Below are 72,089 nucleotides of genomic sequence, written 5' to 3' on the forward strand. Positions count from 1 at the left end.
TCTAATAACTATACAAATGCGATCTACTGAGTGCGTTTAGTGTTGCTTATATACACCTTTTTTAGGGCTGACCACTTGGTATTGGGTAACCATTTCAGGTATTCATTTCTGGGAAACACTAATTCTCTTAGCAGTTTTTAGTTGCCTAGGACTCTTCAATATTTGAAATTAAAATATTGTATTTACGGTCATACATACTAATATTTGAAATTAAGATATTACAGTATTTTACCTTTTCCCTTTCCTTGCTTTCTTTTCTCATGTATCTCCAATTTTCCATTCTCTCTCTCTCTCTCTCTCTCTCTCTCTCTCTCTCTCTCTCTCTCTCTCTCTAATTCTTACATTGCTCACTCCTGGTCTCTTCTCTCTAATTAATTGTTGAATGGTCTATATTCAGTCCTACATATGTAATTGCAGTCTACTAATTCCATGTAATATTATTTTTGTGTGTATGACTTCGGGGCTGGCAACTTGGCAAATTGCATAGCAATCGAGGAACTGTTCTCTGCAAAAGGCTACTTTCTCCTGTTCTCGGCATTTCTTAGTTGCCTGTAGGGTTGAAGCCCCGTGAGATTTCCCCTTTTATGTGAGCATGTTTGTTGGTGCCAGGAATCTACTCAAGGAAACTCTTAGTACCTGATCAGTGCAAAACTTTTATGCTTTTGGATATCAACTGCTGACTCAGCAATAAGTTGCTTTTGTAGGAAATTTAAAACCAATACTTACAGATTATCGTCTGAATACTTATTTGTAGATTCCACTTTTATTTTGATACAATTTAATTAGAAACACATATCCAGTTTAGATGATCAAAACAGCAAACCTATAGAGTATGAACCAGTTCTTTTCCTTATGGCATGAATAGAAGTTTTGACACAGAGCTACACAGTTCCGAATTTAAAAATCTCAGCACAACACTCTTTTACACTTGGCATGTTCACTTAGTTCCTAAATGATCTAAATTATCTTTTCCTAGTAGTAATATTTTCTCGAGTGAAAAATGACTTCTGTGTTATACACTAGATACCCAATGTGAGTGAAAAATGTGGGTTTCCCATTTATATTATTTGGAAGAGAACGGTAGCTCTACTCTATGGATGGAAGAGACCTCTGACTCCAATTTCGTGTTTGCCATTTGCCATATATATTCTTTAACTTGGTAGAAAGTTGGGGAGCCTCATTGTTTTGAGGCTTCTCCACCTCTGAGGCCATAAGTCTCCATTCTTATACATAAACAGAACCTGTCTTGCATGTTGCAGCCTCAACAGAGCCTGCAGCAGTGTGGAAATCTCTTTCTGGCCTTAGTCATTGGTCTACTTTACTATTGTCAGTTTTGAAAATGATTCTGTAAAAACAGACCTGCAAACTGGGAGGAAGTGACAGCTGAGACAGCCTTTATTTATTCTTCTCTGTCAATGAAGAAGAAGACTTGATACCTGTAGGAAATGAGACGAACACAGGATCCTTCTCATTTGTGGCTTAGGTTTTTTAGGGAGCATATAAAACTCTCATTTACATGGATACTAAAGCTCTAATTACATATTCTTATAAACTATAGTAACATTAGATGTCACAGGCATCTAATAGAGGCCAATAAAATTTATCGTCTGACTCCTTGTTTTAAATTTTTCGAAGATGCTTAGCTGTAATGGTGATGACACGCCCAGTGATGTCTTGTGACAATGCCAAAGAAATCAATATACTTTTTTCTGTCTTCTGGTTAAATTCCGGGGTATAAATATTGCTTTGTCTCAATTATTATAATTTTTCATTTGATAACTTGATATTTTCTTTCATCTCAAGTATTACTTGTGATGCTTTGACACTCAATAAGGCAGTCTATCATATGCCGTGCGTGAATAATCTCTCTAAACAGTGAGTCCCTTATTTTATCACCGTGTGCTGGATCTTTGTTATGTTTGTTCTTGGGCATCATCTGTTTGGAGTCTGTATTTGGAGAGTTGAAATTCCTCTGAATACTTTACAGAAGAAGTTAGCCAAAGAAGAGCAGGTTTGTCTGTGGCAGGAAGAGCATGAGGCAGTAGCTGTTCATATCCTGGCAGAATAGGAGGCAGAGCGTGCAGAACAGAATCAGAGGTGGGCAGGACCGGCAAAGGATCACCATGTGTGCTCTTGTTTTAGATAAGACTTACTTCTCAAAGACTCTGTGATCTTCAAAATAGTGCTCTAGATGGGAAGCAAGTCCCAGAAACACAACTGTGGGAAGCATTTCAGATCCAACCACAACAGTAGCAGAAACACCAATTCATTGTGGGCCTTCCATAGGATTGATGTCTGGTGACTTAAACCAATTTGTATTCTTTGTAAAATAGATGAAGGGCATTTTGCTGAGCACTTAGTTCTCACCAGAATCTCTGTACATCTCTCAATTGTGTTAGATTTATATATAATTTGATTTATTTAGGAGCATCGTGTTTACAAGGAAAAGACTCCAGGTTAGCATGACCATCTTTAGAACCCTGGACTATGTTCCCTATATGATTTTATTAATGTCAAGTGAAACTTCCTTGTAACCTTTATCATTTCCGAGGGCAATAATGATCTTAACGCCCCTTCAATCGTAAATCAATCTATTCTTTGATGAGTTTAGTCAGAAAAATTCTGCATTCTGCTGGCTGCTTTATAGAAGCAAATACCAGAAATCTCCTCATTTGAAATGCTAGAATAATTGGTGTTTTTCTTTATTCCAGTTGTGTTAGGTAGTATAATTCCACATGGAAAGAAATTGTAAAGATAAAAATTGGAAGGAAGTTAAAGCTTTATTCTGCCTCTAGCATTCAGCTGGAATCTATGTAGTGTGGCTCAATACCACTGTCTATGACTAATTGAGGGCATCTAGAAAGACAGATTCTCAATGGTTCAGTGGCTTCATGGTTCAGATAATCATTTGAATAGGATTCCATTCAAATGCTCTTCTATAAAAATTTCCTAGAAGACCATTGGAAGATTTACTCTAGCATTATTATGTAAGTGTTGGTCCTTTCACAGAGAAGTCAGCACTTGACCCTCTCGTGACAACTCTTGAATTATCAAATAACTTAGGAAAAATAGACTTGAGTTTTCAAAGAGAATGACAGGGCATTTCTTCTTACTGATGGCTTTGTCCACATAAATGCAAACAATAATGGCGCCCAGTGCCGGCTTTCTTCTTCAGACACAGCACATACTGTACATGCAGAATTACTCGTTAACTAACCATAAAGGAAAGTGAATACATTTAGGAGGGTTGTTAAAGAAAATTATTTTTTTCTAGTAAAATAATATCTTTATAGTCATGATTTTTATATTGTAGGGAATTAGTTTACTAACCATTCAAAAGCTTTGAATGTCCTAAAGTCAAACACCTACAGAGCAGGGCAAGCTTCTTTGTTTACACCCACTTCCTGCATTAACAGTGGGAAGGCCATGTAATGCACGGGTGGTTGCTTTTCTGATTGTGACTTAGCTTACGTCAGTGAGTAACTACTGACTTTTCACCATATGTCAGGCCCAGTGGTCACACAAGAAGAAGTGGTATGTGGTACCTGTGGTCAAGATTTTCATGCCCACACAGATCCAGAACCAGGTAACACTGCCACATTGCTAGAATTTACAAGTATCAATAAAACCATGATGAAAATTACTTTGATTTGAATCTTCTTTTGTACAATATCAGGATTTAGTCTGTCTATCTGTCTGTCTGTGTATGTATGTATGTATGTATGTATGTATCTATTTATCTATATATTTATCTTATCAAATCATCTATTTAGCTATATCTGTCCATGTGTCTGTCTATCTATCTAACTATCTATCTATCTATCTTTCTATCGTTCACTCTTTTAGGTGGATATGTTATATAGCAATGTAAAGAGTGACCATTTGATAAAAGTAAAATAAATTAAGCAGTCAGATGTTTCTCATAAGTATGATCTCAGCCTTTCCCACAAGTGCAATATTAAATGCTTGCCATTTCACAGCCTATATGAGTTGATAACTGACAGTGTTTCTTTGGAGCCTCACAACAATTCTGGGAGGGAGAGTCTATTAGGGAGAAATTTTAGTTTTGAACAGCAGAACTCTGCACTGAATAACTCAAACTATAGATTCTCAGACAGCTGAGAATTAGAGCCAAGACTGTATGTAAGTGATACAATGAAGATTCTGCCTCAGTACATTACCTGAATGAAATGAAGTATCGGGTCTGTCACCATATGACCATCAACACCAATTAAACTTTTGTTTCATGAATTCAAGCATGCCACAAAATTGTTGGTCTGTTTCATAATAAGTGGGAGCATATGACTGTAGCAGCAGTTAGGATGCTTTCGTCTAGACAGTCGTCTGCCATTCCTCTCATCTATTTGATGCATCTACCTAACTGCTGTGAGTTCTGCAGTCCCTAAAGCTTTCCCTGGGAAAATGGGGCTTATGAATGGATATTGAGGAATGGACTTGACATTTTGGAAGCTGCTAAGCTTTATACAGATGGTTCTTGTGGGGAATGGCTATGGACATGTAATGAGAGTAAGGAGCAGGTCCTGACAGCTGACAGGCAAGAGGAGTAGCAAAGAAGGTTAAAGTACATGGGAAGAAAATTTTACTTAGCTCCCTTTAGAGTGGATATCTGTACTACCCTAAGACAGGTCTGATGATGCACTAAATAATCAAATAAAAATGATTTTTCTTGACCGCTGCCATATCCTTAGACCAGAAGTTGTGTTTGGAGGTTGATTAATTTAACAGAAAGGGCAAAATAATTCAGGACCATCAGGATCATATTCTTGCTGTTTACAGTGTCAATGATTTCATTTTTCCAAAGAATTTTCTTATGACTCATCTGCATTTGTTCATTATCTTATGGTTTCTACCTAGTTTTATATACTACACAGCAACTAAAATAGTTCTTAAAATGAATAGAATGGTGTGTTCTGCAAGTGGAAACCTCACAGGTCCTCTTTTGTTTGTTTCCCTCCCTTTCTATTCAGCCAGAGGAGATGAACATGACCTTGTTCCTTCCTTCCTTCCTTTTGAATCCCTTTTCCAGAGAACTCCTATCCCCTTTCCTTTGAAAGCTTTTACCAAACCTGTTTTGGGGACAAAGATGAAGAAAAACAAGAATAAACACATTAGTAGAAGACTTGTCTAAACTCTAAGTGTGGTTTTGATGAATGTATTTTGAGGAACATGAAACATGAAGAAGCATTTCACCATTTGTATGCATTGGGATCATATAATTATGAAATTTTCATTAATGTACCCTAATTTATGAAGTGGAGAGTTATTGAATAACCAATATAAAGGCTATTTTCTATAATTTTCTGTCTTTGGCAGTCCTATTTTATCATTATTTTAATTCATTTGATAGATTCTTGGTCACAGGTTTTGATTCCTTAATGGAAATATTGTTCACTTGAAGAAATGAGGCCACCTAATGGCTTATGTTTTGACAATTTCTAGATATTTGTGCTGTAAGACTAGAATAGGATGATTGTATACTTCTCTGTGGTTTTCTGTAAGGACCTGGCTACATAAATGATGCTCAATAAATAATCTAAGGTACATTCAGTGGCAGTATGTAAGCGACAGGTGTAGCATATTTTCACTTGAGCAAAACAGAGGGAAGCAAATATATCTGTAATCATGTTTTTTTTAATGAGCAAAAATTCTTTGAAAAGCTGTATAGACACAACAAAAGTTCATAGTTTGAAGTGTAAAGAGGTGTGAGAATATATAGAATAGCGTAGGAGGGAAAATTCATATTCTTCGACATTTGAATTTTAGAATTCTACATTTTACTTAAAATTATACCCTGCATTTGTTGAAATGTGTGATTGCTCTTGTAATATCATGTTTTATGCAACATACCTGTAACTCCTTTTCACTCTGTGTTCATGCTCTTTGTAGTCAAACCTTTCTAAATAACCAAATTGCAATGTCTGGGAAACAATAAATAAATGTTTTACTGTAATTATCTTTTGGTTAGCATTACCCTTCAAAGCTATAAATTTTCTGTGGATATCCATTGTCCAATTATGTAGTTGACAAATAAGATCATGTTTTCAGAAGCTTAGTCATTAAGTGTCCACAGAGGAAAAGAAAAATATTGAACAGATTCAGAATCTAAGAAAGGGGAACAACAAAATACAGAAACCACAATTGTAGACCTCAGTTTATTTTCTACAAATGTTTGGGTAAACTTCCTCAGTTGCTGATGAGAGACAGAGAAGGCATGTGTATAAAACCACAGACTTCCAGAGCCCAGACTGACATGTATGATCCACTGGTCTCTTCTATCTCATTGTTAGAAAGACATTAGGAAGCAAGGAAAGAGAATTGCAGATAGCCTTTAACAACTCACAAGGAGAACTTGATGCTGATTAATAAGACCATGCCATATCGAGGCACGTTTAAATAAGGAAATATATTATGGGGTAAATTGAAGGAAGAAAAGACACTTCTGATGCTAGAATTGTTAATCAACAGGACACATTGTTACCTGTGGAAATCTTTTTTGTCTTTTTTTTTCTTGGTTATTTTATTTATTTACATTCCAATTGTTATCCCCCTTCCCAGTTTCCCCTCCACAAGCCACCTATCCTGTCCCCCATCCCCCTTCCTCTCTGAGGGTGCTCCCCCCCCACCCACCCACCCACTCTGTCCTCACCTCCCTAGCATTCCCCTATGCTGGGTCATCTAGCTTCCATAGGACTAAGGGACTCCCCTCCCATTGATGCCAGATACGGAAATCCTCTGTTACAGATACAGCTGGAGCCATGGGTTCCTCCATGTATACTATGTGGTTGGTGGTTTAGCTCCTGGGAGCTCTGGCAGGGGTCTAATTGATTGATATTGTTGTTTTTCCTATTGGGAAGCAAAGCACTTCAGCTCCTTCAGACCTTTTCCTAACACCTCCATTGGGTTCCCCATGCTCAGTTCAATGGCTGTCTGCAAGCACCCATATCTGTATCCATAAGGCTCTGGCAGAACCTCTCAGGAGACAGCTATATCAGGCTCCTGTCAGCAAGCACTTCTTGGCATCAAAAATAGTGACTGGATTTGATGTCTGAATACCTTGGTCTGGCAGTCTCTGCTCCACTCTTTGTCCCTGCATTTCCTTTTAACAGGAGCAATTCTGGATTAATATTTTTGAGATGGATGGGTTGCCCCATCCCTCAACTATATATGGTCTCTACAGTTTCGATCTCCCCTTTGTTGGGTATTTCAGCTAATGTCAACCCTTTTGGGTCCTGGAAACCTCTTGCTTTTCTGGCATCTGGGATTTTCTAACAGCTACCTAGTTCACTACCCCCGCCCCACTGCTGCAAACCTCCATTCAAATTCCTGAGCCTCTGTACTTTCCCCATCTCATTCCACGGCTGACCCTGCACTCTTTCCCTCCCCCAACTATTTCCCTCCCAGATCCTTCCCTCCCTCTACCTCCCATCATTATTTTCTTCCCACTTCTGAGTAGGACTAAAGCATCCACACATTGGTATGGTCTTTCTTCTTGGGTTCCATATGGTCTGTGAGTTGTATCCTGTGTATTTCGATCTTATTTTGCTAATATCCACTTATTAGTTAGTGTATACTATGTGTGTTCTTTTGTGACTGGGTTACTGGATGATATTTTCAAGTTCCCTCCATTTGCCTGTGAATTTCATGGTCATTGTTTTTGATAGCTGAGTAGTATTCCATTGTGTAGATGTACCACATTTTCTGTATCCATTCCTCTGTTCAAGGACATCTGGGTCCTTAATTGGATATTATAAATAAGGCTGCTATGAGCAAAGTGGAGTGTGTGTCCTTGTTAACTGTTAGAGGATCATATGGGTATATACACAGGGAGATATAACTGGGTCCTCAGGTAGTTCAATGTCCAATTTTCTGAAGAACCACCAGACTAATTTCCAGAGTGGTTGTACTAGCTTGCATTGCCACCAACAATGGAAGAGTTTTTGATCTGAACTATTCTGATTGTTGTGAGGTGGAATCTCAGGGTTGTTTGATTTGCATTTCCCTGATGAGTAAGGATGTTGAACATTTCTTTTCCCCCCATCTTTATTAAATTGGGTATTTCTTATTTACATTTCAAATGTTATTCTCTTTCCCTGTTTCCAGGCCAACATCCCCGTAACCCCTCCCCCTCCACTTCTAGATGGATGTTCCCCTCCCCATCCTCCCCCCATTACCGCCCGCCCCCCAAGAATCCTGTTCATTGGGGATCCAGCCTTGTCGGGACCAAGGGCTTCCCCTTCTACTGGTGCCCTTACTAGGCTATCCATTGCTACCTAGGCAGTTGGAGCACAGGGTCAGTCCATGTATAGTCTTTGGGTAGTGCCTTAGTCCCTGGAAGCTCTGGTTGGTTGGCATTGTTGTTCATATGGAGTTCAAGCCCCTTCAGCTCTTTCAGTCCTTTCTCTGATTCCTTCAAAGGGGGTCCCGTTCTCAGTTCAGTGGTTTGCTACTGGTATTCGCCTAGGTATTTGCCATATTCTGGCAGTGTCATTAAGGAGAGATCTATATCCAGTTCCTGTCAGCCTGCACTTCGTTGCTTCATCCATCTTATCTAGTTTGGTGGCTGTATATGTATGGGCCACATGTGGGGCAGGCTCTCAATGGGCATTCTTTCAGTCTCTATACTAAACTTTGCCTCCCTATCCCCTCCTGAGGGTATCCTTGTTCCCCTTTTAAAGAAAAGAGTGAAACATCCAACATTTTGGTCATCCTTCTTGAGTTACATGTGGTCTGTGCCTCTTGGGTAATTTGAGTATTTGGGTTTATATCCACTTGTCAATGAGTGCATACCATGTGTTTTTCTGTGATTGGGTTACCTCACCAGGATGATATTTTCCAGTTCCATCCATTTGCCTATGAATTTCATAAAGTCATTGTTCTTGATAGCTGAGTAGTATCCCATTGTGTAGATGTACTGCATTTTCTATATCCATTCCTCTGTTGAAGGGCATCTGGGTTCTTTCCAGCTTCTGGCTATTATAAATAAGGCTGCTATGAACATAGTAGAGCATGTGTCTTTATTCTTTGTTGGAGCATCTTTTGGGTATGTTCCCAAGAGAGGTACAAGCTGTCCTCAGGTAGTGCAATATCCAATTTCCTGAGAACCTCCAGACTGATTTCCAGAATGGTTGTACCAGTCTGCAATCCCACCAACAATGGAGGAGTGTTCCTCTTTCTCCACATCCTCACCAGCATCTACCATCGCTGGAGTTTTTGATCTTAGCCATTCTGATTGGTGTGAGGTGAAATCTCAGGGTTGTTTTGATTTGCATTTCCTTTATGACTAAAGATGTTGAAAATTTCTTTGGTGCTTCTCAGCCATTTGATATTCCTCAGCTGTGAATTGTTTGTTTAGCTCTGAACCCCATTTTTAATAGGATTATTTGCCTCCCTGCTGTCTAACTACTTGAGTTCTTTGTATATTTTGGATATAAGGCCTCTATCTGTTGTAGGATTGGTAAAGATCTTTTCCCAATCTGTTGGGTGCGATTTTGTCATAATGACAGTGTCCTTTGCCTTACAGAAGCTTTGCAGTTTTATGAGATCCCATTTGTCAATTCTTGATCTTACAGCATAAGCCATTGGTGTTTTGTTCAGGAAATTTTCTCCAGTGCTCATGTGTTCAAGATTCTTTCCCATTTTTTTCTTCTATTAGTTTAAGTGTATCTGGTTTGATGTGGAGGTCTTTAATGCACGTGCACTTATGTTTTGTACAGGGTGATAAGCATGGATTGATCTGCATTCTTCTACATGCTGACCTCCAGTTGAATCAACACAATTTGCTGAAAATGTTCTTTTTTCCATTGGATGGTTTTGGCTCCTTTGTCAAAAATCAAGTGACCATAGGTGTGTGGGTTCATTTCTGGGTCTTCAATTCTATTCTACTGGTCTATCTGCCTGTCTCTGTACCAATGCCATACAGTTTTTTTATCACTATTTTTCTGTAATACTGCTTGAGTTCAGGGATAGTGATTTCCCTGGAAGTTCTTTTATTGTTGAGGATAGATTTAGCTATCCTGGGTTTTTTTGTTATTCCAGATGAATTTGCAAATTGTTCTGTCTAACTCTCTGAAGGAATGGAGTGGAATTTGGTTGAGGATTGCATTAAATCTATAGATCGCTTTTGGTAAAATGGCCATTTTTACTATATTAATCCTGTCAATCCATGAGCATGGGAGATCTTTCCATCTTCTGAGGTCTTCTTCAATTTCTTTCTTCAGAGTCTTGAAGTTCTTATTGTACAGATCTTTTACTTGCTTGGTTAAAGTCACACCGAGGTACTTTATATTATTTGGGTCTATTATGAAGGGTGTCATTTCCCTAATTTCTTTCTTGGCTTGTTTCTCTTTTGTGTAGAGGAAGGCTACTGATTTATTTGAGTTAATTTTATACCCAGCCACTTTGCTGAAGTTGTTTATCAGCTTTAATAGTTCTCTGGTGGAACTTTTGGGATCACTTAAATATACTATCATATCATCTGCAAATAGCGATATTTTGACTTCTTTTCCGATCTGTATCCCTTGACCTCCTTTTGTTGTCTGATTGCTCTGGCTAGAACTTCAAGAACTATATTGAATAAGTAGGGAGAGAGTGGGCAGCCTTGTCTAGTCCCTGATTTTAGTGGGATTGCTTCAAGTTTCTCTCCATTTAGTTTAATGTTAGCAACTGATTTGCTGTATATGGCTTTTACTATGTTTAGGTATGGGCCTTGAATTCCTATTCTTTCCAGGACTTTTATCATGAAGGGGTGTTGAATTTTGTCAAATGCTTTCTCAGTATCTAATGAAATGATCATGTGGTTTTGTTCTTTCAGTTTGTTTATATAATGGATCACATTGATGGTTTTCTCTATATAAACCATCCCTGCATGCCTGGGATGAAGCCTACTTGATCATGGTGGATGATTGTTTTGATGTGCTCTTGGATTCGGTTTGCCAGAATTTTATTGACTATTTTTGCGTTGATATTCATAAGGGAAATTGGTCTGAAGTTCTCTTTCTTTGTTGAGTCTTTGTGTGGTTTAGGTATAAGAGTAATTGTGGCTTCATAGAAGGAATTCGGTAGTGCTCCATCTGTTTCAATTTTGTGAAATAGTTTGGATAGTATTGGTATGAGGTCTTCTATGAAGGTCTGATAGAATTCTCCACTAAACCCATCTAGACCTGGGCTCTTTTTGGTTGGGAGACCTTTAATGACTGCTTCTATTTCGTTTGGAGTTATGGGGTTGTTTAACTGGTTTATCTGTTCCTGATTTAAAAACCAAATTTATACAATATCTTTCTATAAATCCAGTGCTACAAAGGATAATAAATGGTAAAGTCCAACATAAGGTGGCAAGCTGCACCCTAGAAAAAGCAAGAAACTAATCGTCTTGGCAACAAAACAAAGACAAGAAAAGCACACAAACATAACCTCACATCCAAATATGAATATAACAGGAAGGAATAATCACTATTCCTTAATATCTCTCAACATCAATGGTCTCAGCTCCCTAATAAAAAGACATAGATTAACAAACTGGATACACAATGAGGACCCTGCATTCTGCTGCCTACAGGAAACACACCTCAGAGACAAAGACAGACACTACCTCAGAGTGAAAGGCTGGAAAACAACTTTCCAAGCAAATGGTCAGAAGAAGCAAGCTGGAGTAGCCATTCTAATATCGAATAAAATCAATTTTCAACTAAAAGTCATCAAAAAAAAGATAAGGAAGGACACTTCATATTCATCAAAGGAAAAATCCACCAAGATGAACTCTCAATCCTAAATATCTATGCCCCAAATACAAGGGCACCTACATACATAAAAGAAACCTTACTAAAGCTCAAAACACACATTGCACCTCACACAATAATAGTAGGAGATTTCAACACCCAACTCTCATCAATGGACAGGTCATGGAAACCGAAATTAAACAGAGACATAGACAGACTAAGAGAAGTCATGAACCAAATGGACTTAACAGATATTTAGAACATTCTATCCTAAAGCAAAAGGTTATACATTCTTCTCAGCACCTCATGGTACTTTCTCCAAAATTGACTATATAATTGGTCATAAAACAGGCCTCAACAGATACAGAAAGATAGAAATAATCCCATGCGTGCTATCAGACCACCATGGGCTAAAGCTGGTCTTTAATAACAATAAGGGAAGAACGCCCACATATACATGGAAGTTGAACAATGCTCTATTCAATGATAGCCTGGTCAAGAAAGAAATAAAGAAAGAAATTAAAGACCTCTTAGAATTTAATGAAAATGAAGGTACAACATACCCAAACTTATGGGACACAATGAAAGCTGTGCTAAGAGGAAAACTCATAGCGCTGAGTGCCTGCAGAAAGAAACAGGAAAGAGCATATGTCAACAGCTTGACAGCACACCTAAAAGCTCTAGAACAAAAAGAAGCAAATACACCTAGGCAGAGTAGAAGGCAGGAAATAATCAAACTCAGAGCTGAAATCAACCAAGTAGAAAGAAAAAGGACCATAGAAAGAATCAATTGAACCAAAAGTTGGTTCTTCGAGAAAATCAACAACATAGATAAACCCTTAGCCAGACTAACGAGAGGACACAGAGAGCGTGTCCAAATTAACAAAATCAGAAATGAAACGGAGACATAACTATAGAATCAGAGGAAATTCAAAAAATCATCAGATCCTACTACAAAAGCCTATATTCAACAAAACTTGAAAATCTGGAGGAAATGGACAATTTCCTAGACAGATACCAGGTACCAAAGTTAAATCGGGAACTCTCTCTCTTAAGGGGTCCAATATCCTTTGTAAGACTCTGCTGATGAAAGATATTGTTTATTTTTTGTCATGCATTATCTTGCTTCTCCATCTGTATTAATTGAGAGCTTTGCTGGGTAAAATAGCCTGGGCTAACGTTTTTTTTCTCTTAGGTTCTCTATGATATCTGCTCAAAATCTTCTGATTTTAGAATCTCTGTTGAGAAGTCTGTTGTAACTCTGATAGGTCTGCCTTTATATGGTATTTGAACCCTTCCCCCTTACTTTTTTTTTTTTCTATTCTTTTTTTCAGAGCTGGGAACCGAACCCAGGGCCTTGTGCTTGCTAGGCAAGCGCTCTACCACTGAGCCAAATCCCCAACCCTTTCCCCCTTACTTTTATTATTCTTTCTTTTTCTGCATTGTGTTTTGATTATTATGTAATGGGAGGAATTTCTTTTCTGGTCCAATTTATTTGGTGTTCTGTAAGCTTCTCGTATGTTTATGGACATGTCTTCTTTATGTTAGGGAAGTTTTCATGTATAATTTTTTGAAGATGTTTACTGGCCCTTTGAGTTGGCAGTCTGTGCTTTCTTCTATTCTTATTATTCTTAGGTTTGGTCTTTTCATGTGTCCTGGATTTCTTGAATGTTTTGAGTTAGAAGCTTGTTGCTTTTTGTGTTTTCTTTGACTGTTGCACCAGTGTCTTCTATGGTATCTCCTACACCTGAGCTTCTCTCTTCCATCTCTTGTATTTTGTTGGTGATGCTTGCATCTATGACTTCTGATTTTTTTCTAAGTTTTCCGTCTCCAGGGTTTTCTCCCTTTGTGATTTCTGTATTGTTTCTATTTCCATTTTTAGATCGTAGATGGATTTGTTTAATTCCTTTACTTGTTTGATTGTATTCCCCTGTATTTCTTTAAGAGACTTATGTGTTTCCTCTTTATGGGCTTCTACTTGTTTACCTGTGTTGTCCTCTATTTCTATTTATGTCCTTCTTAATGTCCTCTATTATATTCATGAGATGAGATTTTAGATTTGAATCTTGATCTTCAAGTGTGTTGGGATATTCAGGACTTGGTGTGGAGGAAGAACTGGGTTCTGATGTTGTCAGTTAGCATTGGTTTCTCTTGCTTATGTGACTTGTGATTGCCTCTTGCCATCTGGTTATCAATAGTGCTAACTAGCCTTGCTGTCTCTATGGGGCCTGTCCCTCCTTTTAGCCTGGCTGTGTAAGAACAGCTGTCTCTGTGATCTTGTGATTCTGGAATCCTGTGATCCTGAGATCCTGGGTGTGGCAAAGCTCCTGGAGAGTCAAGCTTCCTCTGGGTATCATAAGAGTGGTTGGGGGGGGGTCAGAGCCCTGGGCTTGCTCTGGGAGCAGGTGCAAGCTAGAAGGAGCATGTGCCTCTGGCTGCACTGGGGTTCCCATGTCCTTGGTTCCTGGGGGGTCTCAGTTATTCTGGGTGTTGGGGCAGATTTTGTGGCCTCACCTGTGATCCTGGTTGTGTCGTAGCTCATGGGAGTCAAGCTTCCTCTGGGTGTTGTCACCTCTGGATTTATAATCCTTAAGAATATAAATTCTTAAGGATTTAGTCATTCTGGTGTCCTTTTTGTGCCATTATTAAACATCTACATTTATTATTTAAGAAGGGAAACAGGTAAATCCCCATTCATTCAAATAATTGTGATGTTTTTGTTATCTGAATTTTTCCATTCTCAATCATTGGCCTTTGTTTAACTTCTCATATTTTTAAGTCATGGACCTCAATGTTTTTTTTTTTTTTTTTTTTTTTTTGTAGTAATCACAGAAGTGACTTTGAATATTTTTAAGACAACCTCATATTTTTGTTTGCACTTAATGCAATGAGAAACAATTCACAAAATTAATAACCAACATTATTTAAGTTTGCATTATGATTCATAATTTCCTTTTTTATTGGACTTTTTAAATTTACATTTCAAATGTTATCCCTTTTCTTGGTTTCCCATTAATAACACCCCCATCTTCTCCACTTCCCCCTTCTTCTATGAGGGTATTTTCCCACCAATCCACCCACCCTTTCCTGCCTTTCTGCCCGGACAGTCCCCGGGGTGGGGGTAAGGTCCAGCCTTGGTAGGATCAAGGCCTTCTCCTCCCACTGTTGCCCATCAAGGCCATCCTCTGCTACATATGCAGCTGGAGCCATGTGTCTGTCCATGTCTACTCTTTGGGTAGTGGTTTAGTCATTGGGAGCTCTGGCTGGTTGGTATTGTTCTTATGGTGTTGCAAACCCCTTTAGCTCCTTCAATCCTTTCTCTAACTCCTCCAATGGGGACCCCATTCTGAGTTCATTGGTTGACTGCAAACATCCACCTCTATATTTGTCATGCTCTGGCAGAGCCTCTCAGGAGACAGCTATATCAGGCTCCTTTCAGCATGTATTTTTTTGGCATTAGCAATATTGTCTGGGTTTGGAGGTTGTATGTATATGGGCTGGATACCCAGGTGGGGCAGCCTCTGGATGGCTTTTCCTTCAGTCTGTGCTCCAAACTTTGTCTCCATATTTTCTTCTATAACTATTTTTGTTCTCCCTTCTAAAAAGGACTTTGTAACCTCAATTTTTCCATGTCATATGCCTAAGATATGTAATTACCTTGATAAATCTTGTGACCCCTAACATCTTTTTAAGAATCAGTGTAAACTCCATAGGAAGAACACTAATATCAACCAACCAGTTCCCCTTCCCTCCCCAGAACTTCCAGGGACTAAACCACCAACTAAAGAGTATACATGGAGGTACCCATGGCTCCAGATGCACTTGTATTAGGTTTATACAGGAGCAATTCTGGGTTACAATTTTTGAGATGGGTGGATGGCCCCATCCCCTAACCAGGGGGCCATACATAACCTCTGGGTATGGTCTCTACAGGTTCTCTCTCCCCTTTGTTGGGTATTTCAGCTAATGTCATCCCCATTGGTTCCTGGGAGCCTCTTACTTTCCTTGCATCTGGAACTATCTGGTGACTACTCCCAGTTCCCCATCCCACATGCTACACACCTCTGTTCAATTTCCTGACCCTCTGTACATTTTCCTGATCTCCTCCCTCACCTTATCCTGCCCTCTTTATCCTCATCTCCCTTCTCTCTCCCTCCCAAGTATATCCCACCCTCTACTTCCCATGATTATTTTGTTCCTCCTTCTAAGTAGAACTGAAGCATCCACACTTCACTCTTCCTTCTTGAGCTTCAGATGATTATGAGTTAAAAGCCAAAACTATCCTGTGGAAAAAAGACAGCATATTCAACAAATGGTACTGGCTCAAGTGGCCATCTAGAAGAATGCTCAAGGCCAAGTAGATCATGGTCCTCCACATACAACCAGATACACTCAATCTAATAAAAGAGAAGATAGGAAAGAGCCTTGAACAACTTGGCACAGAGGAAAATTTCCTGAACAGAACACCAATGGCCCAGGTTCTAAATTCAACTATAGACAAACAAGATCTCATAAAATTGAAAAGCTTCTGTTGAACATTTCTTTAAGTGTTTTTTTGCCATTTTAGACTCCCCTACTGAAAATTCACTGTTTAGATCTATGTCCCTGCTTTCTTGAACTCCTTATATATTTTGGATATTAGACCTCTATCAGATGTGGAGTTACTAAAAATCAATGGATAAAGAAAATGTGGTACATTTACATAACTCAGCAGTTTAAAAAAAACGATGTCGTGAAAATTACAGGCAAAATACATCAACTAGAAAAAATAAACCTAAGTGAGGCAACCAAGACCCCGAAAGAGAAATATGATATGTATTCACTTATATGTAGAGGGGATATTAGCTGTTAAATAAATGATAATCAAGGTACAATCCATAGACCAAGAGAGGAGAGTGATATTTGGGGGCTGGTGGCATGGATCTTCCTGGGAAGAGAAAATAGAATAAGTTTTGTGGCTGGACTCGTAGCATGTGGGGACAGGAATGGGACTGATCAGGTAGGGATGATGGAAGGAGAGAATGAGGGAAGAGACCACTGGAACTGGGGCCATTGGGGTGAGGTGTGTAAACCTAGTGCAGTGGAAACATCCTGGAATCTATGAGAGGTAACTCAAGTGAGGGTCCCTAGCAATGGAACATATGGAATCTAATGTGGCTATCTTTTATAACCAGACAAAGCTTCCAGGGGTGGGACTGGGTAACACTCCAATGTATTGCTGGCCAAGGAAATCCCTATGCTGATGCTAGTGCACAAGGTTGCCCTCTGCAAACTGACAGTGGGGTCCGATGGCTGAGGATAAGTGTAGGAGTGAGTTAGCACATTCCGATTAGTGGCTTGTAGTGGGCCATGCACTTGTAGCAGGTGCTTCTGCATTCACTAACCTGGAAACCTGCTTGACACCCGGAGAATAAAGACAGAGTGTGTGACTGGGTCAGCCAATCGGCTGGTGCTAAGTGTGCAAAATGAGCAGTTATGGACCATGGGGACATGTGAGGAAGGTATAAGTCACTGTCCATTATAATAATAAACGAGTCTTTTGCTTCTCATCTGGCTCCCAGAATCTGTGTCATTGATTCTGTGGTTTCTTGTCCATTGTCCCCAAGGACCAACTCAGAGGAGGTGAGGGCTAAGGTAACAGACAACTTCCACACAGCTCATTGAATGCAGAGAGGTTGAGTTGGTGCAGGTGTGGAACCTCACCCCTATGTACTAGTCTCTTTGGTGCAGGAAGATCCTCTGTAGACTACCGAAAGAGAAACCTGGATACCAACAGTCACAAAACCCCTGATCTACAATCTGTTTTGCCTACAAGATGTTGTTGGGCAATGCAGGATCAGAACTTGAGGGAGTGGACAACCAATGTCAGATTTAAATTGAAGCCCACTCCAATGGGGAGAGAGAGGGGGGAGGGAGGGAGGGAGGGAGGTAGGGAGGGAGGAAAGGAGAGAGGGGGTGAGGGGAGGGAGGGAGGGAGGGAGGGAGAGAGAGAGAGAGAGAGAGAGAGAGAGAGAGAGAGAGACCATTCTCCCTAAACATGGTCAGGAAACAAGAATGGATAGTCTAGAGATATAGGATAGAACCAAACAAGACTAGAAAAAAATCATTAAAATAATCCCTAATGATGTACTGTTATACTCTTAGATTGGTGCCTTGCCCAGTCATCAGCAGAGAGACTTCATCTGGCTGTATATGGGAGTGAGTGCAGAGACCTATAGCCAGACATTATGTATGTAGAGAGAGCCTAATTGGAGGTCTCCATCAGGTCTCTCTCCCTGGAACGTAGGAACCCTGCAGAAGAGCAGGAGGAAACACCATAGGAGTCAGAGTGGATGGAAGACACCAGGAGAACATGGTCCACTACATCAACTAAGCAGGGCTTGCATTGGCTCACAAAGACTGAAATGGCAAGCATAGGGCCTGCACAGATCTATGCTAGGTCTCTGCACATATGTTATTGCTGTTAGCTTTGTGTTTTTGTGAGACTCTTAACAGTGGGTGCAGGTATATTTCTGACTCTTTCCTGCTTCTGAAACTCCTTTCTTTCTATTGTGTTGGCTTGTCCGGAATCAATATGAGAATTTCACGTTGTCTTATTGCACCTTGTTTGTTCTTGTTCATCTGTTGTCTCTTAGGCATCCTCTCTTTCCTGAAGAGGAAGTGGAGGGAGATTGGATCTGGGGGTGAAAGGGGGGGGGTAGAGTCAGCAGGTGTGGAGCAGGGGCATGGGAACTGGTTAGGGTAGATTGTATGAGAGAAAAACTATTTCCAGTACAAAAGAAAATAAATGCCAAAAGGAAAAAAAAAACCTTTAGCTTCTGTTTCAAATCACTTTGAGAATCACTAAATGTTAGCATATCAACTACTGTATCCTATGCTGACCCAAAATTTGAAGCCTGAGTAGTTTCAATGACTATCAATAATATATAATTTTGCTACATTATTCTTTTGATGCCTCAACTAATTATAAGATAATGAATATCCTTGAAGTAAATTAATGATCAGAGATTCCTGAATGGGAGGGAATACTGAGATGTTAGCTTTGATTAGACTATTATTTTGCATGTTTGTGATATCAAATTATTGCAGGTAGTCACATACCAAGTCTTTCATAAATTCTCCCCATAAGAATTTGCCATAGCTTCCTTACAAATCTTATTTAAGGTTTATCAGTCTTTGATGTTACTGTCTATGAAATGTAGTCACTCTACATCTCTTAGGCTACCCTGAGTTAGATTTTTATTGAATAGAGGGAAGAAAATGATTTATCTTCTACCTTTCAACTTCTATTTCAAATCATCAGCAAGTCTAGAGAAAAAAAGGTTATTTACACACTAGTTCCCTCTCTCACTCCATTTGTTGACATCATTTCCGTTGTCCACGGGTAACTACAGTTCTAAGTATTAACTGGAGAGTTAGACGCTTGTCATAAACAGTGTGCTGAAGTTGGACCCATTTGCACCATCTCATCCAGTGTGAGTTGTTGTTCAGTTCCTGGTATAGTCCTCATGTTCAGCCACATACACTAGTTCCAGTTATCCAGACTACTGAGTACTACGTTGACTACGTGGTATCCCAATGTTTGTACTCAAATAACTTCTATTTTGTTTTATAAGGGCTTTAAATCAGAATGGAAATGATCCCAGACATTTTATCAGACAGTGGCTGTGATTGTTCTAATTTATAAGCATTTAACATCTTATATTTAATGAGATGAATTTTATTGTAAGTATGCTGTGTAGGGAAAAACACAGTATATGTAAGGTTCAGTAATATCCGTGGTTTCAGACATTCACTGGAGGTCTTGGAACATATAGCTGGATGAGAAATGAAAGCATAATCTGTATCCTTCATCCAATCAACAATTGGCCAATCTTCCTTTCTTTATTCTGTCTGTCCTATCTTCTTTGCTCCCTTTCTCTTTCCCTCTTTTCTGTGTCCCTCCTTTCCTCCCTGCCCAACTCTGTTGCAACCTTAAGGATAAAGACATTCTCATACTTTACCACAATGGTACCCTTAAGCTATAGTGTTAATTTAATAACATTGTCTATACATAACTTGCACATAAGTATTAAAAATTTTGAAACTAAAGTTTTTGCCTTACATTTAGTTATGGCACTCTAGGCTTTTTTTCTTTATGAACTTGAGTATTTCTTATTTACATTCCGATTATTATTCCCTTTCCAGGTTTCCAGGCCAACATCCCCCTAACCCTTCCCCCTTCCCTTCCATATGGGTGTTCCCCTCCCCATCCTCCCCCCATTACCGCCCTCTCCCCAACAATTAGTTTTTTTTAATGTAGAACATTTTCTTGACTTTTTATTTGATTTTAATGACCGATTTTTTTGAAGAACACACACATACACTGTTATATAAAACTTTGTAATCCATTTTGTAAATCCATTCTGAAAACTTTAAATTATTTGTTTATGATTAGGATCAAGCTGTGTCCTTAAAATAACCCAGAGTTGATGGTGGCATTACCTTCTGCATGACAAGGAGATGAATGACGGTCACATTGTTGCTCAGTAGTGATGTCAATGTGAACATTTGATCAAGATTTTGAATATGAAATTATTCTACTACAAAGTGTAGCTTTCTGTTTGCACTTAAAATGGACCTTGTAGGATGACATGAGAGACTGTGAATATCGCGTTACCTCTGAACCTTCCACTAGGTAGTCTCAGCTCCCAATGAGGACTTCTGCCTGGGTCATTTGTCCTTCTGGTGTGGAGATGGCGTTTATCTGACTTAATACTTTCACCTGCATTTGTTAACAAGCATTTTGCTGAATTTACATCTTTAGCATAGTTGATGTTAAGGATAAGAACCAGTCCCTTTCCCTCAGTAGAAATTAATGGCCAGTAGTGGCCTTGTTGATATTGCTCACTTGATCAGCTCATGCTAACATGGAAGCCAAGGCTGTGATGCTGAGTCCATACTGGGTCGGTTTCCCTGGGTCTTTTTCAAGTTCATGATCATAATTTTCTTCTTTCTCTTAGGACTATGTGGTTATCTCGGAATCAGGGCTTATAATTGGGCTAGACTTGTACAAATGTTTCTAATTCAAGACAAATTCTATGAATGTCAAAGGTGATAATAATTTTTCAACTTATTGTTTAGGACATCAAAAAATAAAATTTAAAGATTTTTGTTGACTTTTTTGTTTCCGATTAACGTTGAGGACCAATTTTTTAAAATAAACCTCCCAGTAAATTCAATTAAGTGAGGGACATATTTTTATTACTAAAATAAGATGCATCCTGAAAAAAAGTTGTTAAATTGGATATACAGCAGGTTAAAAACAACAGTGGATGGGCTCTGGTGCAATGCTACAAAGCCTTAAAAGCTCAAAAGATGCTTTTACTTTTAGTTGAAGCAGCAATCGCCATATTTTTGAGATGCTGAGACACTTCAATGCATGCACATAGTGTATAATGAGCAAATCATGGCTATTGGCATAATTATCACCTTAATTATTTGTCACTTTTGTGTCACTACCATTCAAACCATCTTGCCAAGATTTTATGAAATACACAATACAGATTTATCATTCAGTACTACAAGACATTAACTCTGCCTGTTAATATATGGCAAAGCCTTTGCCAAGGCCCACTACTTTCCCCTCTACAATATAAACTTTATCGTTTAATCATATAAACAAAAATGGTTTATTTATCATTTGGTGTGGGCTGATATAAACTAAAACAGAATGCTTTCAAGCAAAGAAAAATAATGACAAGAATAAGAAATCATAGTCTCTAATGGTCCCAACACTTGGGAGGCAGAAGAAGATCTCTGTGAGTTTGAAGTTAGCCTGGTCTACATAGTGAGTTCTAGGATAACCAGATCAACATAGTGAAACTCTGGAATGGGGGCGGGGGAGGAAAGGAGAAGAAAAAGAGGGAGGAGGAGGAAGAGGAAGAGGAGGAGGACAAGGAAGAGGAGGAAGAGGAAGAGGAGGAGAAGGAGGAAGAGGAGGAGCAGGAAGAGGAGGAGGAAGAGGGAGAGGAGGAGGAGGAGGAAGGGGAGGAAGAGGAGGAGGAAGAGGAGGAAAAAGAAACCAGATAATTCAAACATTATGCGGATAAAATAATGACAACACTATCTTATGCACTGACTTAATAGAGCTGTTCTGAATCATTAGGCTTCAGCAGTAGAAAAATGAAGGCTTAAGGAGGCAGATGATCTATGCTCACATACTTTCAGGGCCTTTCATTATGGAAGAATAGTTTAAAATTCAACTTTATTAACCCCAGCAAGAAGGCAACATGCTGAGAATAGTCACTAGAAGAATAACAAGACAATATATAAATTCCATAGGAATGTTTGTGGAAAGTATGTTCAAAGAAGAAGAGAAAATGTGAATCTTAAATATGTATTTGACAAAACAGCCTTGAAACACTTATGACCCAAAAATATAATACCTTCTTAAGGAAAGACTCTAACTTGTTTTTTCTCATTTAATAGGAAAAATAGGCAAATGACAAAAAAGACTTTTACAAAATTAGGGAATATATAAATATAAAAACTTGATTTAATGGGTATATATACAATTTTATATTTAATATTAAATGATATACTCTTATTAAGCTTTAATCAGATAGCTATAAAACATGTCTCATGCAAGGTGCAAATAAGCATCAAATTTAAGTTTTTTTTTGTAACCCAAACCTCTGACCATAGTGTAATTATAGAAGCGGAATGACTAAAGGATATGCCTTAGTTGTAGAACATTTGCCAAGCATGTGCAAAAGTCTGGATTGAATAAAAATCTAATAAGCCAGACAACCACCCAGACAGACACTAAGGGATACGTCAAAGTTCTCTTAGTATTATCATAATGCTACCATGTCAAGTAGAAATCATTATGAGTGTTAAAGGCACTGCAGTGTTACTGGGGATGTATGGTAAGTCTAGCCGCAATAAAAACCAGACCAGACATTTGCTACGAGATAGCGTCTTCCATATAAGAAGGGGAACTTCACTCATAAAATACTGTTTAAAATTTTGTTCAAAAACGTTTTGAAATTAAAATATAATCTTTTCTTTTCTCCCTTCCCTTTTCTCTTTCTAACCCTTCTTGTATACCTCTATCTTGATCTCAAGCTCATGACATGTATTCTTTAATTATTGTTATATGTATGTATATTCCTAAAACTATAAATATAACCAAGTCAGTCTGTTTAATGTTACTCGTATGTATATTACTTCAGGACTAATTGATTATTCACAAGATCCTAACATTATGGCAGTCTGAACAGAACGTGAATGATTAAGATACCAGTTGATGTGCCAAGATGGAGAGGAACCCTCACAAGTCCCACCCCTGGATGGAATGGTAGACAGTTATCAACTCCTGAGATGAGAGAATCAGTGCTCCCCAAGAATGAGCCTCTAATCAGTTACCTCATACCAAGTGATCAAGGTCCAAAAGCATAAGCATCCAAGCAACATAAACAGACTCAACAAATTATATATATATATATATATATATATATATATATATGTATATATATATATGTACACATGTCACAATAAGAAGAGAAAAATATAAAGAATACAACAAACCTCAAAATAGGTCCTTATATATCATTCTTGAGTATTTACATAAAGAAATCTAATTCAACTTGATATAGAAACACTTGTTCATTAATATTTATTGTAGCACTATTTCCAATAGCCAAGGTTTAGAATAAATAAAATATCCAATAAAAGAAAAGAGAAAAGCAAGAAAAGAAAATATGTTATGTGTACACAGTTGAATTATTTGAATCCCCCCAATAGAGTCATGTTATTTGCAAAAAGTGAATGCAACTGGAGACAATATTAAGTGAATTAAGAGTTTTAGAAGTATAAAAACCATGTATTTCTATATTTTAGTTACTTACCTTTATGTAGAAATGTAAAATCATATATATGTATATATGACATAGAAGGTAGAGAGCAGGAAGGCAGGAGAGGATATGAGAATATATATATATATAAATGAAAATTTTCTTGTTTAACACAGTATTGTGTACAATGGATATACATAATGAATATTTTAGAAATAAAAGTAAATGAATAAAATCCTGAAAGATGATAAATGCTCCAGGTAAAACTTATGGAGATAAATCAACACAAACAAAAAGTATATGGATAAATTGCTAAGTCCATTATTGGAGTGGAATACTTTAAAACACATCTTCTAGTTACTGACAGACAGGAGGAGCTGCTCCCATGAATTCTCAACAGTATGGCTGCCTAACTCAGAAGACCTGCACAATGACAGCACCAGGTGACATGTCAAGCCAAACAGGAGAAATTTCACATGGCTCTACCCCTAGAGGAAGAGCTACAGGCTAACTCTGAAACAATCAGTTTTCTCTCAATGTGTGTGTGTGTGTGTGTGTGTGTGTGTGTGTGTGTGTGTGTGTGTGTTGGGGAATGCACTGGACCAGTTGGAGTTGTGAAAAGAAAAGGCAGAAAAGATGTAAATACAAGATTAATGTTTAAAATTCTGAAAAATATACTAAAACTCAGAAATAATAACGAGAGGAAAACTGATCTCAACAAGTTTGCGGACAAAGGGCCAATGTGCAAAGGCTTTATGAAGCATGGTACTGTGGTGGGAGTGGAGAGTGGCTATGTTGCAGGGATCATAAGGAACACTCCATCTACTCAGTGATTTATAAACACATAATATTTACCCATTGTTCATAATAGGAAATGGAGCTTCACTAGTCAAAGTGTGATTACTGTAGAGGGTGGTCAGCTGTATAAAACAGATAAGATTGACAGATAGCAAATAAATTTCTATCCATTTCTTTGCAAATAGGGGATAGTGAATTTTTCTCTCAAAGGAACATTTTAATCACACAGTAATGAGTACAAGTTACATTAAAATTAAAACAACATTAGCTTTTATTAATTTGGTATTTGCATCAATGTTTTCAATTACAATCCTCCACCTATTGTTTTCAAATCATGTTCTTATTGATTGCTAACCCCAAGTCAGGGGGAAGTATTAAAACAGCTCACCTTGTAGTAGAGGCAAATAAACAGTGTACAAACCCAGGCAACTGGAGAGTATGAAATGTCACTTTGCCTGCACTGACTTTTCTGAAACAAACAAACCAACAAACCAACAAACAACATTACACAGATTACTTTCTAGTGTGTACGAATATAGATCGCATAATGTAAAAAGTAGTTTAAAGACCCTTGAAAGAAATCTAACTCTAGTAACTACCTACTGCCCTTTGGTTTACTGGGCAAATAAGTTATATCTATTTTAAGATTGATGTCCTTCGGAGAGTTAATAAACCTAACAGAAGTATTTGTATTATATCAGAATGCAGCACCAGAGATGTGAAGATAAATATTGTGGACATCTGAAAATATCGTTGGCTTCAAACTTCTTCTTCTTGCCTCCCCTGTTATCACAGGAGATATTTTATTATTTGTTGGTTTAAATGGTTATCCGTATTGAGGCATAACGTCCTTGTGGAGTACCACACAGCAGGTTCATACATTGTACCATGTGTAGTAATCAAATTAGGCTGGGAAACATTTCCTTCTGCTCTAACACCAACCACTTCTACTCATGGAAACTTCCATACTCTTTTAATGATTTTGAAACACACCTTAGATTGGTGTAACTAGTTGTCACTTGAACCATGCTTCAGAGACCCAAACTCAATCAGCCTCTCTGTGCATTGATTCTTGTTGAAGTTTGGTCTGTTGTTTGTATTGTAATGCTATATAATGACCATTCTCCAAGATCTGGTTGCACCCAGGGATGAGGAAATTCTCACTGACTCTCAGTGATGCTATGTAATCTTGCTCCTTAGTTTAAAACTATGTGTTGAATAAAAATGCTTACAGTCTATAGCTGGGAAGAATAGAGGTAGGCAGGGCTTTTGTTTTCTAGCTTGGTTTTTCTGAGGCAGGACCATGAGGGAGAGAAAAGAGAGAGGGAAGATGGGAGGAAGACACTATGGGGTAAGGGATCATGAGAACTACCATGAGGGCTGGTCAGTTGGAGTAAGAATGGCCCAGGCAGAATTTAACAAGTTATATGTTGGGGCTACATGCAGGGAAGTAGACAAAATAGCATAGTGGCTTGATATCTGCTCGGCTTTAATGCTGTTAAGGCTTATTATAAAGTTTTCTGTTACTTACTTGGGAGCTGAATGGTCTAGGCTTGGGTAGAAACCCACAATTAATTTTTACGACAGATTCCTCCTCATTTTTACCGCTCTCCACCTTTCTCTTGTTTCCTGCTTCCAGTGACGACTCTTCCAATCCGTTCTCTTATGAGACTGAATTTTTAGTTTCTAGGAATGAATGAGAACATGCGGTATTTATTTTCCACTATTTGGCTTATTTTATATAACAATGATTTCCAATTCTTCCAATTTCCCTATAAATGATATGTATCATAGATAAATGTTATTTTATCACACACACACACACACACACACAAACACACACACACACCTTCCTTATGCTGTCATTTGCTGATGAAAGCTTGATTGATTCAATATCTTGCTATTATGAATAGTCTGCTCAATACATATGGAAGTACAGGTAACTCTTTATAATGAATTATTTTTCTTGAATATATAATTAGTAATGGCATTACTTACTGTTAAGAGGAATTTGAATGTTTACATAATGCGTTTGTTAATTTACATTTCTACAATGTATATTTTTACATTGTTTGCACCCTTGTATGAACATCACTTTGTCTTTTTGACAATAACCATTCTGAAGGGGATAAAATAAAATCAGTTTCTTGTGACTTTATCTGCATTTTTCTGATGACCAGTGATGTTGAGTATTTCCGTACATACCTGTTGGACACATGTCTTCTTTTGAAAAAAGTCTATTCATGTCTTTTTAAAACATTTTATTTAATTTTTGTTTTTTACAGTCCAGATTTTATCCCCCTCTTGGTCCACCCTCTGACTGTTCCACATCCCATACCTCCTTCCCCCATCTTCACGAGGATGTGCCCCCCTGCCACTTAACCTATTTTGAAATAGTATCTTTTCTGGTATTTTGGGATTCCTTCTGTTTTGGATAACAATCCCTTGTTGGATGACCAATTTGTAAGAAATTTCTCCCCCTTTTCTATTTGTGGGAGCATTTCAGTACTACAAAAAGGAATGACAATAGTTGAGACAGTTATCAGTATCAAGAGGCAGCCTTCCTTTGAAGAGATCATAAAGGTAGGCTAGTTCTCATTAGGTATATTTACTAAGTTAAAATTTCTCCTCTTAAGAACGTAAAACAAAACTTTACATATACATCATATACATTTTGCTTAATGAAGTCCAATTTAAATTAATAATAAATTCAACAACATTTGAAACTGATGAGTTAAAACAAAATGTGTATTGTTTATCCTGGGTTTCGTATGGATAATTTTTAAAAAATAGATTCTAGTATGGATTGTGGGAAAATTAAAATTCTAAAGAACAAGAATCTAATAAATGATCATGTGGCTATGACAAGGTGGCATTTGCTCTGCGTGTCAGCACACACATATGAGATAGATTTCCATGTAATATAGCCTCTTAATAAAGAATGCCTACTCAGGCATAGAAGAAAAGGACTTATTCTACATGTTATCCTTGCAACCATTTTGTATAAGCCTCACACAAATTCATCAACAGATTCAAAATGAAAATTTATCCAAATTCACAGACTGTTCTGTGGTAGAGCTGGGTTGGTGTGAACTGTTTGAGACCAGAAAATGTGTTCTAAGTCCCTTCAGATACTGTACCATGGTAATCCTGTTAGGCCCTAAGGTAAATGTTCAAGGTCAGACTGAGTGATGTGTCTGAGCATCTGAGCCGTGTTTGCATCTGAGCCCGTGGGGACACTCTGTCAGTCTCCAAGTCTACATGGCATCTTGATGAGGTGCATTTTAGTTAGCCTCTTGTTCATACAGAGTGGCACAAAACATTATATAATCACTTTCCCCATCAAATAGTCTCCAGTTTTCTTTAAGTGTATGGTAATGCATGTAGCATTTGGGTAAACAATGGCAACTTAAATCCACAGATTATTGAAATGTACTTTTTGTTCTTGAGACATAGTAAAAATAAAAGATGGAACAAGTCAATTTAAAATCATGAACAAAGCCCAATTATGGTAGAATAGGGACCTCTGATTAACTTTTCCCAACACCGAGAAAGCTTGCAGATGTTTCCACAGATGGAGTGACTTTGAAGACTTTTGAAAGAAAGTTCTCCAAGCTGTCAGGAATGCTAAGGTGTTACTAAAACTAGAGGAAACAACTGTCAGTTTGCCTGAAGCATACGATAAGCTGGGCACTCTGTAGATTGGCTAGACTGTGCAGTGACGGGGAGCTAAGATGCTGTGTAGAGAAAGAAGGGAGATGAATGAGAAGAATGTAGAAATAAGGCCTTGGAGTGACAGAGGGGCTCTCTGCCCTGGCCAAGGTAGAAACTATATTTTTGAGGCTATCTCAGACTGTGGTGAGACATTAAGCAGAAAAGTGACCTGCTCATTTCTGAATTTGGGAAAGTGACCTTGTAGAGGATTAAGTGATTTTCTTTGTCTAATGTGGTACATTAAAATAGATTTCATCATCATATTATTATCTTCCAGTGTTACCCTTGGCAGCCTTCTGGGGTGTGATCTAATGCTATCTGCAGGCATGGGGTTTTATGTAGAAAACATAAAAAAGAAATTTCAGATTTCAGGGAGGAAAAAGAGGTAAAGTTTACACCAACTCCCTGAATAGTTAGGCAGGGAAATAAAGTATTATTGTTGAAACAAGAAATATTGCTTCACTTTCCACTGAAATGCAAGATTTTAATGCTTAATATTTGTTAATGTATTAACAAAATTAAACTTTGACATCTCTTAGGTTGTGAAAAAGTCCTAAATTGTGGTTCCAGTCTTTGTCAAAGTTATTTTATATAGTTTAGGTCCAAATGAAGATCCTACATCTTTTGACAACCTAGTTGTTTAAAAGTAGATTTTAATAAGAGATTATAATGGTTTATTCCAGTACTGGCTTTGCAGTAGTGTAGTTCTGAAAGGAGTGCAGGTTAGAATGATTTAGAATACCATAAAGTTAATTTCAGGAAGAAATAACAACAATCAGTCCCCAAAACTCTACGTAATGGTTCAGCAGCTCTGAGACCATGGGCATCAGAAAAGCATGATGGCTGTGACATCTCCTTCAACCAGGAAATTGGGTCATGTAGAGCGGATACTCAGTATAAATTAATTAGGGGAGAGAGACCAATTCTGGGGATGTTGGGGGGTTTGGGTGGATTTTAGAAGAGGTGTGTTGCCCCCAGATATTTCTTTTTAAACATTTATATTATTTGCTTCCTCTTAAGTCTTTATTCTTGTAGATAAACTGAGTGGAGAAGGGGCTGGGGTATTGGGGGAGGCTCTGTGTGATGGGGCACTGGGAGAAATGGGGGTGATATTGGAATGTAAAGTGAATAAATTAATTAATTAAAAAGTTGAATGATATGACTAGAAATTTGGTCATATGGAACACACATGTTCATATCGCCTGCATTTTGACTCACAAATAACATCTTTGGCATTAAAGTAAATAATGCGAAGGAACCTTTTTATCAGCTTGGCTGGAGTCCATGTCCCGTCATTGCCCCCATCATGGCAGGTCTTCTCCTATGCAGGGTAAGCACCTCACCAGCAGTGTGCGGTCAGAATGAAGGACGGAGCATCCCCAATCTGTTTTACATTCTGAAAACCTCTCATCCTTGAAAACGAAGGTCTTTCCTAACTAGGGGTTCTAAGGAGGAAAATGGGAAGATCCTCATCTTTGCAGTGTGCTTTCATTCTGATCCTTTGGGATGCCAGGTTCTGACGGACAAGATGAGTTCTCCGAGAGTTCAAGTCATGGCGAGGTGGAAGAGCAAAGGCTATGAGAGCGGAAGAGAAGGGATGGCGAACAGCTACCTCAAGGTGTATTTAGTGGTGGATTATGATGAAACTCTGATCTCCTTCAGCTAAATGATAGCGCACTGACTGAATAGCCACAGGTCTTGAGTCTTAGAGCTTGATCGTATGTAAGCCAGCAAGTTTCTAAGACAGAGTGGTCACCACACAGCCCAGAATCAAGCCGTGGAAGGCTGACTCATGTGAAACTCATACGATACCAGCAGCTAAAGCCTAACATCTGCTCAGAGAGTTCTATGAAGCTTCCCCCTGTACTTGTTCGCCCAGGCTAACCAAGATATGGCTGATGGTAGGGTGTCTCTACTTTTCATTTTCATCAACACACCCTTTAGCTTCAAGCAACCAGCAATGTAGTTGTGTGTCCTCATCACATGCTCAGTGTGCACCAGAAGATAATGAACTCATCAGTCTTCTTAGCTACTAAGACACCAGGTAGCAACATCAGGGACAGCATGCATTTCCCACACTGTCCTACAGTCAGGACACTGAAATGGGTTTCCCCTTCATCCAGAAGCGTGGTTTCAATATTGTTGCTTAGAAATCCAGATTGTTGCAACAAACATAAAAAAAAAGAGTTCTCTGTAAATAGTTTATTGTTTCCATTACAAATCTAAACTGTCAAACCCTTTTGAGTTTGTCAGTCCTGTTGGGAACAGCACCACATTCATCACTTTTCCCTTCATGCTCTCTCTGGGTTGCCAGCACAGCAGATTTGGAACCATCTTTATGTTTTGATGGATCTAAAAGTAAATACTACTGTTGTTTCCTCAGGTGATTCCAGGAGCCATATAAGAATGTATGAGTTGCTAGCCAAAACTCTGAGGATAAATAGCTGTAAATCCACACCAAAAGGGCAAAGCTGAGGTTTTGTTTAGTCATGTCATGTTATCTACTGAATCAAAGCATGCTGGGCTTGAATGGTATTAAGTGGTGTAGATAGAACTGTCTAGAAGTTGTTATTCAGTTTTAGTTTGGTTATGAGTCACAAATTTGTATGCAAATGGTCTATTAAAAACTGTCATGTGCTAGCATTTCCCACCGTATATCATTTAGAGACTACTTCCTACTCTGAGAGATAGATTTTATCACCATATGCTAGAGATAAAGTCACCGAAGCTTTACAAAGCAATAAAGCTGTATTTTCAGTCACACATAGGAACTCGATCCCAGAGTGCCACTCCTGGAAGTCCACATCCATTCAGGGCATCAGAACAATCTGTCTTTGGTCAGGTACACTTGATTTCACAGTAAGTGCACTGCACAATCTTTTCTAAAGGGCATATTGTAGCTTCATGAAGACTCCTTTGAGATGACCATTACACTGAGCATTGAAGAGGTACCCACATATTATTAGCAATTGTTAGCTTCTGGGAGAAGAGTCATTTTTCTCTAACACACAGTATGTATGTACGTGAGAGGTGGGGGAGAGGGAGAGAAGGAGAGAAGAAGGGGGGAGGGAGAGGGAGAGGGAATGGTGAGGAGGTGAGGTGGATCAGGAGGAGATGGGGAAAAGAAACTGTGATCAAAATATAGTATATAATTGGGAAACATGGATTGGTCTTGATTGGAGGGGAATGATGCAAAAACAATTGGCTGAATGGGAATTTGAGTATGGCTATGGGAAAAATTGGGAGTTGTTGTTAATATGACCAAAATGCAAAGAATATTGAGTAAAATTCCCAACAGACTAATAAAAATTTTTAAAAATCAAGAATTTTAAATATTTCAGATTGGAGATCTATAGGGCACAGTGTATTCTGGATTTCGTCTTAACTTAAACCCCCAGTGAATGTGATTGTTGGGGGAGGGCAGTAATGGGGGGAGGACGGGGAGGAGAACAGCCATAGAGAAGGGGAGGGGGAGGGGTTTGGGGGATGTTGGCCGGGAAACCGGGAAAGGGAATAACAATAGAAATGTAAATAAGAAATAACCAAGTTAATAAAAATGAAGCAATTTCATAGAATTTTAGACAAAGATTCAACATAAAAATTAATTATATTGGTTCATGACATATTGTTGACATCTTATTCAAATATTGTACAGCATGCTTTGCTTTTTGTGGTGTATTCTGCCAAAGGTGTTTCTTGTGAGCTATTAGCTTTCTTTAGAGTAACAGAATTGATTACTTCACATTCAAAGTTGTACTCTTAGCCCAGTTGTCATGATGAGGTAGGTGTGTGTGTGTGTGTGTGTGTGTGTGTGTGTGTGTGTGTGTGTATAGGGTTGGGGTAAAGTTGAAACAATCCTCCTGAAAGTTGAAGGCTTGACACCATCTAAGAAGAGTTTTGGCTACCCATATAATGTAATAATCTTGAATAGTAAATGTATAGGTTTTTAAAAACTTTATATGCTAATTTTTATGTGATTGTTGCCAATCTTTCTTCTGCAATTGAGATTATGAAGAGATCTGAGGCAAAAACATTGCCCCAAACTGTACACTAAGTAAACAATAGCAAGTCATACGGCAGGAAAAGCGTGGGTACCGTGCTTCATACCCTATTCCCTCAGAAGTCTGAAGCTGAGGTATTTGTAATTTTGTTTCTGTCATATGGACCCTAGACAAATCTTTAATAGTGCGCCAGCTTTCGATGAACGGAGCTGTCATTTTGCTTCTCTGGCCTGTGAAGAAAATCTCTAGTTAATCTGGTTAGGTTACCTAGTTACAATAGTAAACTTGTTGCTAACTCTTGTTAGTTTTGTTTTTTTGTCAACAGTTAGAGTCACCCTGGATGGTGGAGTCTCAATTGAGTAATTGCTTGTAGTAGACTGACCTGTGGACATGTGTGTGTGGCATTTTCTTGATTGTTGAATGATAAGAGAAGATCTTGTTCATTATAGGTGAAGTAGTTCTTGGAGTTATAAAAAAGAAGAGACCGAAAGCCTGCTGGAGCGGTCCCTTGACTGGACTCTTTTTTTCAAGCTTGAGGAATGGATCTGGAAGAGGGAAGATATGACCTCAAAAACTGGTTAGGAAGAAGCTTTATCTGATTTTTTATTAGTGTAACCAGGCTGCCAGGTTCTGATCGATAGGTCAGTCACTCTCAAATGAGACTATTAGCATGGACCAGTGAATTCCTAAGCAGCTGCTTGATATGTAGGACATGATCACAGGGCACAAGCTAGAAGTCGGTCTCTGGAGACACAAGACTTTCTGTGATAGGCAGCTGTCTGTGTCCTGATGTTGTCAGGACATGTTAAGTCGTTAAGTCCAAATTTCCACTGTATCCAGGAGATGCTGAAGGAACATATAGGTGAGTGCTAAGTTTAAAGGAGAGGGTTCCAACCCTTTATTATTTTGTTTTGTGCCTCTCCCACTCTTTCTTTTTTTGCCCCCTGGTTATATGGCAGGAGGGAAGCTCCTAAAATTCACTGCAAGACCTTGGAAATAGGTCTCCTCTTTCTCTTTCTCTGATTTGTTCTAAACTCCCTCTCTCTGAATGAGCTTCCTATTCATTAGAAAAGGAGAATCTGCAGTCAGAATTTTGTAGCATCATCCAGACAACTAACTTGGCCATAGGCTTATAATCCTCTATATTTCACATTTTAGTTAGACTATGTCAGGATATATGCTATTTCATTTTATGTATATGCTAATTCAGAGGCATCAAAACTGTCATTTCCCTTGCTTTGTTCCTTATATAGAAGCTCATTTTGCTTATGTTTTTTTTTAAAAAAAAATAAGTTATTTTAAAGGTCTCCAAGTAGAGAATAAAAAGACTGATTGAAGCTATTTTATCTATACCTACATTATTTATTTAACTAATTCATGTGAGTATGTACTTGTGGATGTTAGTTCTCTCCTTCTGCTTTGGAGTTCCAGAGATTGAATAATGCCACTGGGCTTGGTGGTGGCCAACTGTATAATCTGAATCATCTTGCCTAACACAGAAGCCTAGATTTTCCATGAAGATCTTTTTAATTTTCAAGCAGAGGAAGCTATTTTTGAGGATAAGGGGACTCACACAGATGAATGAGACTCCAGGGTGAAGCACGTTGACAGGAATTGCTCCTAGAAAAACATAGTATGTTCTTGCCCGCTGCTCATCTCTGGGATGTGTCAGCTCTTTCTGCCCAGGCTTCTGCATTAGTGCCATGGTGAGGAATAATAACTGTGTCCTGCTCTCTGAAAAAGTCAGCATAGCATCTAGATGTTTGTGATTGGTGAAGCCCATGCTCTTCAGGGCAACTTTTGTGATTTCAGGAGGTTAATGATTCAGGATAAAGTTTATAAAATCATGGAAGACATCCACCTTCATATAAACTGTGATGTAAACTCTGAACACTTTGAAAGATTTTGCCTAGATTCTACACTAGAGAATTCTATGATCCAGTGATGGAGAAGACTGAGGGAAGGATGACAACAAGAGCAGTTTCTCAAAGATATAGAAGACAATGTTTCCAAGCATAGGAAATACTGGGAAATGAAAAGGAAATAGAAATCATGTAGGAAATATTGGGCATAATTAAAGAAGCGATACTGAAAATGGAATTTTTTTTAACTCAGTTGTGATATTTTTCTGGAAACTGTCTTATGAGAGGATGTTTTGCTGGAGCAGGCATGTGAGCAGGTGTTTTTGCTGAAGCAGACACATGGGAGGACGTTTTGCTGAGAACAGACATGGTATTTTTCTGGATGCTGCCTAGGGAAAGGGCATGTGATATTTTGCTAGAGTGGACACTTGGGAGAAAGCGTGATGTTTGGAAAGTGTATGAAGATAACCCATCCGACTGTGGATGATGCTGTGTGGTATTGGTTTGCCTTGCCACACTTTGCTACTCTTTCTGAACGTTCTGATGCTGGTCTACACTTACAATGCTATGGGGTATTGGTTCACCTTGCCAGTCTTTGCTGATCATCATTTGTCATGACTTCCTAGAGAGAAACGCACCAGAGATCTTCTGGTAGAGTTCTGGTGAGGAGGCTTCTTGCCACTTCCTCAGACTTGGGCTGATTTGCAGAGCCTCATGGTTTCTTCTGGACTGAACTGCCATGGCTGACTTGTGAATAGTGTTTGCAAATGGACCAAGTTACTACTGCTGATTTGTGTGAACTAAACTGCTGATATCCTGACAAGGCAGATTGTATTAACCCCAAAGAACTATTTCCAAACAGGTCCACCTCCTCCTTTGCCCTATTAACCTTCCCTTTCCATTGGTGGGTGGTGAGCTAGAAAAGGGAGGTTAATGCATTTAAGTACAATTATTAAAGTAGGTTTTGAAAAATAGAAACCAAAAGACACTTTTGGCTCAAATCTGGTGATAGGCAAGTTTTTTTTTTTTTTTTTTTTTTTTTTGGTAGGGAGACAGTTTTAGAGCATTCTTCAGTAAATTGCTAATTCTGTTCAGATGCTAACTCAAACTGCAGCACAGGAAGTGACATTCTGTGTAACATACAAATAGGTTCAACTGTATTTTGAATTCCATTGTGTTTAAAGAGGAATCACACATCTTGCTTGGATGCCTGCAGCTAACCATTAGACTGAGTACAGGGACCCCAATGGAGGAGTTAGAGAAAGGACTGAAGGATATGAAGGGGTTTGTAACCCCATAGGAAAAACAATATCAATCAACAAGACCAGAGGCCCCCAGAGCTCCCAGGAACTAAACCACCTACCAAAAAGTATACATGGAGAGAGCCACGGCTCCAGCCATATATGTAGCAGAGAATGGCATTGTCTGGTATCAATAGGAAGAGAAACCCTTGGTTCTGTGAAGGCTCCTTTACCCAGTATAGGGGAATGCCAGGGTGTTGAGATGGGAGTGGGTGAATGGGAGGGGGAGCATCCTCAAAGAAGCAGGGGAAGGAGGATGGGAGAGAGAGGAACTGGGAAAGGGGATAACATTTGAAATGTAAATACATAAAATATCCAATAAAACAGAAAAAAAGAAAAAAATAAGACAAATCCAAAAAAATCCCCAAATCTTGCTTGGAGCCATTTTTGTATGTAATAATATTAAATTTGGATAATGCATGGAGATTTTTCTTTATTGAGGGAAACAAATGCAAAAGAGACACAATGTAACATTGCCAACACATACAACAACATTTTCACCATTCCTTAAAAATATTGAGCTAATTTGGAGAAAATTACTTTGAACTTAGTAGAACTTTACAAAAGCACTAGGAAGCATATTATGTAAGTTAGTGTGATATAAAATTCACGACAAACCCAATAGTAAACAGTCAATAGCAATTTCCAGAAAAGGCATTGTCGAAATTTTAAAAGAAATTCATGCTGGTTCTCTTAGCTTGTCAGTGGTGAAAAACCAATAGCACAAGCGTTTGGGAAAGGGCGCAGTAAGTGTTGGAGGTGTGGAAGAGATAGAAATACAATACCATGCCTAAAGTTTCCAAAAATTAAATTAAACCATTAGAAGAAGCTTGGTTGCACAAACACGCCATGCTATTGTATCCAGCAGTAGACTGGCAGACAGGGATTTTATTGTTTTGATGGGAGGGATAAATTGGGAGCTAATGAGGTCACTGTTTATGCACACACACATATATAATTTATTTCACAAGATATATAATGCAGAAGTTATGACAGATGCATAAGTAATGATTTAATTATCTGTGAACACAAATAGCACATAATTTCTCTCTTCAGATTAGAAAACAAAACTTCTATTCATAGAAAATACTTGTTTTATGATCCCATTGTGTGTAAATGATCTATTTGTTTGTATTTATTTAAATAGACAGTTGATGGATTAGTCTATGTTCAAGCATCTTACCCTAATAAGCCAAACATCTTAACACAAACCATTACATTTTTATTATTTTCCAAGACACATGGTGGAAAACGGTTTGCTTGGCTAAAATGCACGACTTCCCTTCCCTTTGATTAGTTTAAGCCCCTGGACTATGTGGTCATAATATTGCTTTTGTCTGGTGGAAATTGTAAACAGAGAGGCTAAGGCATTGTTTTAGGCTATGCAGGAAGGGGAGCGAGAATTGGACATTTCATTTTGTTCTCAAGCATTGGAATATTTGTGCTCCATAATGTGCTCTTCCTAAGTACACGGAGGCTGAGGAAGAGGATTATTGAGCAAAACTTTTGTAATAGAATGAAAATATCAAATCTTTGCTCATATCAAATCAATAGCACATAGATTCTTTTTATTTATAGCTGGGGGTTCGCTATGTTTAATGATTGTGTAAGTGAACAGGGCCCCTAACCATTTTATAGATAAGGAAAATGACTTTTTAAATTGGCAAAGAGAAAGAAGGGAAAAAGGAGACTTGAATTCTGTGTTTTGGTTCCTGAATCTTTACAAACACTGGTCAGCATGAGTCAGCTTCCTCCACTAAGCAGTGGTCTGGCCGCAATGCTGCCTTCTCCCAATGGACACAAGCTACCATCCCTCATGCTCTGAGTCTTCTATATTCCATTAGACCTAATTCATGTTACTTTAACATTTTGTTTAGATTTATCAATTTATTTTATGTATGAGTACACTGTTGCTGTCCTCAGACACACCAGAAGAGGGCATCAGATCGCATTACAGATGGTTGTGAGTCACCACGTACTTGCTGGGAATTGAACTCAAGCCCTCTGGAAGAGCAGCCAGTGCTCTTAACCCCTAAGCCATCTCTCTAGCCCTACTTTAATATTTTTTTTAAAAAAGATTTATTTGTTTATTATATATAAGTAAACTTTAGCTGTCTTCAGATGCACCATAAGAGGGCATAAGATGCCCATTAGAGATGGTTGTGAACCACCATGTGGTTGCTGGGAATTGAACTTAGGATCTCTGGGAAAGCAGTCAATGCTCTTAACCACTGAACCATCTCTCCAGCCGCTATTTTAACATTTTAACGTATAAAACTTTTTCTTTTGGGCTTGAGACGATGCAATTTCTTGATGATTGTGAAAGAATTATAAATCAATTTTGTAAATTTAACTGACAGCTATAAAAAATCCTTACCCCTTACTTGACTAACATGACATTGACATTTAGCTCAAATTATTGTTTTCTGAAAGATGCATAAGTTTTTGATATGTAATATAAGTTTTTGCCTTATGTTTTTAGTATAATAAAACTGTTCTTTAAATGGGTTTTATAAGATAGGGCATCCAATCATGATGTCTGACACAGTTAATGTGCATAGAGCTGTTTATTAGTATGACACACTGTGGTAAAAATTTGGGAGAACATAAGGAAAGATATTTTGAGGATAGTATAAATCCAATATTAATACAGTTGTGGACTGACAATTGCATAATTGAAAGACAAAATATAATTTTGAAGAAACTATTGAGATTAATAGTGGGTCTACAGTGTCATGTATATTTAGAATATCATCTTGTTTTATTATTTTTGGTTAGCATACCAAGTAGTGTGTTTCACTAACGCATTATCATAGACATGTTACACAGGGAAAGCTGAGAGATTTTCCTTATGCCTCCGTTCTCCCCCAACATACAGACTCTCCTGAAGTTAGCATTTATTAGGTACAAGTGTTGCAACTGATAACTTTACACTCACACATTCTAATCACTGAAGTACACAGTTTAAATTACAGTTTCTTTGGTTTCCACATTCTGTGGTGTCGTACAAATATATACTGACATAATCCACATTTTCATACCTTTTTTATTTTATAATTTGATTATGTATATATACAACTGTAGGAGTAAGCACACATGACTACAGGTACCTGTGAAGACCAAAAAAGGGCGTCAGATTCCCTGGAAATGGAATTACAGGCCAACGCAAGCTGTCCAACATGGGTTCCAAACTTCAGTCCTCTTACAGCAAATTATGAACACTTAGTCACTAAGCTATCCATTCAGCCCCCATTTACATTTTTTATACTAAGTAATTTACTGAGTTAAAAGTTCTCTATGCACCATGAATTTGTTTCTCCTTCCTTCCTCACAAACTTGCAAACTATTCTCATAGTTTTCACTTTTGTATGGGAGGAGTGTGTTTAGTTTTGTAGGAAACCACAGTCTTCTGAAATGGCTGTACCATGTTGTACTCTCCACAGCTGTGAGTGGGCAGGTAGGCTTTCCTATAGCTTCCTCAGCATCAGCATTCTGGATTTTGGCTTTTTATTAGATACATAGTTTTATCTTAACACGGTTTTCATTTGCACTTTTTGATGATAATAGCCATATGGTCACAATATGGCCTCTTCAAATTCATATATTCAAATACTGACCCCTGAAATAAAGGTATTTTTTAAAAAACTCAACACAAGACATTTTTACATATTTGTGGGAATAGTGTAAAATTATATAATGCATGTCTGAAGTGTAAAATTATCAAATCAAGATCATTAAAATTTATCTATTCTAAAACATGCAAAAACTCCTATGTGTTGGGGACTTACAGTTTTCATTTTCTAGTTATTGTGAAATGTATCTGGCAAATTGTTGTATACAATAGTTGTTGGAGACTCTGGCTAGTTCTATATATTAGCTATTATAAATGGTACTTTTATAAGCATGAGATCATAGATATGTCTTTTATTCGCAATGCTATCCTTTTGAATGTATATCCAGCAGTGGAATTACTAGATAATATGGTAGTACATACTTCGAATTATTTTGAGAAAACTCCATTGTGATGCATTGACTTTTTCCAAAAGAAGAAATACAGATAGCCAGAAGTCCTCAGTATTTACTAATTGTCTTAGGATTTTTGCTTCTGTGAAGAGACACTATGACCTAGGCAACTCTTAAAAAGAACATCTTTTTTCATTTATTACTATTAATTAATTATTTTAAATGTTGTCCCTTCTTCCAGTTCCCCCTCTAAGAGTTCTTCCCCAATCCTTTATTTCCTTTGCCTCTGAGAAGGTGCCCCTTAGGCATTCCCTGCTCCTTGGGGCATCAAATCTCTACAGGATTAGGCTCATTCTTTCCCACTGAGGCCAGACCATGCATGCTTTTTGGTTGTGACTTAAGACTTTGGGAGTTCCCAAGGGTTTAGGTTAGTCGACACTGTTGGTCTTCCTGTAGGGTTGCGATCCCTTTCAGTTCCTTTAATCCTTCCAACTGTTCCACATGGGTCCCTGAACTGGTTGGCTGTGAGTATCTGCATCTGTCTCAGTCAGCTGCTGGTAGAGCCTCTCAGAGGATAGCCATGCTAGTCCCTTGTTTGCAAGCACAACATAGCATCAGTAATAGTGTCAAGGTTTGGTGCTTATCCAGGGAATGAATCTCAAGTTTGTGGCCAGTCACTAGACAGCCATTTGATTTGTTTCTGCTCCATATTTTTCCCTGCATATTCTTTTAGACAAGAATTTTGGGTCAGAAAATTTGAAGGTGTATCGGTATCCACAATACACCTCTCCACGAGAGGCCATCCAGTCTATCTACTGGACGTGGTCTCATCAGGTTCCATATCGTCACTGTTGGGAATTTCGGCTAAAGTCATCTCCATTGAGTCCTGGAAGCCTTTCACATTCCAGGTCTCTGGGACTTTCTGAAGTTCTCCACTCTCCACTCCAAGCAGCTACATATTTCCACTTATTCTCCTGGCTCTCTAGGCTTCTGTCCTGTTTCTCTCCATACCGGATCCTTCCCCCTTTTCTACTCCCCATCCTCTCTCCCACCCACACAATAAAACTAATGAAAATCAAAATCACAAGCACATCAAAATACCATTCACCATGATCAAGTATGCTTCATCCCAGGGATACAGGGATGGTTCTATATATAAAAATCCATTAATATAATCTATTGTATAAACAAACTCATAGAAAAAGTCACATAACCATCACATTATATGCTAAAAAAGCCTTTGACAACTCCCCTTCTTATTAAAATTTTTGGAGATATTAAGAATTCAAGGCAGAGACCTAAACATAATAAAAGCAATATACAGCAAACCAGTAGCCAACATCAAATTAAATGAAGAGAAACTTGAAGCAATCCTACTAAAATCAAGGACAAAACAAGGTTGGACATTCTCTCCCTATCTATTCTATATGGTACTTGAAGTTCTAGCTAGATCAATAAGACAACAAAAGGAGATCAAAGGGGTTCAAATCAGAAAGGAAGAAGTTGAGGTATTACTATTCACAGATAGTATATGATAGCAACCCCCAAAATTCTACCAGAGAACCCATACAACTGATAAAGAACTTCAGCAAAGTGCCTGGATATCAAATTAACTCAAAGAAATCAGTATCCTTTTTTTATTCAAATGATAAGTGGGCTTAGATCAAAAGAAAATTTATAAAGGACAACATCTAATTGGGGCTGGCTTACAGTTTAGTCTATCATTGTCATGGCAGGAAACATGACTACGTCCAGGCAGACACGGTGCTGGAGGAACTGAGGTTCTACATCTTTATCTGAAGGCAGCCAGAAGGAGACTCTGTCTTTCACAGGCAGTCAGGAGGAGGCTCTCAAGAGCTCTCAAAGCCCACCCCCATAGTGAAAACCTTCTTCCAACAGGGCCATACCTATTCCAAAGAAGCACACCTCCTAATGATGCTACTTCCCATGGATCAAGCATATTCAAACCACCACACTAACCGTTAGTGAAATGCAGACCAGAAACACAATGATCTCATTCCAGCATTCTGACGAGTTCTTAACATGCTCCCAGTAAGAAATTAAGATAATGAATACTGGAAAGGATATAGAAGAAAGCAATCTTTATGAACTCTTAGCCAGAATAAGAATTAGCAATTTTTTGTTAGTTTGACTGGCTGATGTCCTCTGAATGTTTGCATTTGACTGTAATTTAGGAGAAATTCTCTCTTATTGTTACTTTGAATTTCTCTTTTTCTGTACTTTCTTTCCATACTGTACTGTTATTACATAGGCATTATACTTTTTAATGATATTCTACAGTCCTTGGATGCTAATTTCCCGGTCTTTATTTTCTTGGTTTTCAGATCTATATTTTTTAATTAATATATTCTCAAGCCCAGAGATTTTCTCAAGGCTGACCTATTAATAAGCCCATCAAAAGCATCCCTCATTTGTTACATTTTTTTTTTAAAAAAACAAACTTTTAGCATTTCTTCTTGCCTCTTTATAAGAATCTCCATCTGTGTCCTTACATTGTCTACCTACACTTGAGTATTGCTGTAGAATCTTTTGTCTCTAAATTGTATTTATATTAGGATTCTGATAATTCTGATAGCTTTGTTTTCTGACATTAACTGCTCTTTTAGTATATTTTGTAATTTTTTCTTGCTAGTTAGACATGATACACCAGGTAGTAAGAATTGCCATCTATATTATATGCCTTTAGTAACATGGTGGGAAGAGATAGAGCAAGCAGGAGTGTTCTACAGTCCTTTTAAATCTATATCCCTAGAATAGACTTGCAGAGTACTTTTGTTCATTCACTTTCTTAGGAGGAACAGGGCGATTAAGGTGAATCAGAGTTGCGTATTTCTCTTTCATAAGTAAGGGGCTAATATAACCCAAACAATTGAAGCTCTGATTAGATAGCTTCTACTTGTGTGTGTGCCTATTTAACAACATACTATTTTAGCATATTTCATTGTCCATCCCCCCACCCACCCCGTGGATGCATAAACAGATGGAAAAAGTACTTACTGTGAGAATCTGGATGAATTTGTGGAAGTAAAACTAATAACATACGCGGAAGCGTTATGGAGTTTCTAACTTTCAGATCTGTCTACCTAGAGTTCCCGGGGATCCATCAATTACTTCTTGCCCAGCAATGCTTCCTACAGAGGTTGTGCTCTGTGAGAGGAAGATCCAGCTGTTTTCCTGTCTGCCCATCCCGTATCCTTCCAACCTTGGTCAGTGACTGCCCCAAGCCTACACATCTGTTAAACATCTAAGGAGAATGGTTGGTTTTCCAGCATGTTCTGCCTTGCACTTGTTTTTAGGTCAGAACAACAGCTTTCAGGCTTTTACACATGGAAATAGAAAGTAGAAGTTAGTGTGGTGCATTGTAACTACAAATTCTCCACGCTTGGGTATCATCATCCCATACTAAGAAGCCCATAAAAGAAAGAAACTAAGTGCATAGTCCTTTTCCCAAGTACACAGTAGATCCTTCCAGTGCTGGCTAATGCAGCCTTCTGAATATTTTTATCCTCTTACTTTAATTAACTTTAAAAATATTAATAGATAAGTTAATGACCAAATTGGAAATTTTCTAAAAAGCTGTAAGTGTGGAGAATAACATTATGGAAGCCCGAGAGCCTGAGGGATGGAGTGTGGTTTCACATGTTAAGCATAGCTAATGGCATTTTCCCTGGTGATTAGTATCAAGGCTAGTGGTTTACTGTATTTCATGGTCTCTGTGTATTCCAACTAATCAACAAAACAGAACGAACAGAGCGAATCACAACACTGAACAAAGTAGTTGGGGTTAAAGTTATTTTTTTATTGAAGATAATAAAACCAGTGTACTAACGGTACAGTATTTATACTCAATTTCCAAATCCTGTTTTTCTGAAAACTATACATTTCTGAAATGAGTACAAACTACAATCTTACAGTTTCTAGAAAAGCTCCTTCTTTTAAAGACAGATTAAAATAATGAAACAACTCATAAAATTGGTGACAGAACTTACCCTGAACAGAAATGGAGGGTGGCAAGTGTTCTTACGGAGTCATTGGAGCTCCGATGACTCAGCAAATCTAGTTATGGATGTCTCAGGAATAAAATTTTTCTCAGTAAAGTTTCTCACATTTACCCATCATTACAGCAATATGCTTGAGAAGCAATTTAGGCAGTTTGACACGGATACTGTATTCATTTTGAATACCAAGTATCCTTCTCGACATGACCTTCCAGTAGAGGAGTTTGTAATTACAGGAACATCATTAGTGAGTTTTTTTCTTTTGCTCTCTTTGGGAAAAACAAGGCTCATATATATTGAAGTTAACTCAAAATTCTTAAGCAAACGTCTTGATTTGAGGCCAAAAGGCAGAAATTTATCTTTATGTGTTTTAATAACAACATAGAGCACGAAGCAGAGAATCCATGTGACTGTGAAGAAACAATTCATAGGAGCATAAAATACCACGTTGTGTTGCGACAACTCCGTGACACTAGCCTTCAGCATTCATATCTTTAACATCTTTCTCTGACTTGGTTTCTTCTTAGGTTATTATGAGCTTAGTAATTTTCTTGATTAAAAAGGAGAAACTCACTGGTATCACAGAGCTGTGACTTTTTCAGAGGAAGAAGCCACAGCTTTTGCTGATAATTTCTTGAAAAAGTTCAGTGTGTTCATGAAACAAAGAAAAATACATGAGTCAAGGAAATGGGATGTCCCCTCAAAGCCTTCAAAAACAAAGCAAATAGCTATGGATGGTAGCTCAAACCTGTTATCTAGCACTCAGAAGCTCAAGGAAGGAGGGATTCCCTGAGTTGGTGCCTGTTGCAGTGAGAACCTGTCTCAAAAAAAAATCACCCAGTCAACCACGCGAACAAACAATGAAATAAAAGGCCAACCAAACAATTTGAAAGCAAATAGAAATGATAAGGCTAATTAGGGGAGAAGATGAGAAGGTAGGGAAGGGTGAGGGTGAGGTAAGGATGTTGGGAAAAACCATGTGTAAACTATTTTATAAGCCCCCCTCCATGCCCCCTCTCTCCTATACCCAATATGCACATACCTATGTATGTATATGTGTATATGTATGTGTGTGTGTGTGTGTGTGTGTGTGTGTGTGTGTGTGTGTATCTTCATAGTATAGAAAGTGTTATTCAGGCTGCTGGGGGGAAAACCAACAAAACAAAAGCAAAACTCAAAACACCTCACCTCATCAACTGTTTTATACAGCTATAACCCCTGTGATCTATGATAACAACTTGCCTGCCAAGGTATGGTCATGTATACAAAGCACACATGGATAGATACAAAACTAAGCATGGATACAAAGGCAGAATAAATGCTATAGACATGACCAAGCATTTTTTGATTGGTTTCAAAGGCCAATTCCACAGGGAACACTTCAAGTTTGCTACTATAAATCTGACCAAGATCTTATGATGACAGCTCATAGTCCTTAGGGGTGAGCCTACTTCTGTTTTTATTCAGACAAGGACAGGTGGTTTTCTCTAGGAAGTTATCTCTGATTCCAAGATATAAGGAAAGGTAGCTATGGTGTTCTAGATAGTCATGGCTTTCATAGCCTCATGTGTTTTAATGCTTGGCCCATAGGGAGTAGTACTATTGGGGGGTGTGGCCTTGTTGGAGCAAGGGTGTCATTGTGGGGGTGAGCTTTGAGGTCTCAGATGCTGAAACCTGCTCGCTCTGGAAGTTTCTTTCCTGTTGCCTGTGGATGGAGATGTAGAATGCTCAGCTCTTTTTTCTAGCATCATGTCTGCCATGCTTCCTACCATGACCATAAATGACTAAACCTCTGACACTGTAATCCATTAATTAGTGTCTCTTCATAGCAGTAGAAGCACTAAATAAGACAATAACCTAGAACATCTTTGTCTTCCTTGGTAGAAATGTCTTATTTATGGCTGACCACTCTCAAATGCTTGTTGTCTTCATTTTAATCAGTTATGTGACTAGGTATTAGCTGCTGTCCATTGCATAAAGATGCTTTTATGTTGAGAACTGAAAGCTATAGTAATCTATGAGCAAAGAGATAATTAGAGTGCATTCTAGTACTATATACATTTAGCAAACCGTGCATCAGGTAGCCTTCCATTCTCCAGAAAACAAGACTTTTTGGAGGCATAGATAAAAAGAGCCACAAGCTGAGGAGGACCTTGTGGGGGAAACTGTCTTCTGGAGATAACAGGACCGCTGTATCTAAGAAATAGCAGTGGCCGCTGTTGCCTGAACAACATCAGTAAAATTGTAAAATATTCAGGCAGTCAACTTTTCAACATGGTTGTATAGGGACATAGAAACCCTCACCCCTATTTACCATTGATGATTGTTAGGTGAGAAAGGAGTACATTTTCCTTAAGAGTGTGCTCAGTACTTTTATGAAATTGGTAGGCAAATGGTTGAACTGGAAAATATCATCCTGAGTGAGCTAACCCAATCACAGAAAGACATACATGGTATGCACTCACTGATAAGTGGCTATTAGCCCAAATGCTTGAATTACCCTAGATGCCTAGAACAAATGAAACTCAAGACGGATGATCAAAATGTGAATGCTTCACTCCTTCTTTAAAAGGGGAACAAGAATACCCTTGGCAGGGAAGAGAGAGGCAAAGATTAAAACAGAGACTGAAGGAACACCCATTCAGAGCCTGCCCCACATGTGGCCCATACATATACAGCCACCCAATTAGACAAGATGGATGAAGCAAAGAAGTGCAGACCGACAGGAGCCGGATGTAGATCGATCCTGAGAGACACAGCCAGAATACAGCAAATACAGAGGCGAATGCCAGCAGCAAACCACTGAACTGAGAACGGGACCCCGTTGAAGGAATCAGAGAAAGAACTGGAAGAGTTTGAAGGGGCTTGAGACCCCATATGTACAGCAACGCCAACCAACCAGAGCTTCCAGGGACTAAGCCACTACCCAAAGACTATATATGGACTGACCCTGGACTCTGACCTCATAGGTAGCAATGAATATCCTAGTAAGAGCACCAGTGGAAGGGGAAGCCCTGGGTCCTGCTAAGACTGAACCCCCAGTGAACTAGACTGTCGGGGGGAGGGCGGCAATGGGGGGAGGGTGGAGAGGGGAACACCCATAAGGAAGGGGGGAGGAAGGGATGTTTGCCGAAACCGGGAAAGGGAATAACACTAAAATGTACATAAGAAATACTCAAGTTAATAAAAAAAAAAAAAAAAGAGTGTGCTCAGTAGTAGGTTGACCATGCTCTAGTGGACAAACTCACAACCATCCATCATGTACACATAGGTGGTACTAATCGGGACATGTATGTGGTATGGGGATATACATATATATATATATATATATTTATGTGTAAAATGAGTTATGAATTTATGAACTTAGACTTTTATATAGGACACACACACACACAAAGAGCAGAAAGTTGGGAGCGGATATATATGCAAGGGTCCAGGAAGAAGTGTAGAGAGGTAATGGGGGATAAAAATGACTAAGAAACATTGTGTGCATGTATGCAGTTCTTAGAGACAAACTATTAATATACAAAATGAAAAATAATGAAAAATTTCACAGGGTCCCTATTCAAGAAATGGAGGAAACTAAGAAACAGGAAAACTACTGAAATCTCAGTTCTCAGAAGCCAAACCAAGCCAACCAAATGACAAAATACCAGTGTTTTCAAGTACTTATATGACTAGAGGGAACATTCACACACAGACTGGGCCATAAAATCAGTGTGTGCTTTTTTTTCTACATGTTTAAAGACTACATGTTTTGAGCAATGAATGAGGAATTCTGGTCTGCTTTCAATTTAGTAAAGTAATACCAATCCTTTCAAACTATAAGGCCATTTATTGATTCTCTCTCTTTATTAATGGCTCATTTCTTGTATTTTTTGTTTCTTCCTTTTCTTTTCCTGTGGCATGGTAATGAATCCAGGTACTCATACATGCTAAGCAAGATTTCTACCACTAAGTGGACCCCTAGCCTGGCCCCTCATATTGACCTTTCTTATAACTCCAAATGCTGCCATTTGAGATATTTTGCCCATGACTTCTCTTACAGCAGATGAATAATTTCCTTTAGATACATTCGTGTACAGATTTGGATAGTCTTCTGCATTAAAAAGCCATTTCTGTAGAGAATCTTAAAAACAAAGCAAACAATAACAAAAATCCCAAACACCTTTTCTACCTGTATTTATCAGCCAAAATAGCAACAAAAAGCTTGTATTTGGCTGCCTTATTGTGTCTTGTTTTTCATTTTTATTATAACATAACATAGTCTCATTACAGTTCACTCCATTTTTATTGATACTAAGTTAATTGCTAATTGTCACAGATAAGTAGTCTTACAGTGAAAGGAAGAATACAAAGAAAAGACAGTCTTCACCAAGAATTCTTATTCTTGGAAATTTCTTTTTGCCATAATGTGATTAAAAAGTACAAATCAACCAGACATTAATTCTTATCTAGACATTGAATTATATTATAATATATTATATATATATTATACAGTTTGTGTGTTGGACACAGATTATTTTTTATTCTTCAATGTTCAGCATTGTCAGAAGAATCCATATTAGGATAGTTTACATTTCAGATATATTATGCTTCAAAAAAGAAACTGAATAAGGATTAAAATTTAATATGATTTGACACTGTTAACACCATAATCCAGATAACTTTATGCCCTGAGTAGGCCAATTTATTTCAGCCACCAGAAACCCTAATGCAGTTTCAGACAGAAGGCATGAACTCACCATGCCTGGAACAAAGAGATTTCATCCTATGTTTTCCTCGTTTTATTGTATCTGACAGACGCCTCTGTTCTGAAGGCAGAGCATCTTAAAGCTGGTGGGAGTCTAGAGGCCGTTTAGACACATGTCCTTTGCCAGGGTGCAGGCTAACTCTCCTATATACATTAAATTCACCTAAGAATTTGATAATGGAAAAGAGGTTTCTTTAAGGGTTGAAGATTGGTTACTATTCAAACCATTGAAATTATAAAATAAATACATTTAAGCTTAAAACACATATTTGATACAGAAAAGTAGAATACAAAGGTTAAATAAAGCCTTAAGTTAACTTCAGATATTCAGAAATTTCAGTTGAAGCAGTGATATTGAGAGTTGAATTGAGGTCTTGTGAAGACATGAGCTTAACATCCTTTCTAGGTACTCTTATTCAATAAGTATTTCCTGAGTTTCTGTTATATGCTAAGTACTATAAGCACCAGAAATGTACTCATACACACACACACACACACACACACACACACACACACACACACAGACACACACACACAGACATACACACAAAGACAGACAAATACAGATATACATACATAGACATAGACACAGATAAAGATGCAGACACAAAAACACATATACATACACATACACACATAGACAAATACATATACACAGACACATACATACACAGACAAATACACAGATACATACATAGGCACAGGCACAGGGATACACAGACTACACATACAGACAAATACATAAACACAGACCCACATAGAGACAACATCCAGACATACACATACACATACATACAGGCACACACAAAGACACATACACATACACACACAAATGGCAGAGAGAGAGAGAGAGAGAGAGAGAGAGAGAGAGAGAGAGAGAGAGAGAGAGAGAGAGAGAGGGAGAATATCCTGATTTTATGGGCACTCACATTCTGAATAGAAGTTGAACTATAGTACACATTAAATTGAAGATTTAATTATAGAGGTGAAAATATTAGAAGGCACATAGATGGACCCGAGACTCCCCTTTACTTCCAATCTTTGTGATCTGTGACCTTGGGCAGTTATTTGATTTCTTTAAGACATAATCTTGCTGTTATACCACAGTGGATCATTGCTGATGTATTTAGTTGATGGGATATTAAATGGGATAACACGAGCAATGTGCCCAAGAATGTATGTCATACAGAGTCCTTGATAGCTGGTAAATAAGTGATTTTATTATAGATATCAAATTACTTGCTCATATTTACTTAGCTGCATAGCAACAGATTAATAAGAAGCCTCCTGTCTTCTGAGCTCCACTTTTGAGTTCTTTTAAGGCAGTGCCATTTTGGATAAATTACAGGAAACACATTTTATTTCTGTCTTACTAGTAAATTACTTTGTTCTTAATAAATAATTAGGAAAATGAAAAATAATGAAGAAGACAAAATAACAAAAGAAAACCACTCGGTACAATTCATAATATCTTAATTAAAATTGTGGCATCATCTGTTAGTCCTCTTTTGAAGTGCATAGTTCTATTTTGGTCTTAGCAGTTACTTTCCTTCCATCCTTTCAGTTGTCTATCCTGGTTTCTCTGCTCATTATTGGAACAGGTTTTCTATCATGTAAACAGAAGAACTTTTGTTAGTATAATATCAAACACCTGCCTTATATATGTGTGTTTCAGAGAACTCACACTTGAGCCTGCTTACCCTTTCAGGCTTGCCTTTTTTCAAGGACAAAAAAAATCTTTCTTTCTCATTTGGCTCCAGTCTTTTTTGCTCCACAATTATGCTTATTCTATAGTATTGTATATGGCATTTCACACACTCATTTCACAATCTTTAATATGGCTCCACTTGTGTTTCCTGCATTACAGAATCTATTAACCAGTGAAGTAACGGATAATGTTTAATAGGTGTGTGTGTGTGTGTGTGTGTGTGTGTGTGTGTGTGTGTTCATGAGCCCATTGGGTTTGTGTATACATACATGTGTGAAGTATGAGCTGGAGCTCTGTCTATGGTCCTCATAAATTCTAGAACACTGAACTTTTGGGTCACTAGAGAGAAACATTGTATGGGTTGCATGGGTTATTTATTTAAAATACATCACTAGGGGATGTTTGCTGAAATAAGTTTTATATTACATGAAAACTTCCCTTGCCTTTCTGATATCTACTGTACATGAAAAGATAATCAATTCAGATAATCTGCAATACAAAGAAATAGGACCAAATGTGCTTGGTTATACTATTTTGATTGTGCCACTGAAACATTGAAACACATTTTTCCATAAAACATTGGACAATGATGGAGCCTCAGGGAGGCAAGTATATACTGCCTCTGTTTCTAGTGTGTTGTCGAGTAATTGTAAAACATCAACAGTTTCATCTGAAGGTCAGAGTTTTCATCGGGTTTTCTGAATTAACATTCAGAATTCGTATCTAAATCTCAAGGCTGCGTGCTGTTCCACACGACTGATTTTTTCCTCCTGATACATCAGATATTCTTTTCTCGCTGCAATTAATGCCAACCCACTTACATCAGCAGGACGAACATGAAATTTTAAACGAATATTCCATTACACTCAGCTTTTAATTCTTATCCAACGTCAATGAACAATAACAAAAGCATAGTCACCTTCTTTTTTACCAGCAACTGTGAGCACAACACATTTGGAATATGCTGAGTTGTAGAGGAAAAAATATTTGTGTGAATTTCAAGAGCAAAGACTCATTAACTGGAAGACTAAGAATTATTCCAAGTTAGAGTTTTAGAGTCAAGCTACTAAGGTATTAGAGTACTGCATGTCCATGTTACAAGTTGGACAGCAATATGAGTTTTTTCTTTGAATTTCCTTTGACATATTTGTAGCTCTAGAATCCTTGGATAGGTGCCTTCTGTAAATTTGGATTTACAGATGGAACACACTGGATATTTTCTCAAAAAGCTCATCTGATTTTCTAAACCGCCAATGAATACATCTTTCTCTATGCTTCCCCTGCCTTGCCTTCCCTTCTCTGTCTCTTTGTCGTTGGATAACTCTTGATTGGACATTATCTCTATCTCACAGTGCCATTTATTTTATCACAGACTATCTTTCACAGGCAAGGAGTCAGAAGTTTGATCTGGGATGATCACCATGCTCACAGGGATCAAGAAATTTATGGATTTTATGAAACTCACAAGTCCCATGGGCCTTCATAAGATCCTCACAAAGTCCTACCCTTCCAAGAATATGCGAGAGTCAGAAAGTTGACTGAGGTTGAACTCTTTGGTGGTGTAGTTGTTTAATATCTCACCCAGGTGCATTTTTCAGTGGAACAACATTTCATGAGCCCTCCATGGTTTAGCTTGGAACTCTTTTTTTAAAATTTTATATTTCTTTGATATTATACGTACTTACATTTCAAATGTTATCCCCTTTCCTCCCTCTCTCATACCCATTGCCCCTCCCCTGCTTCTATGAGGATGCTTTCACTCCCATCTACATAGGGGAAAGAAGCCTTCACAGGACCAAGGGCTTTCCTCCTATTGTTGCTGGACAATGCTGTCCTCTGCTACATATGCAGCTGGAGCCATGGGTCCCTTCATGTGTACTCATTGTTTGATGGCTTAGTCCCCAGGAGTTCTCATGGAAGGTGGGACTCTTTAATGATATAGCTGCACAAAAATTTCCAGAGGACTTTGCCAGTGGTGAAACTGGCTTTGAGATCATCTACATTTCTGTATGAAAACTTCCCAAACTCACTAAGCTAGTCTTTGACAGACAAATCCTTTCTTTGGCTTATAGGTTCTTTATCTATATGAGGTCAGTAGACATTTCTTTATGTCTCCTCAGGAGAAATCTCAGGAGCCCCTCTCCACTCTAAACATGGTTCTAGACTTGTAGGCTTAGATTTTTCAAAACTTACATTAATAAGGGTTTTTAAATGCTTTAACCTCCCTTCTAGCCCACCACCTCCAGAAGTAGTGGATAGGGAAGGATAATAGGGCAAAAAAGATGGGACCTGTTTACAAATGGTTCTTTGGGGGTGATTCCAGTCTTCGTTGTCAGGGTATCAGCAGTTCAGTTTACATGAGTCAGCAGTGGTAGCTCAATCCACTCTACAAACACCGTTAGCGAATCAGCAATGGCAATTCTATCCAGAAGAAACCACAAGGCTCTACCAATCAGCCCTAGTCTGCAGAAGCATCAAGAAGGCACTGGAATATCGTGAGAACTTCTTTGGTGCATTCCTCTCTATGATGTCACAACAAATGATGATGAGTGAAGAAGGCAAGGTAGACTAATAGCACAGCATTATCAGCAAAGATCAATGTCAGCAAAGCCCAGAGAAGTCCAGCAAACAGTGGGAAAGTGGCCCAATCCACCCTGATGACAGTGTATGTTAGATTATACTTATAGCCTTTCCAAACATCCAAACATCTCTCAGGCATCTGCTCTAGCAAAACATTACATGTCTTTTTTTCCAGGCAGCTTCCAGAAAATACCACATGCCTGTTCTTAGCAAAACATCCTCTCATAAGAGTTTCAAGAAAAGGATCACATGACACAACTGAGTCTCCAAAGAAGCCAGACATTTCTACTTCATAGACTAAATGCAAAGATACCGTAGACTCATGCCCTTTGTTCAACAACATACCAATGGACATGAGAATAATAAATGAGACCAAAATCTGTTTATGGCAAATGTAATACTAAAGGAGAAATCTGAAATCAAGGAGGATTACGTAGTTTATTGTTTTTTTTGTAAAGAACTAAGAAAATATACCCCATTTAGAGTTCAGGTACCCATAATTTCTTCATTTGGAAATTACATATTTAATGACCTAATTTTTATCATAAAATGGATATTAAGTAGCAAAGACACTTTTATCCAGTTTAATTAATTTTAGCTTGTAGTATAACTGGGAGATGGAAATGATGGAGGTTAGAGTGATACAGCTAGTCACAATATAAGATAAAACATAATCACAAAATCATCGTCCTGGTCAATACCAGAGTACTTTAATAATGGTTATCCTATGACTATATTGCTTAGTGATGCCTTAACTGACTTCGTTATGTAAGTACGATGTTTTCACAACTTTGGAATCACCCAGCAATACATTTATCAGAACAAATCATATTGTTAAGTGACACATGGATAGTCACTCACTAAGTACATGTATTCAGATAATACCTGAGAATTAAAGGTTATAGAGCTCACATCCATTTTCAGGATTCCATTCTTAGTTAGGTATTCTAAGTTGGCTTTAAAATAGTGGTTCAAGACAGATATGGTGGAGGAAACCTGAATATAAAATATTGAATAAAAGGAAAAGGAAAATAACAGAAAAGTGCTTGAGAACTCCTCAGGGGACAGTATGTCATTTCACAGAACAGAGTGTGTTAGAGAAAAAACTGAGAAATATGAAGGGTTGAAGATATGCTCATATTTCAGTTTGCAAAGCCCAGAATATCAGGATCAGAAGTATGAGTTGTTTTTTCTTTAGTGGGGGTGTGTGTGTGTGTGTGTGTGTGTGTGTGTGTGTGTGTGTGTGTGTGTGGTGTGCCAGAGGAGAGAGAGAGAGAGAGAGAGAGAGAGAGAGAGAGAGAGAGAGAGAGAGAGAGAGAGAGAGAATGCCCCAACGATGCACACGTAGAGGTCTGGTTTCAAGAATTCTCATTACACTGTGAACTTGGGTTATTGGGCTATGTAACAGACTTTTACCCAATAAGTCATATTTTCTGAGCTACGCAGAACATAGAAATAACTTTTGAGGAGGCATTGCCTGATTATAAGTCTAATTTGGAAGATCTTGTAGTGACTTATTAAATGCACTAAAAGGAATGGGGCTCTGATGAGCAGTCACTACAATGACCTACCTCTACACAAGTGAGACAGTGACCAGGATGAGGAAAGGAGGAGGGAAGGGTGAAATACAATGGCTTTGCTAGGGTGTGGTGACTAAGGGTGAGAGTGGGTTTTCCCTCCTCATCAGTATAGGTCTTTTTATCCTCTATGAATTCCTTAGCTAAAATATTTGTCATTAGTGATTTTCTGTCTGTGGCAGCCTGAATAAGGATGAGCCCCTATGGCTCATAACTTTTAATGTTTAGTCATAAGGAAATGACACTACTTGAACAGGATTAGGAGGTATGGCCCTACTGGGGAGCAGTTATGTTCTTGTTGGAGGAAGAGGACGAATTATCCTTTTTATTAAAATTTGACTCTGACTCTACTAGCTTCTTACTGTTTCCCAAAACTACTCAGTTTTCAGGAGTCATTTCCTTTAAGCTCTTCCAGTAGAAGTTTCTTCTTGCAGATGATGATGTAGCTTGCTCAGTCTCCTCATTCCAGTCTCTTCTCACAGGGATTGTACCTACTGCCACCCTCAATACACATGACCTGTCAACCTGCTTTGCTTTGTTTGTGATCACTAATTACCCCTTATGGGTAAAATTCATCTACTTATTTAATTTCTGCTTATATTTTTCACTAGACCATGAGCTTTGGGAGGGCTTGGGCTTTCATTTGTACACACCTACATCACTGATTAATGAAACATTCAGATAGGTTGTCGAGTAAGTGCCTCAATGTGTGAATTAATCTTGTGAGTCAGGTTGATCAAATGGATCCAATGTGAAACCTGGGATTCAGAGAATTTGCTCCAGACAAAGACTTGAGATCAAGTCCACTTGACTCCGACTTCATAGGAACCATATTTGATCACTTAAGAGCTCTCAAAATGAGTGTCCCTGGCATCTCTTTAATCATAGACTATCAGACTAGATTTAATTTTATGCATATTCTCTGATACTTTGTTCCTAAGGCAGAGATATCTGCAGCTATTACAAATCTTTCTTTTCAAATTTACTTCTTGGTTCTCCAGAGAAACCCTGTGGAAAAAAAAAGAGTTTTATATATTTTGCTGTTCTCAGCAAGTCTCAACAGGGGCATATTTATGAAGAGTGGTGCTGCACAATAATTTTGTCTTTTAAGCATAATGCAAACAAGCCTGAGCGTTGAGGAAGAAAAAGGAGGATTTTTATAAATGCTTCTCTGAACTTATTCAGCCGCTAGCTCCTGAATTTAAAGAGACTACAGTGCTGTGGTCAGCCAGGTAGGATTCAGGAACAAAGGGGAAGAATGCTGAATGGAAGATGTTTGTATTTGGTGCCATGGCAATCTGAACCATAAGACCCTGCATCAGATGATCCCTTTCCCCCTACTCATGTCCCCGACCTCTTCCTATCAGTGGTCTTCTGCTTTTCCTGCTAAAGTCTCTTTATTCTGAACAATTATTTTTGTTATGTGAGAAAAGGCCATTTTATTTTTGCTTGTTCAATGAACACTGATTCACTAGACATTTGAAATTGCCCACTCTCTGTCAGTTACTATATTAGACATAATGAACTAAAAAAATATAACTGCAATATGGAATCTACCATCAAAGAACTCACTTTTTATATAGCAACAAGACCAAGCAAAGCTGGCAATTCAAGGACTCCAAGTGGGACTCTTAACCTGGATTGGAAGATCAAGGGCATTGTGAGGAGGAGATACTGGAGGTAATGCTGTAAGAGAATGCAGTGGTGGATGGGTATGGGAGGAGACAGGGATGATATACAGAAGGCCAGAAATTTGAATAGAGGTGGGTAACAATGGGGTATGGGGAACTGGGGGTAGCCACCAGCAAGTCCCAGATGCCAGGAAAGCAAGAGGCTTCAACCCAACAGGGATGAGATTAGCTAAAATGCCCAACAAAGGGGAGGGAGAACATGTAGAGACCATATCCAGAGGTTAGGCAAGGTCCTCTGTTGGTGTATGGGGCCACCCACTCATCTCCAAATTTTTAACCCAGAAGGGCTCCTGTCTAAAAGAAATACAGAGACAAAGTGTGGAGCAGAGACTGAAGGAAAGGGCATGCAGGGACTGCCCTGCCTGAGGATCCATCCCATATAAAGACACCAAACCCAGACACTATTGCTGTTGCCAAGAAGTTGCTTGCTGACAGGAGCCTGATATAGCTGTCTGCTGAGAGATTCTGCCAGAGCCTGACAAATACAGAGGCAGATGCTCACAGCCAACCACGGGACCACAATGGAGGAGTTAGGGGAAGGACTGAAGGAGCTGAAGGGGTTTGCAATCCCACAGGAAGAACAACAATATCAAACAACCAGACCCTCCAGAACTCCCAGGGACTGAACCACCAACCAAAGAGTACACATGGAGCAACCCATGGTTCCATTGACATATGCAACAGAGGATGGCTTTGTCTGGCATCAATGGGAAAAGAGGCCCTTAGTCCTGTGAAAACTCAATTCCCCAGTGTAGGGGAATGCCAGGGCAGGGAGGCAGGAGTGGGTGGGAGCACCCTCATAGAAGCAGGGGAAGAAGGAATGGGATGGGGGTGTTTTCCGGGAAAGGGGATAACATTCGAAATGTAAATAAAGAAAATAGTCTATAAAAATAGAAATCAACAGCCTAGTGAATCCTCTCTACTCAGAAAGTATGATTGATCTGTTAATCAATTTAATAGGAAATTGTTTTTAATAGATTCTGAAGACAATTAACACATCTCAGAGAAAATAATGCTGGTATTTCAAAGCAGAATAAAGTCAGAGTCTGGGGATACTAAGGGGATTTGATTGCCAACATGTATTGATTTCTAATGTAGGGTAAAGTCTGAGGAAATAGTCTTGTATGATGATCCCCAAGTTTCTTTGTTGAGCTATATGTAGATGGTGGGAAGGGAAATCCTTGGTGATGAGATGATGTTAACATCTGGACACGATGTGTTTGATTACTAGCTAGAGATGGACAAACTTTATTCAGGGCCAAGAAAAATTGAATGCATACCTTAGGGAGTTTATTATTAGGCAGGAAGAGTGTTGATTAATAAAGTTAAGGAAGTGTGAAGAGAGAGCACTGGCAGCCACTTATTGTTAAAGGAAAATGTATGGTAAAAGTAAGAATTGGACAATAAAGAAAACAGGTTTATTTAGTTAAGTAAAAGAAAATGCAAACCCATTGAAAATAGTGAAAAGGCATGAAAAACATTCAGTACATTGAAAAGTCATTAGTGACTTTTGCCAGGGAACTTTTAACTGAGCTGTCTCTAGGAAGCAGGACTGTTATATATCATGAATGGTGGCTGAGAATAGGAGGAATTGAAATTAAGAATGATTACTCATTCACCAAGGCCTAAAAATTGTAGTAAAGAGATATATAGAAAGAAAGGAGGTAAGGAGTGGAGAGGGAAGTAGAAAGGGAAGGAGAAAGGGAAGAAGAAAAAAGAAGAGGAGAAGGAAGAGGAGGAAAAAGAAGGGGAGAAATGAAAGAGGAGGAAGAGAGAAGGTAGGGAAGGAGAGAGAGGAGGAGAAAGAGGGAGAAGGGACAGAGAGAGGAAGAAGAGCAGAGGGAGAGGGGGAGAGGAGGAGAAGGGAGAGGTGGAGAGGAGAGGGAGAGGGAGAGACAACACTAGAACAAAAAGGAAGGATAGAAAGGAGAGGAAAATTGGGAGAAAATGGAAGAATGGAGGCTCCAAAGAGTTAAAAATAATTGCTGTGTGATAGTGGGTGAAAGTTTCAGAGAAAGAGAAATTGTATTTGGGAGGAAGGAGCTGGAATTTCATATTTTAAAGTCATCTTGGAAAATGACAGCTTCAGGATGGAGGCTTAAGGGCAGGTGATCAGTGAACAGAAAGTGAATCAGTAAAGACCGGGGAGTAGAGGTATTGTCATTTATCCCTGAATCACTGAAGATTGCTTTAGAGATGCTGCTTCCAAGCTGCTGTTGGTCACTGTAACTGTATTGGTATAGTTCTGTCACTGTGACAAAATACCCATGACAAAAACAATTTTCTTTTTGAATTGGATATTTTTTATTTACATTTCAAATTTTTATTCCCTTTTCCAGTTTCCAGTACATAAGTCCATATACCCTCCCCCTCCCCTTCTTCTATAAGGGTGTTCTCCCTCCTCAACCACCGTCTTCTCACCCCCTGACATTTCCCTACAATGGGGGTTCTAGCCTTTGCAGAATCTAGGGCTTCTCCTTCCATTGATGCCCAACAAGGCCATCCTCTGCTACATTTGCAGCTGGAGCCATGGGTCAGTCCATGTATAGTCTTTGGATAATGGTTTAGTCCCTGGGAGCTCTAGTTAGTTGGTATTGTTGTTCTTAAGGGATTTCAAGCCCCTTCAGCTCCTTCAATCCTTTAATTCCTCCAGTGGAGGTCTAGTTCTCAGTTCAATGGTTTGCTGCTAGTATTCGCCTCTGTATTTGACATGCTCTGGATGTGTCTCTAAGGAGGCATCTATATCCTGTTTCTGTCAGCATGCACTTCTTAGCTTCATCAATCCTATCTAGTTTTGATGGCTGTATATATATAGGCCACATGTGGGGCAGGCTTTGAATGGCCATTCCTTCAGACTCTGCTCCAAAAATTGCCTCCATATCCCCTCCTATGTATATTTTTGTTCCCCCTTTTAAGAAGGACTGAAGCATCCACGCTTTGGTTGACCTTCCTAAACTTCATGTGGTCTGTGGATTGTATTTTGGGTAATTTGAACTTTTGGGCTAATATCCACTTATCACTGAGTGCATACCACGTGAAAAATAAGTTTCTTATCACTCATTATCTCTGAAGTTTCACTTCATAGTCACTTGGCCTTGCTGCTTTGGGCATATGATAAACAGCTTTTCAGTGGAGGAAGCATGCTGGAAAGAAGTGTCTTTACCAAGGTAAACAGGAAGAAACTAGAGGGAGGGGAGAGGGGGAAAGGAAAGGGGAAAAGGGAAAGTGGGAGAGAGGTCTGAATATCCTTTTTTAAGAGTGTACTCCTGATGACCCAAGTTCTTTCTAAGAAGCCTCACCTCAAAGTTTCCCCACTTCCCAGTTGTACTATCAACTGAGTGACCAAGCCTTTTTACCTACAAGCTCTACAGGACATTTAAAATCCAAACTGTAAGTCAGAGACATTTCTTTTCCTGTTGTGAGGGGTCCAGAAAAACCCCCAAGCGAAACAATCCCAGCATGTATGCAGAGGACCTGGTGCAGAGCCATGCAGGACCCATGGCTGTCTCTCCTGGTTACATGATATTGTGGGTAGTGGTCTCCTGGTATCCTTGACTCCTATGACTTCTAAAATCCCTCCTCCCAGTATTCTGGGGTTCCCCAAGCTCCACCTAATGTTTAGCTGTGGGTCTCAGCATCTGCTCCCATCAGATGCTAGGTGATGTCTTTCTGGTAATGACTTGGCTAAGCACTGATCCTATGAGTGTGGCAGAGTATCATTAAGAATCATTCCATTGATTTATTTTTGCAGTCCTGTTTGGTTCTATCCAGGTCTCTGAACCATCCAGCCATCCATTTTATGTTGCAGGAAAGTTGTTTCTTTCTTTTTTTTTCATTTTTTATTGGATATTTTCTTTATCTACATTTCAAATGTTATCCCCCTTCCCGGTTTCCCCTCCTGAACCTTCCTATCCCATCCTCCCATCCCCCCATCCCCTGCCTCCATGAGTTATGCTTGATCTGGGGGAGAGGGGAAGTGTGTGTGTGGGCGCCTGGGAGGAGGGAAGGGAGGGGAGGTTGTAGTTGAGATGAACCGACTGCATGAGAGAAAAATGAATAAAACAAAATATAAAAAGACTTTTCTCAATTCTTTGAATATGGACATCACTCAGCAATGCTGAAAGCAAAATACAAAGTAAGTTCTCTTTTAAAAAATGAAAAGAATAAGAAAGACAGAATGGAAAAGTAATTTCACACTCAAAAACTTTCAAATAAATAAATTTAACAAAACAAAACAAGAAGGAAAAAAGCATAACAGTGGCAAAGTGTCTGAGAGGCTGATGTGCAGGAGAGGGGACCAGGCAGGCAGACAGAGGAGCATAAACAAGCATGTAAGTGTATGACTTTAAGGAAGTGTCTTGAGGACACTAAGAATGGCCATATCATAGTGGCCCTGGAAATCAGTATTCATTGTCTTCTAAGGTATACAAGGGGCAAGGGCAATGAGCAAGATTGTTCTGAGGTTGCCTGGAGGGGGCTACAGAGTACTGAAGTAGGGACTATAACATGAAGAATTTGTTGGTGAAGCAATAACAGGGTGTCTAAGAGGGATTGTCTACAAGCAGAACTCCAAAGTCTGAGAATGAATTAAGATGAGAGATGAGTGGGTGAAAATCCAGAGAGAACAGGCTGTGAAGACAGGAAGGAATATGAAGAAGATAGGAAGGGTTGTAACGAATAAAGATGAACATATGGACAGGCTTGAATTATTTTTCCTATCTATGAAACCCCCAACCCTGAGAAAAAGAATTTGAGGGTCTTTGGGATTGAGTCTGGACAGTCTTTCCCCTTAGGATTGAAATCTCATGGGATCTCAAGTCATCATGGGTAGATCTAGAAGTAAGGGAGAGTTCCATAAAAAGTGAGATCACTCCATTCCAGTGTTGTAAGAAGAGAGGGATAGAGATGAGAGGGAAGGCCGGGGAAGGAGATGGGTCCTGTGCCATCCTTTCTGACTTTTGAACTCTGCATTTTTCACTGGGCACCAGGGTAAAACTGGTTTCTTGCTTTCTCCTATTCTATATCTGACTCAGTGATTTATTACATCACCCATTCAACAAGGTTCTAATAATCAGATAATCCAAATTTACTCTTCTGAACCTTTTAAGGTATGGTCTACTACATTCCTGAATTTTTAAGAAGTCACCTAAGTCACTATTGTGAGAAAGTCACATTGATGACAAATCCTGAATACCTGGATTTACTTGTTTAAGAAATGATCTATCCCCATGTGAAGAAGTTTGCTGTTATTTGAAGTATGCAGTTTGAAATACAACCTGTCTAGAACATCAGTTGGCATTTTAAAAATGGATACAATGTGACAGAACTTAGTTGCCACCTTGGCCTAGTATTGCATAGTACAAATTTCACATTGGCTTGATCTTGAATCAGAATGTGCCCAGTGAAGACAGTGTGATGTGAGGCCCTTTTGCTATTCAAAGGCAAAGCACATAGCTATACGTTATTCTTAGGAATCTGTCCTTTTTAGTTAGCCAAAGGTAAATTCATTTGTAGAGTTCTACTTTTACTGGTTGCAGTCAGTTAGGAATGTAGCCCTTCTTCAATTTTTTATTTTTATTTGTCAAATATTCTTGTTGTAATCTAAGTATTATAATTACAATGGTTGTGCCCCTCAGATGATTGTGATTTTTCTCAGGGAAGAGAGAACAATGAGCTAGTGATCAGTTAAGAAGTGGGAGAGGGTGTGGGACCAAGTATAGGAATTCTAGGTAAGCATAGATGTTCATTAATTTATTCATGAATACATATTGCAAATATTTATTACAAAAGTATTACAAAAATTTTAGTATCTGTTAAGACTTATTTTTTAAGACACAGAGTAACTGATAAGGAATAGTAAGGTAATAAGATACAAGATAAGCAGTAAGATATAAATGGGTAAGGCTGCTTGGAGGCAGAACCATTACTGAAAGTAGCAATATACAGAACAGCTTTAGGAGGTGGTGGTGGGAATAAAGTTTAAGGCAGATGGCAAACAACGCAGGAAGAATAGTTCTCAATCTGAGAATAGAGCCATATGGGAAGTCTTTTAATCATTACAGAAAGCTACACCTGGTCGAAATCCATAGAACAATTGACTGTGGGGTTCACAGCTTGCTTGATGCATCTACACACAATTCCTATCCCCACGGCTAGGAGAACACCATGGAAGAGGGGCTGGAAAACTGAACAAACAAGAGGACAAGGCTGAGATATCTGCTCTGATGCAAACATATGGATATGTATGTGTTTGTGTATATATATGAATGACAAGGAAGCTACACTCAGGAAATACCAATGAGATTGTTGCCTAAACAAGACCTAAACATTGACAGCACAAATTGACAAGCCAACATGGACTAGGAAAATCCCACAAGGCTTCACTCTGGAAGGCTAAGGGCAATTGATGGTGGCTGAGGGAGGGAGACTCAGTCTTTTAGAGGGATGAGGCCCTTGGTATGTTAGCCAGTTCTAAAGGTCATCCCTCAACACATATGAACCATACTGAGTGATCTCAGCAAGCTCTGTTTATAAACTTATCTACATAAAAGTTACATAAATGGAAGGAATTGGGAAAGGGAGGAGAGAGAGGGAGGGAGGGGGAGAGAGAGAGAGAGAGAGAGAGAGAGAGAGAGAGAGAGAGAGAGAGAATATGAATGAGGTCAGTACAGTATTCATATATGAAATTCTTAAAAAGAAAGGATTAGTTATAAGTAGACTCCTCCCCAGAACAAATGAAGAACAGCCCATGAGGAAAGAATCTTAAAAATATCCCCTTGGTGAGTCTGCTGTATGTTTCAGGAATTAAATTTACTCACATTAAGTTGCAGGATAAGAAATTTCTAGTCCCTTCCCAAATGTGTGATTTTACTTCTTAGAGCTAGAACACATGGAAAATATTTATTCTTGTTGATTCTCGTGTTTTTTAAAAAATTTTATGTTTCTTAAAATATTTCACATCTTATTTTATTAATGTGTGTGCATGTGTTTGTATATATATGTATGTGTCTATGTGTGTGTATGGATGTATTTGTGTGTGTGTGTATGGATGTATTTGTGTGTGTGTGTGTGTGTGTGTGTGTGTGTGTGTGTGTGTGCGCATGTATGGGTGTATGTGCACATACATCCCATGGTGTGCTTGTGGTGGTCAAAAGGGAAACATATGGGATTTGTTTTTTCTCTTCCATTATGTTGGACTCAAGGTATTGAACTCAGATCACCAAAATTGGATGGATGACTCCAATTTATTGCTTCCTGCAATCCATATGACTTAGATTTTATTTCTTCATCATGTGGAAAAATAAGTTCAACTATCGAGGGAAGAAAGCAACTAGGTTTAAATGCTGTGATTTTTTTAAGAGAAAACATTCCAGACTTTATTTGAATGTGTCTTAGTTAATCTCACTCTCTAATACAGTATTTTTGTGATTTTTTTTATACCAGATAGTTATTGAATGATGTTTCCATCATCCAATATGGTAGATAATAAGGTACATGCACCTCTTAAAATATCAATTTAAAATATAAGAATAGTGAATTAAAAAGTTTACATTAATAAGGGACATATAATTAATGAAGCCATTTTTCTAGTGTCCTGGTTCCTGTTCCATATGGCATTTAAGGTGATAAGGATAGATTTGTACTAAGCATATGGAGTGCTAATAAAGGCTCTACATGACTGTTCAGAGAACATGGCTGTCAATGTCATTTAACAAATGATACGTCAACTCTGTAAATCCCAGAGAAAAATGAATGATTGACTTAGCTCTAGAAGGCATGCTGAGCTGATCCAAGATCTACTGCTGTGAAGATGAAAAAGCAATACTGAGTAACAATAGTAATAACTGGCAGAAACAATTGATAACATTTAGTCAGATGTTTTCATTCCTAGATAATTTGTTTTAGACAAATACCACATCCTGGGGTCAATCATATTTAGAAATGTTTTGGAACTACTGTGTCAGTTGGGTTTTCCTCAGAAAAACTAGGCTGTTTCTAAAGTTAGCAACAACATATCTCTTCTTGCAGATAAAGGCATGAAAGATATTCTGTTATTAAAATATTTTCTCAGTTGATTTTCTGCAATATTGATACAAAACAGACCTTATGATTGATGTTCAAACTAGTTTCAGTGGTTCATCAGTGCCTCAGTAAGGTGGACTCCTGAAGAGTTGGGGCCCGAAGTCAGCAGAAGCAGTGGTGTACATGTTCATGAAATAGTGAAGGCATTCAGGACACACTACTCTTTCCTCAGTTCTCCTTATATCTGAATCACCTCACTAAAGATGCCACCTACTTTCTGAGGTAGGCCTTTCCTCCTCAATTATCTTTTCAGAGAATGTCCTCAAAAGATTTCCTAGATGTGTATCTGCAAAGGTAATCCTAGATGCCATCAAGTCAACAAGACTAGCACTCAAGGCTCTGTCACTGTGGTTGCTATATTCATGTGCCCTACTCCACCCTTATAGTCTGACTGTAGAACCTGGCTTATAACAGATCCAGACTCTATGTTTATCTACATCCTTACTAATTTTCTGCTCCAAATGTTTAATTTGGAAAATATTGAGAAGAAAAACAAGGCTTTAAGAAATTAATCAAGAAATATCAAACAAGAGCGTTAAAGAATATCAGTATTTTTGGCCAGAGAGATTTTAAGACAATTGCTCACAAGTAAATTGAGAAAAACTGCCAATTCTATAGATCTACTTCTAGTAGTGGCTTCTAATTGTCTGGCTGTATATACTGGAACGGTTCACAAAATCTCAACATTTCATTTGCCTCATAAGTGAATTGAAGATGTCAAACTCTAGGCCTACTGAAGGCATGTTCATGTTGGGGAAACAGAGTTCACATAATTTTTTTACAACCCCTATCAACAGCATCCTCCCACCACCTCATCTAGGCATAAGGTATGTGAGGATAGGTCCGTTCACAGCTGTTTCCATTTGTACTTGTTTGCATTGTCTGGAAGCTGTCCTTATGCACATACCAAGTAGCATCCATTTGTCCAGTTTACTTAAACATCATAGCATGTCCAAAAGTAACTTAATCACCCATGTATTTTATAAAGTGGAAGTGTTTAGGTTTTCTCTTTTTCAATTGGATAGTCTATGTATTTACATTTCAAATGTTATCCCCATTCATCTTTTCCCCCTCTCATTCCTCCCTCCCCTGCTTCTATGAGGATGCTCCCTCTCCTACCCACTCACTCCCACCTTAATACAGTGGCATTCCCCTACACTGGGGAAATGAGCCTTCACAGGACCAAGTGCCTCTCCTCCCGCCATCTCTTCTACATATGCAACTGGAGCCATGGTTCACCCATGTGTACTCTTTAGATGATGGTTTAGACTTAGGAGCTCTGGGGAGTCTGGTTGGTTGTAGGCATTCACATCTGAATTTGTCAGGTTCAGGCAGAGCCTCTCAGGAGACAACAAATCCCTGTCAACAGGCACTTCTTGGCATCCCCCAATGGTGTTTGGGCTTAGTGCCTTTATATAAGATGGATCTCCAGGTGGGTCAGTCTCTGGATGGCCTTTCCTTCAGTCTCAGCTCCATACTTTGTCCCCACATTTTTTTTTTGACAAGAGTAGTCTTTGACTATTGTGTCAATGTTTTCTATGGTATCTTCTGCCCCTGATATTCTCTCTTCTATCTCTTGTATTCTGTTGGTGATGTTTGCATCTATGACTCCTGATCTCCAGGGTTGTCTCCCATTTTGCTTACTTTATTGTTTCTATTTCCATTTTTAGATCCTGTATGGTTTTATTCAATTCCTTCACCTGTTTGGTTGTGTTTTTCTATAACTCCTTAAGGGATTTTTTTTGTGTTTCCTCTTTAAGGGCTACTACTTGTTTACCTGTGTTGTCCTATATTTCTTTAAGGGAGTTATTTATGTCTTTCTTAAAGTCTTCTATCATCATCATGAGATGTGATTTTTAAATCCAAATCTTGCTTTTCCAGAGTGCTGGGGTAGCCAGAATTTGCTGTTGTAGGAGGACTGTGTTCTGAAGATGGCAAGTAGTCATGGTTTGTGTTGCTTAGGTTCTTGTGCTTGCCTCTTGCCATCTAGTTATGTCTGATATTAGTTGATCTTGCTGTCTCTGACTGGAGCTTGTACCTCTTGTCGGCCTGTGAGCCTATGAGCCTGTGATCTTAGGAATGAGAACACTCTTGGGAGACCAGCTCTCTCAGAGCAGGATTTGGGTCCAGAAGGCTGTGGACAGTCTTAGTTCTGGGTGCAGATGGAGTCTAGAAGGATCCTGTCCTAGGCTGCTTGGCAATTCCTGGGCCCTGTGTGTTCTTGGAATGTCCCTCTTTGGATAGTTAGTGGAGAGAATGTGAGGTTTTTTCACCTATAGACTTAGAAATGAGTGCACTCCTGGGATACCAGCTCTCCCTGAGCAGGTTTTGGTTCCAGGGTCTGTGGGACAGCCTTACCTCTGCAGGCAGATAGAGACTAGAAGAGTCCTGTCCCACTTCCATATTTTTTTAATTGGATATTTTATTTATTTATATTTCAAATGTTATCCCCTTTCCTGAATTTCCCTCTGGAAACACCCTATAACATCCTTCCTCTCCCTGCCATCTATGAAGTTTCTCCCCCACCCATCCACTCCCACATCACTACCCTGGCATTCCCCTATACTGGGGCATCCAGCCTTCACAGGACCAAGGGGTCCTCCTACCATTAATGCCCAACAAGGCTATCCTCTGCTGCATATTCAGCTGGAGCCATGGGTCACTCCTGTCTAAAGGAAATAACTAGACAAAGTGTGGAGCAGAGACTGAAGGAAAGGCCATCCAGAGACTACCACACCTGGGGATTCATCCCATATACAGACATCAAGCCCAGACCCTACTGTGGATGCTAAGAAGTGCTCGCTGACAGGAGCCTGATATAACTGTCTTCTGAGAGGCTCTGCCAGAGCCTGATACATACAGAAGTGGATGCTCAGAGTCCACCATTGGACTGAGCATGGGGATCCCAATGGAGGAATTAAGGCAAGGACTGAAAAGGCTAAAGGGGTTTGTAACCCCAAAGGAATAGCAACAATATCAACTGACTATACCCCTCAGAGCTCCCAGGGATTGAACCAGCCATGCTGGGGGTTGGGGGGTTGCCCAGGCATTAGTCTTCTTTCCCACTGTTGATTCTTCTTGAAGCAGCAGAGGAGGAAGAACGTTGGCAGAGGGTAAGACTTTGTCTTGCATGGACTGACCCTGGGCCCCAACTGCATACGTAGCAATGAATAGCCTAGTAAGAGCACCAGTGGAAGGGGAAGACCTTGGTCCTGCCAAGACTGAACCCCCAGTGAACGTGATTGTTGCGGGGAGGGTGGTAATGGGGATAGGATGGGGAGGGGAACACCCATATAGAAGGGGAGAGGGAGGGGTTAGGGGGATGTTGGCCTGGAAACCTGGAAAGGGAATAACAATCCAAATGTAAATAAGAAATACCAAAGTTAATAAAGATGGAGAAAAAAAAGAAATGAGATATGTAAGACTTTGTCTTACGAGATATTTAGGGTTGCTGTATAATAAGTTTACTTATCTAAGTCTAAGTTACTATGTTATTGTAGCTGATTTACTTATCTATGTCTAAGTTACTATGCTCTGCTATTGTAACTGACCCACCCTTTGTGTTCCTCTGAGGCCAGAAACTGCAGTGTCTGGCATTTAGCACCTCATTCTAAAACAGCAGGAGATAAAGTAGAGGATTAATTGCTAGAGACTTTCCCCTTTTGTTTCTATGCCTCTTGCTTGTCAGGCTAGGAGGGAGTTTGGAGCAATAAACTTTATTGAACCAAGAGAAGTGAATAGCGCTTGCAGAAGGAAAAACTTTTACATAGGCAAATATGCATAAAATTATATAAGTTCATATACAGAATCAGAAATGCGCATTTATTCATTTCCACTCGTACCAGTTGGGTCCAGCTTACATACATTCTCACAATTACAAACTTACACACACATCCACATGCATATGGAGCAAAAGACCAAGCACCTTTGCAGAAAGAACTCACTCATTCTGGATGAAAGATGAGCTCCAATCTTTATTGCATAGAAAAAGAAATGGCTTCTACCCTTTTAATGATAAATGAATTAAACCCAAGTTTGTAAGAGAAAAGACTTGTTCATTTTAATAAGACTAAATCTGCATTGCTATTGAGAAATGACCTGTTCTGTCCCATGGTAAGGGAAAACCTGCCTGCTCCTTCTGCTCTCTCCAGCTTCTTTTTCCCCCTTTCCTCTGCATTCTGCACATTGCTCTCTTATGTTACCTATAGTTTCTAAGTTATTCCACTCTGCATTTCTTCTCGGCCCAGATCTTTTTAGCTCTGTTCTCCTTAACTCAATTTAGCTCAGTTCTCCTTCATTCAGTCCTGACTCTTCAGTCCAGTCCCTTCCAGTTCAGTTCTTCTGTCTATCTACTCTTTGTCCTCAGCACTTAAACATCTTTCAGAATACATAATCACATGTTACAAAGGTCATCACAAATATGAAAGATCAAATCATAAATTGAAATAGAAGTTTACAACAGAGAATGTTTACATGCATATCCATCAGGAGTGATTATCTGACTAACCATCCATCACCTGTCACAGCTTCATAGGTTCACTGAAGGTTTAAAATCATAACTGAGTTATTAGTGAAATTTTGTATAGATAAACCCAGTCAATATTTTATCCTTTGTCCTAGCACCTATAATAAATCATTAGTTCCCTTTTTATGACCTTTGGTTAATTGTTTTATAAACCACTTGGAATGTGCTCTGAGTAGGAGAAAGTCTGGTTACTGTCTAAGAGCAATTAACTGGTGACACCTGGAAGACTGGCAGAGTTCTCACTGCAGTTTTGACTACAGAAAGAGACTTAATAACAGTCCCACTATAAAAGAGCTTAATAATCACTGGTATAATTTTAGGAATTCTTATAGGATCATCATTAAGACTTAAGGAGTCATCTATTTGTCTATATGGCATCACTATGAGACAGTACATCTTCATAGATCTGCAGATAGCTAATCTAAATGGGTGTGCTATTACTTAATGATTGTTATATATGTTTAATAATAACAACAACAGGAAAAGCATTTTAATAGCAGGAATCTTTCCTAAAATGAATCCCTTACAGCCTTGCTTAATAAGGGTGAACCAGTCGCAGATTATATAATAATCTGAGGTTGGCCATCTGAGGATCACCTGCTAGTTATTAGCTTGTCTCATTATGGCCCCTGACACACCAACCAAAGAGTGCACGTGGAGTGACTCACGTATTATTTGAGTGTATAAAGTGATAGCTTTATGATCCTATTCTGTCTATATTATCATTGTTCTCAACAGATATTAAGCTTGGTGCCTCATAATTTAGGATATGCTCTATGTGTGATTCCTGTGAGTTGATTCTGTGCACTACTGCAATTACCATCTTCCTACTGGAAGACATACATGAAATAGATATTTACCTGTGTTCATTGTTAGGAGAAGGCCAGTATGTGTCACAGCAGACTCATTACTTGCATTACTAGCTTTGTATTGTTATTCAAGCACTAAATGCTGGATAATCAGAGGCATTGTTTATGTGAGAAGACCCTCAAGTTGATGAAAGTAAACAGTGATAATTGAGGAACTGCAAACTAGGTCAGCAACCCACAGTTCAGTGTTTCCACATCATGAACTACTTTCTCATCCAGGTACTTATATCACCATTTATTTCCACATCAAATATTTTTGAGCACCTATAATGTATTAACAATTATGCAAGTCACGGTTATTAGAAGCTACAGACTCTGAGTTGGCACATGCTATGAATCTCACTTTAATTTTCCATTTTTTGAGATGTGTTTGATAAAATGATAGCATTTAATTTTCTGCTGCTCAGAAACTCCATTAGTATAAACTATATTTCATTTCTGCTTGTTAAGACCATAAGCTGTAACATTTAAATGAAAAATTGACTGTTATATATTTTAATTAAAATAGATAGCATAGAATGACATAAAATATAATGCAGTGTTTATATAACAATGTGTTCATTGATAAAGATCTGTCCTGTGCAGTACATTCTGTCTTTTCTGTATGAAGAACTATAAAATTAGTTTTAACATTAAGACATAAGATCATATCTTTGCTTTTTAAATATCTTTTGGATATTGTAGCAAGTGGCTATGTGTTTGATCATTGACATTATATGCTTTCAAATTCTAAGGAAATTTACTTTACTTGGGAGACTTAGTAATAAAATGTACATGTGTAGAAGAGATGACCAATCGGTTAAAGTGATAGGCTGCTAAAATATACAGCTTAATAGCATAGTATTATTAAATTATGTATGCTAAATTATAAGAATCATTAAATTCCCTTGATTTTATTTGCATAAAAGTCCAAATCTTATCTTTTTTGTTTACTTCATTGGAACCTAACGTGTTTAGACACAGACTAGATGCTTAATAACCATTGCTCATTTAAATATAATTGAATGCCTATATTAGTAAGTGAACACTATAATTAGAAAACTCAAAAAACTTGAAAAAGAGACCAGGTCTAGTAGTGCACACTTCATTTTAATCTTTAAAATATATTCTATTTTATTTGTTTTTGAATTTTAAATGGTTTATGTTGCATTCATTACTTCACTGGTGACTTTGACATTTCCTGAAGAATTAGAGTGATTGCAGGCTTTTCAGTAACATACAAAACTCTTAACATCTTATACTTAAAGCTAGTAAAAAATATTATTAGAAATAAAACACTACTGAGCTGGCTTTGAGCAAGATGTGCCGTTAAGGTGATTTAGAGAAAGATCAGAAACAAGAGAATTGTAGGTCAGACATATAGTAGTAAGGAAATGAGAAAGGTCAAAGAATGCTTTGGAAGATGAGCTGGAACAGAGGTGCAAGACATAAAAAAATGTGAAGCAATTGAACCAGGCCTTCCTTAGGTTGATGGAGAAGCTCTTCTGAAGGTTGATTTCAGGACCTAAGACAGACCCCAAAATATCTATCGTTTAATGTATCTACTTGTTACGTGCCATTTCTACTCTAATGTGAATTCATTTAAGATCCAAAGCTAGTATTAAAAAATCATGAAAACAACCCCACCTAATGCTTGGTGGTGGGTCTCTGCATATGTTTCTATCAGATGCTGGGTAAAGCCTCTTTGATAATGGTTATGCTAGGCTCCTATCTGCAAGTGTAATAGAATATAATTAACAGTGTCAGGGCTGGGCAACCTCTCATGGCATGGGTCTCAAGCTGGGCTAGTTGGGCACTCCCTCAATTTATCTTCCATATTACCTCTCTATATTGTGTAGGCAGGACAAATTGTAGATCAAAGTTTTTGTGGGTCGGTTGGTGTCCCAAGTCCTTCATTGGAAGTCTTTCTGGGTTACAGGAGATGGCCAGTTGAAGCTCCATATCCTCTATTTCTAGGAGTCTTAGCTAGGGTCACGCTCATAGATATCTGGGAGTTTCTTTTGCCCTAGGTTTCTAGCTCCTCCCAGAAATACACCTCTTCCAATCCAGTTGTCTCAGTACTCTCTTCCTCTGTGCTCCTCCAGGTGATCCTTTCTGTTTCCATCTCTACCCTTGCCCTGCAGGCTTAGATTTTTTAAAACCTATTTTTAAAAAGGGTTCTCAAGTGCTTTGACCCCCATTCTTGTTCATTGTCCAAAGGTAGGGGAGAAAAGATGGTAAAAAAGCCAAGGGGATGCAGACTTGTTTAGATGTAGTTCTTTGGGATGATTCCAATCTCTGTCTGTCAGGATACCAGCAGTACAGCTCAGTAGTGTCAGAATACCAAATGCAATTCAGCAGCAATGGCATGATCCGGCAGAAACCATCAGTTTTCCACCGAATCAGCATGAGTTAGCAGGAGTAACCAGAATCAGCCTGGATACCAGGAAAAGCTCTCTGTTGTGATTCTCTCAAAATGAAGATTAGTGAAGATGAAGACTTGAGACAAACTAGCTATGTAAGTGCACTGTCATTGTCCATTGAGTCCTATTTAATACTCTCTCCAAACATCTGTGTCCTCATATGGGTCTTGTTTCAACAAAACGCTGCATGAGTCTGCATCCCATGACATATCCAGAAACTTTTACTTCACTGCCCAGTCCCCTCCCTCTATCAACCACAATGTCTATCTATTTCCCCTTCTCATTTAGATTCAAGGCGCACCCTTTGAATTTCCCTTGTAACTTAGCTTCTTTAGATCTGTTGATTGTAGTATTCTTATTCTTTCTTTACTTTACGGCTAATATTCACTCATAAGTGAGTACATAACTTGTTTTCTTTCTGGATCTGGACTATATCACTCCAGACGCTCTTTTGTAGTTCCATCCATGTGCCTGCAAATTTTATGATATCATTGCTTTTAATAACTGAATAATACTCCATTGTGTAAATGTGCCACATGTTCATTATCTGTTTTTTTTGTTTGTTTGTTTTGTTTTTGTTGAGGGACATCTAGGTTTTTCCAGTTTCCATCTATTATGCATAAAGCTGCTATGAACATAGTTGAACAAAAGTACTCATAGAATAGTGGTGCA

This window comes from Rattus rattus, chromosome 7 (genome assembly GCF_011064425.1).
Source record: "Rattus rattus isolate New Zealand chromosome 7, Rrattus_CSIRO_v1, whole genome shotgun sequence".
In the NCBI taxonomy this organism is placed as follows: domain Eukaryota; kingdom Metazoa; phylum Chordata; class Mammalia; order Rodentia; family Muridae; genus Rattus; species Rattus rattus.